This window comes from Chanodichthys erythropterus, chromosome 10 (assembly GCF_024489055.1).
Source record: "Chanodichthys erythropterus isolate Z2021 chromosome 10, ASM2448905v1, whole genome shotgun sequence".
NCBI classification, from domain to species: Eukaryota; Metazoa; Chordata; class Actinopteri; order Cypriniformes; family Xenocyprididae; genus Chanodichthys; species Chanodichthys erythropterus.
The window spans coordinates 53525821-53597909 of NC_090230.1; the positions used below are offsets into that span (position 1 = coordinate 53525821).

Genomic DNA, 72089 nt, shown 5'->3' on the forward strand with positions numbered 1-72089 from the left:
TGTCTGTCGATGTGTGGTCAGTATCCTCTTTGTTCCGCGATGTATTTTTCACTGCGTGTGGAGTGACAGCGCCACGGCTTGTCGGACAAAGCAACAGTAACTAAGGGGGGCGGGGCTCGGCGAAAGGCTAATTCTCATTGTTTTTTTCTGAGGGTGTTTGGGGCTCCAGTATGACCTCTAGTGTCAGTATCGACACAACGTCTCATTCCCTCCTTCAGGCAATGGAGGATACGATAGTAACCAAGACAATATCACTCTATACAACGATGTTCTGCTATATTTTAAAAATATTGAGACTTCAACTGACATGATTCACACAGTAACTGAAAAATATAGATTTGTTTTAGGATATAAAACTAATTTGTATAAATCTGAAGTTTTATATATGCATGATCCTCTGAAGCCACTTTTAAACCCCTTTTTCATTTAGCAACGTCCGGATTTCAATATCTGGGAAGTAATGTTACACCTAATTTGGAAGATCTGTTTAAAGCCACTTTTCCCAGGTTTTGCTTTTTTATTTACAGGTTAAACACTAGTTCACCTCCACAAAAATATTCCCAAATCATTTACAATTATGTTTCAAATGTAAAAATAAAATAAAATAAATAATGCTTTACTTCTTATTCAATAAATAAAAAAATTATAATGAATAAATAATAATAATATAAATAATTAATACAATGTATTATTATATTTCTTTTGGGCCATTTTTCTCCCCAAGAATTTCAGGCATTTTTGGTTTCAGTTCTGAGTTATATCATCATAGAAAAGGTGTACTGAAGTCACGGTCTGCATTTAATTTTTAATAATAACTCAATAGATCTATACAAACATTACTGCATTTACTAATTAGTAATTGAATGTATTTTCTTTACAAATCATTAGATATGTTTTGATCTGAAATGCCCCATACAAAACATTGTTTTATTATTATTTGACCTTTTGGCAAAATATTTGTCAGTCAAAACTACCTCATTTCCTTCAGTCTGGGGGATTTGTTTGGGATATACATATCTATAAACTGCTCATGGAATATGTCTTACATGCATAGGATATGTAAGGTTGCCTTCCAGACGGGTGTGGTGTAGGAAATTGATTAAAAGACAGACCAAAAAAAAAAAAAAAAACACTAATCAGTGTTTTCCTGAAACGTGATTCTGGGAGGATCTAGTGAACAGAGGAAGCTGGAATAATGTAAACTGCCATTTTCTCTAGAGATTCTTGAGATTCAATTTTTGATTAGATTTTGTGTCAGAAACACACAGGGCACAAAGGAACTATGCACTTTGAACTTTTCATTGTGTATGTGACCGATTGCCATCTGAAAATGTCATTATTGCAGGAAGAATTCTTCAGAATCCCTTTGGTGCTACTTCAGTCTTTAATGAAGAGCAGGTAGTGTATATGAAGCAGAATTATGGCCACACTAGTGTCAGAATAACTAATGACTATAGTGAGTTTTGCTTTGATGGTATCTAGCACTGATGACATTGTAGCAAGATAAAAACAGCATTTCTGAGAACAGAAGTGACTTAGCAAGATAGTGAGGATAAGGAACAGACACAACAACAGCAGAGTTTACTCATGTCATTTTGTAAAGAAACACTACACGCCTATAGACTCAACACATGTGCATGACATCACCACTTTCACATATTCACGTTTTTTCAGAGATGATAATGGTATCGTTATCAAAAAGTGATACTTTGAAATCAAAAATTCTAAAGTTTGACCAGCTTAAATCAACAACTAGTTTAGACCATTTAATGTCCACCTTAGAGCAGTTAATGACAGGTTTAGACCAGTCAAATAATTGTAACTATAATAATAATAATAATAAATATAATAAGTATAAATCATATTTATTATTAGTGATATTTTAATATACAAGGTTTTTTTTTTCAACAAAGACAAAACATAGGAATCATAGTCTACCAGAAAAATTTACAGTAGCAAATTGCATTTGTGAATAAAAAATTTGCCAAATAGACTATAATAAAAAAGATTAACATATAGACGACTGAATACTAGATTTTGAGTTGTGATAAAGAAAAATACAAAAAGTATTAATTCATTTTCAGACAATGATAGGTACATAACTGATTCCAAAAAGCTTTAACACAAACACATTCGCTAATTTCAACTACGTGAATTTGAATAAGGAAGAATCCTCCCCTTGCCCAGCGAAGCCCTCCCTCACCGTCACCCCTCATGCTTTCAAATACGCGTTGTAAACTCAGTCAAGGATTAAGTTTAGACATAAGGTGTGAGATCTGCAGACTTGCACATGGACATTGACTTTGCAGAGGAAATGCCCTCTAGCTAACTCTGAGAGTAATTGAATCGAGTCTTTGCCTCCAGAGAGTCTGTCTGCTGCTCATTTGAGGGTCCGCGCTTCCAAGGGAAGGAGCCTCGTATCCAGGCTCTGACAGGGAACGGGAGAGATGCTTTCTGGAGGTTATCATTTCACACTAGCGGCGCTTCTGGGTACGTTTTTTTTTATTTGGTCTGGTTTCGGTTACATGTGTGTTATTATGTCAAAAACCTAAGAGCGAAACTGTGCGTATTATTTATAAATGTCACTGCATATTCCGAAGACCATACATATAGCCCACATTATAATGTATGTAATGTATTATTGATGATCTGATGTTAGGCTATCCACTTTGCCCTAATGCGGTCTGTTAAGCAAGCTATTCAGAACACAAGTCACTGTTATTTATTTTGTTGACGTACAGAACATCACTTAAGCGCTTATTTACGCGGGGTTTCTTCGCACACTATGTCCATGCATGTAGCCTTTATAAAATGTTTCCCTGTAACAACGCACTTTTAGCAAATGGATATTATATAGGCTATCTCTTGATTACTGACATTTTGAGACTGCTTGATTATTACCATTACATTGACATTCTGCATTCTCCATTATAGCGAATTTTAAAGGTGCACTTTAAAAGGTATAATTTTTTCCTAAAAAAATGTATACACTAAGAAATGAATATCATTTTTAAACAAAATAACTGAAATAATATACACTTAGATAAAGACGGCAGTTTTTATCTACAAGAAAGTCTAGAAAAACAACTGTTTTATTCTACATAGAGTGGGTCGGCCCATTATCAGCTGCCTTGTTGGGATCACATTACCAAAAGTTATTAGTTATTATAATAACAACAACAACAATATTATTATGTTTAATTTATATGGCAACTTTCATTCAGAGTGCAAATAAACTTCTTACATCCAAGCCAATAGGAGTCAGTATAAAGTCCAAAACCATCTCTATTGGGATGAATTATGCTGCCTACACATGCTCTTGGAATTATTGTAAATCCTAGGTAAAAACTGCACATGAACGCCCTCCCATTTCGACAAGCTTGTAATCACTACTTCAGAATCAATGTTCCCTCCCTGTTTAACCTAATGAAGAGAGCTCAGATGTCTCCTTGGGTTCAGAGTCTTAGGAATGCATGTGATACAGGCTCGTGACCTGCGTTAAGGAATTAAGTTGGATGCAGCTGCAGATAGAAGTTCACATTGACTTGCATTAGGTGCAGGCTCATCACACCGTTGCTTCATTCATGCACTTGATTTTGGTCCAGTATCAATTGGCTAGCACACTTGGTGGTCATTACCTGTATAAATATCATTAAATTTACCAAGATACTGGATGATTAACATATTCATGCTAATGTGGTACTGTGAAGCATTCCTCAATCAGCCATGATACCTTTTGGTGGTTTTATGTTAGTGTAGGTCTTATCATTCATCTGCTTTTAGATCCTGATTTACAGATCAGCACCCTTGTGGACAACAGAGAAAATCCATGTTTGGCTATGAGAGTGTCTCCTTCACAGCCCCAAAGACTCAGATGTGGTTATTGTAGTGGTAACATTTAAGCTGTATGAATTCCTAATGGAGATGAGCGTGCAAGAGTTTTTGCAGAAATGCATCTGTTTTCAGTCAGCTTGTGTCTATGGATGTGTGGGACATCACAGACATACATATTCACGTAAGGGTGTGGAACATGGTATAAAAAGCTCTGTTATATATATAGATTGGGTCATTTGGAGTCTTTGGAGATGTGGAATTATGATTATAATTGTTATAATCAGCTTGCTAACAGTACTGTTTTCTTAATTGGACAAGTACATATTGAAACCAGGTTTCTGTTTGTATTTTTTGATGATGACATTTCTGAATCTGTATTGTTGTGTTAATAAATGGTGCACACTCGCAAATTACTTAAAACTCCCATACTGTAAAACCGATCAGCTGAGAATACCTCTAATTTTTGTAGACACCAATTACCTCCAAAAATTTAAAGGGTTAGTTCACCCAAAAATGAAAATTGTGTAATTTATTACCCTCATGTCGTTCTACACCCCTAAGACCTTTGTTCATCTTCAGAACACAAATTAAGATATTTTTGATTAAATCCGATGGCTCAGCGAGGCCTGCATAGACAGCAATGGTACTTCCTCTCTCAATATCCATAAAGGTACTAAACACATATTTAAATCAGTTCATGTGAGTTCAGTGGTTCTACCTTAATATTATAAAGTGACGAGAATATTTTATGTGCACCAAAAACAAAATAATGACTTTTTAACAATATCTAATGATGGCCAATTTCAAAACACTGCTTCATGAAGCTTCGGAGCTTTACGAATCAAATCAGTGGTTTGGAGCACCAGTCAAGTGATTTCAGCAGTTTGGTGGTTTGACAGGTGATCCGAATCACTGATTCGACTCAAAAGATTCATAACCCTCCGAAGCAGTGTTTTGAAATCGCCTGTCACTAGATATTGTTAAAAAGTTATTTTGATTTTTTGGCGCACAAAAAATATTGTTGCTTTATAATATTAAGGTAAAACCACTGAACTCACATGAACTGATTTAAATATGTTTTTAGTACTTTTATGGATCTTGAGAGAGGAACCATTGCTGTCTATGCAGGCCTGGCTGAGCCATCGGATTTAATCAAAAATATCTTAATTTGTGTTCTGAAGATGAAAGAAGGTCTTATTGGTGTAGAACGAGGGTGAGTAATAAATGACATTTTCATTTTTGGGTGAACTAACCCTTTAAGTAAAGCAACTCAATTTTTTAAAGTAAACAATAAATATAAATAACAATTAAGTCAAACTGAATTTGTAATTACTGAACTTGCATTTAATGTTTAAGTCCATTGTACTTAAAACTATTGTTTACCATACATAATGTTTCTAATTTTTCACTTATTTTGATGCAGTGTTTGTAAAACCCGATAAGTTCACAATACTCAAAAATGAATCTTTATACGTAGGTGTTAGTTAGCAACAGCAACATGCAATATATATAGTTTTGAGGTTTCGCAGTCCATTCTTGACCTAACCACAGATACTACTCTTCACCATGATGGTAACCCTACAAAACTTCAACATTAAAGAAACACACTTAGATACCAAAATAAAAGAACATTAAACAATAACACATATTCCCCTGTATTAATCTTGTGCGAAAATACACAAAATAACACTCAAATTCAACATTTTTTCTACTTACACAGTGTGACGCAAAGCATGCTGGAAACTTGAAATCTGCTGCAACTCAGTTTAATTTTGAATGGATTCTTCAGAAAACGAAAGAGAAAGGATGTCACATTGATGATGTCACTTCATGTCACTCAATAAACTTGAAAATAATAAATGAGGGTTTGCTCAAAAATGTTGAGCTACACAAAATAAAACTAAACTCCTCATTCAGAAAATGTCATTGTTTTAAGTTGCATCAATGATTTAACAGAGTTTAATTGCAGCATACTCAATCTTTATAAGTTAGTAGTACTGTTCGGGTTTACAGTGCATACAATTATTTTTTCCAATAAAATACTTTTTTTTCTAATATTCATTACGATACTGGGCAATACTTTTATTTTACAATTATACTAATGTTTTCATATTTAACTAATATTACTAATATTTTACTATATTGCACACTAATGCATACATTAAAGTTAATTCTGTGAATGTTGAGAGTTTTTTTCCATGGATAAACGGCGTGTCCGGTTTATCTCCAGGCTTTGATAGGAATGCATTCCTTCTGTGTGTGCTTTATGTACAAAACGCCTGCACTGTCTCTGATAAATAATGAATTCATCGAATGCTTAAGAGATTCATAACAGCGGAACAGTTTGTGTACTTTGAATTCAAAGGCATAGTTCAACCCAAAATGAAAATGTCAACATTTACTCACCCTCTTTCCTTTCTTATGTGGAACACAAAAAAAAGTTTTTTTGAGGGTGAGGGTGAGTAAATCATTGCAGAATTTTATTTTTTGGGTCATCTATCCCGGAAAGGCATCTTCAGAGTAGACTCATTAACCTTGTTTTACTTCATCGAGTGATTTGTTTTTATCCTGCGCATCTAATATGGCTTACTGTAGATTAATTTCAACCCTCTCCGTCTAATTTAATAATGTGCACCAAAAATAGAGACATTAGGAGATGAATGGTCAAGTGCAGAGTGAGACAGGCTGAAGTTAGCCATCTGCCACTCCCCTCTCGCTGGCATGAAGATCTCCACAGTTATAAATCTAGAGCAATTACTGGCAAGGGCTTCAAATCTCCCAATAGACCTTGCTTTGAACCGTCTTCTTCCATACTTGGAAACTTCAAAATGGCATTCCATTACATGCAGACAAGCCCCAGTCCTCTCAAAGGAAACACTCTGACTCATAATTATAGCAGAAGATGGTTGTAGACAGTAGACATGGTTCATGTACTGTACTGCTCTTGAGAGAAACAATCTCCAGACCTGGCAAATTTGGAGTTGATGGTACTCAAAAGAGGTGTTCAAGAGCAGGTTGATCATGGAAAATGTCATAGTGGCATCAATTCAGTTTGGCAAACCACTTATTTGGCACAGAATGTGCAGTTCAGTTTAAATTATCATAATAGATATAATTACTGCATTGGTGAGCCTCCAACTTAAACAACTCTTCAACAAGCTACTGTGAAAACATTCACATTGAATATGATACATGACTACCATGTGATCTGGAATGTTTCTCATTAATTGTTGTGATAAGGCTAGTTTTTCTTGCTATTATGCCATGATCACAGGAAGTATTCTGGGTTCCAGGCTATTTTAAACATTCTTGCTTGCTGGAAAACTGTTCCTGCAATCCGCTTTGTGCCAGGCTGTCAAGTTCTGGAAAAGTACTGTTTGGGCGAGTGAACTGGAGGCTGGCACATCTCTTGCTGCTGCTCCGTTCCTATGATCCATCAGATACACCATTGACTTAAGTTTCCATCCCATCTGCACATACTTAGCTTCCTGGTGTTCAGAAACATCTCCAACTTTGATCTGCAAGTGACTTTGTAAGGAAAATCATGTCTTTCGTTTCCAGTCGCTCCAAAAAACGAATGCACTTATAGAATGACATTAGGTTTGTTATCCAGAATTAGGGGCAGTTCACATAAAAATACAAAGTCATGAAACTCTAGATGGCACAGGCTGATAGGTCCTTAACTCAATCTGCTTGCAATCACATCATTCTCTATAGGGCACAGCTGATTGGTTCCTGTTGTATCAGTAGCCAGCCTTCAAATACTTGGTCAGCATTGGCTGTAGCAGTGCAGTGTGCTTGCAGAAACCCTCCACCTTACCCAGCTCCACCTGTATAGTTGCGCTATGGGTAATTCATATATGCTGTTTTGTACAGCAGCAGCATATCTTGCTCACAGCAGTGTGTTGTGTACGTTTTGGCAGTAGCAAGTCCTGTACTTGGTATTGCAGCAGTAGCAGCAATAACAGCAGCAGCATAGCAGATCTATTCATGCAAGACCAAACATATACGATATTGTCATATCCATTTCCATGCTAAACACTCTGAGAGTTGTCATGACAGAAATAAAAATTCTGTCATAATTTACTCACACTTATGTCATTTCAAAATTATATGACTTTCTTTTTTTCTGTGGACAAAAAATATTTGTCTTTCTTTTTTTCACTTAAGAAAGTAAGTCATAATAATTTGAAACGACATGAGACCCTCGGTAAAGTGATGACAATGGTGCACAAACCTGAACTTTTCTAGCTTATCTTTGATTTTTTTTAAGATGGTCTCAGTTTCTTATCTAACAGTTTCTCGCACATTTGAAACAACCGTTAACTTACTTTGACTTCAAAAAAGATGCACAGGAAGTAACACCTCTGAAATTGGAAGCCTGTCATTGTTAGTTTTAGCATTCAGATCTGTTGTGTTCTTTGCACTTCTTTGTAAGAACTATACAGGGAAGCTCTGCAGTAAATCTAATTTTCCTGTCCTGCTTTGTGCTAGTGCAAAATTAGTGTATTTTACAGTTTTTCCTCAATTGCTTAGACATTGAAATCTATATAGTTCCTCAAAACTCTAACAACAAAATCATAAAAGTACAAACCTCAAATGTTTATGAGAAAAAAACAGACAGTTCAAAACTTTATTATCTTTAATATAAGTCAGACTTTGCCTTCAAAAACATAAAGCTATCATAGATGCAGGGAACACATTGCACACTGTCAGATTTAATAAAATAATATGACTATGGCCTCTTATTACAGTAAAAGAGATTTTACAGAGCAGCCTCTAAATATGTTAAACCTTGCAACATAATACTACAGTAATCTACATAAATTATAGTGATTGTGCTGTGAGATTAGATTTTAAGCAATTCCTTAAAACACAGTTGTTGTTTTTTGAGCTTACAGTACTGGGTAAATTAAGCATCATTTAAGGACGTTTGTATAAGTTTGTATGATCATGAACATCACAACTTCCTGAAAGTTACATTTACGTGATGAAAACTGTAAAAAAGCACATTTTAGAAACAAAATACTGTAAATTATATTTCTTCAATATTCAACCATAATATGAGACACAGTTGATATGGCAAATGTGCAATCACGTTTATTCTGAATCAGCATATTGTCTCCTGCCAGGAGACAAGTTACTGTACTGTATCTCTCTTATTTCTGTCATATACCTTCTAGCTTTCCATAGAAAAGGTCAACTACAGTAGCACAGATCACATCAGAGACAAATGTTTTGGTGTTACATACCAGGAAGGAGCCAGGCAGTTAGAGGGTAGGGGGTGAAAAGTGAGAGAGATTTGTGATGTCAGATGAAAAGCAAAAGCCGTTTGAGAAGTGCTTGTTCTTTTTAGCAGCATCCCTCAAAATGAGCACCGTAGTACTGATACTTTACAGGCTAAATCCGTTCTCCCATAAAATGTTCAACATAACCAGCTAGACATTTTGAAGCATCTAAAAAACATGACCCCAGGGACATGACCTGGTGACCTCACTCTCAAAGGCCATAAACCTCACAGCACAAAAATAATGAGAGCGAACAGATTCTTTACAGGTGCTGTTTCACCCATGTGTCACTGTTAATGAGCTTGCTGGGACACTGGGAACAGTTGACAGAACTGTCAAATACCAAATCGTGTTTTTAAGCAAATGTAAACTTTTGGTTTTCTGTTATGTTTTGAACATTATTTTTGCTGTAATGTAAAAAAGAACTGATGTAAATGTAACAAGGGAATCATTATTTAGCTGATATATGATTTTTCAGGGTCTCTTTCTGCAGGTTACATTGTTACACCAGTAGGTGGTGACAAGTCACTATGAGTGAGTCATTGAATCATTCATTCAACCGATTTGTTAAAAACTGCTGAGTCATTCAGGAATGAAACAAGTGGCAGTTATTCATAGAATTCATAAAACAGTGGGTAAAAAGTAAATAACCTATTACTTTGTGAAATTGTGAAGTGCGCATAATGGACACTTAACTATCCTATGAGGCCACGGGAGAGGACTTGCATGAAGGCATTGAAGCAATGCAACTAACTTTGGAAGGTCAGATGACAATGACAACATTCATACTACATTCATACTACATACATTTATACTATATAGAATGTACTTTTTTAATGGTCGAGAAGAAATCACTTTTACTGATTATTTAAAAGAAGTACCTACTGAAAAGATACAGGATTTCGAACTGAGCCTCTGTTTTTAAGAATGAGCCATTGAATCATTAATTCAACCAGTTTGTTCAAAACCACTGATTCATTCTGGATTTATTCGTTTGGAATTGTTTTCGTTGGCAGACAAAGACCACCTTTCCACCGCAGGATCTTTTCCCAGGAACTAGCGAGTTTGGGGTGGTACTCCGTGTGTTTCGACCACAGGGACCAGGGTCTTAATGGAGTTCTGGGTAAAAATTTCCCCCTCAGAAAGTCCCTGCTCACTAGGTAGTACTTTTTCAAAGTTCAGGAACTTTCGGAGGTAGGACTTGGGCGTTGAACATGCTGACTGAGTTCATGCAGCATTAGATTGGTTGACACCAAGCATTTTATTTCAACCACCTTTTTTAAAAGTCTGTTGCGATGCTTGCAGTGCAGTAGAGTTGTTTGCTATACGAATCAACAATGGAGTTTAAAAATTACAATCAATGGAATGATGATGAGGTTCAGGCTTTGTTGCAGAGGACGAAATCCAGTACTGGAAAGTTGCACACAGTCCTATGTCGCGGACTAATCTTCACGGTACTTTAGATCGCGATGGAAACACAGACAGCAATAGGTCTGGGGGGGAAAAAAGTTCCTGGGACAAATTGCTCCGGGTAATTTCAGTGGAAACAAGGCTCAAGTAACTCTCAATATTGTGTCTAAAATGTAACTCAATATAAACTTCTTGTTTATTGAACTGTTGAATAAAAGACTGAATCCACCTACTTATTCCCTAATTACTTATTGTACTTCCCCTTTAAAAAATATGACAACGTGTTCGATTTAAATGTTCTTATTTTTCTTTTTATTTAAAGATATATTACTAAAATAAAATACAGAGGACTGTATTTAGGAGGACAGTGCAAGAGAAAGCTAAACAATGTTCGTCTTCATGAGCCTTTTTTTTTATCTGTCATGTGATTGAACTTCACAGGGTATTTGTGAAGAAAAGGCAAGAAAGCCCCTAATATGATCGCATTATCTTCACTTAGGCGCAACAACAAATAACATTTCTTCCAGACACAGAAAAGTAAATCTTTCAGCCTATTAATAATGTTGATGTGCTGTACAACACAGAGCTCTTGTTTTATCAAGCCTCTGAGGCACATTACATAGAAACATCATCATTTCTCTTGCCATATCAATGGTTTTTGCTACTGTATCTGTAGAATGATATCTGAAATGTGTGCGTATACCATATATTTGCATTTGCTGCCAGTCTATAAAATACTGCAGCTTTTTTCCAATCTCACCATAATATTTAGCTTGAACTTTGCCCTTTACAAAGACTTCATCCCCAAACTCACATGAATCAAGTACCATCCGGGACAACTAGACAAGCTTTGACTTAAACGGCCACTCCAGCTGAGAGACATAAGTCAGTCCATGTACATGATGTAGGAGTGTTAATTCCAGCAGCATGTAAAACAGCAGTCTCAGAGAATGTTGGCATTCAGCACAGCTCCAGGAAGTGAGCTGGATAATGTCTGCTGCAGAGAATCGAACTCCCCTCCAGCGGGACAGGCAGAACAGGCTAACTGTTTCCAGAGCCGCACTATACATGTGACATTCTGTGATTAGCTACAGGGGGTGTTTCATTTTATTCTCATGATGCAGATAGACAGCATAACCTTTTCCGTTTGGATGGAGGGCAGCAGTATTTATTTTAGCTAATTTGCAATAATTGCTAAAACATCTAATTTATAGCTAATTTTTCTTTCTGACTGCGGAGATCACAGGATTTGAATATGTCAGTGTTCTGGATGATTGGCCTCTGCAGATCCTGAATATCATATATATATATATATATATATCCTATTATTTATATAATAATATTTTTTTGTCATATGGGATGTCATAACATCAATAGTTTACCCTCAATTCTCTGGCCATTATTTTTCGGTTTAGATGTCGGAAGTGACCCGCTTTGCCCCGTGCTGTGTATTTTTAGTCTCAAAACATTTCTGTGTGATGTTTGAGCAAGCCTGGATTCCTGGCGCATCTGTGCACCGTGTGGCTGGACACTTAAATATCTGCGTGGGAACCGGCGTTTTTGGGGAGTGTCTGGGTGTGTTTTTGTGTGAGTGTTTGTACAAGGTGGGCGTTTGACAGAACATGATCAGGGGTCTCTCTTCCTGCTAGTGCGGAGAAAACTGGAATAAAAGCTTCTGTAACCAGCAGGGAGCATTATGTCATTCTGTGGGCGTACTTTTCCAAGGCCAATAAAATGCTGGTCCTCCAGAGGACACATCTGAAGGCAGCGTATTCGGGAACAGGATATTGTGGATGTGTGGTAATTTCACTATAGAGTTTTGCCACTTTCACATGTGGCATTTCATGTTCAATTACTAATCACCCACAATACAACTTATTAAGGTGCTACATGTGTTCAAATAAAATAAACTTTAATGTCATTATTGCAAATTGCATTCAGCACTACATTTGTGGGAATGGTTGCATTTTAATAAAACTTTTGTGAATTGGGTGTAGGGCCTCAAGTAATGTTAATTTAATAACAAATTCATCTGTTGATTTGTTTATTAGTTAATTGGGTAAAAAAAAGCATTTTATAGCATTTATAGCTACAACCTAACAACCACCCTGAGTAACCTAGCAACCCCATAGCAACACCCTAGCAACTAGCCTGAGTACCCCAGCAACCACATAGCAACACCATAGCAACCACCCCAAATATGCTAACAGCTGCATATCAAACAATTTGTCTGAGAGACTTAAAAGCTTCAAACTTTGAGTTTTTAAAACAGATTCAAACTCAAAACCTTCAAGCTTTTTAAACTCTCTCTCACTCTAAACCAGTGGTTCTCAAACTTTTTTCCCAGTGGTCCGCACAATGGTCCAAGTGCAGGTCTCACGGTCCGTATATAATTTGCATATGACGTCACCAATGCAAACCAATCAGATTTGATGTTATGGTATTAGCAGATACTACTATTATTATACTAAGATGTTGCACACAATAAATAACAAATAAAAACTAACTTACTGACATTAGCTTTACAATAATAATCAGTAATGCTCAATGAACACACAAACTGTATCACTTTAAGTTGCTATTTAATTCGGTATGACTTTATGACTTTCTTCAACAGCATCGCAATAGTCACCAAACAATCACATAAACGCCTTAATAAGCAAATGTTACTCAGCTCTTTTTACAAACAACATTGAGCGCACTGTAGGCTAATTACAATCTCTGACGATATCAAGCATTCTGTCACGTCGCAATCCCTCGCGCAGCATCGAATCCGCGAGCGCGCGCAGAGTTGGGCTCATCCAGCCGCGGGTGCGCTGATGCGGTTATTTTACTGATTTAAAATACATCAAACACCATCGAATTCACAGTTCAGTCTTCTGAAATTGTAGGTTTTGCTTGTCAAGTACTTTGCTACAGAGCAAATAGGAAGGCTGCCCATCTCGCTCATTAGGCCTAACAGCAAACTGATTCTTCCATTCTTCTTACCTTTGCTGCTGATGCTGCGACTCTTCTTGTGTCGTGTCATTTTATCTTCCACATTTAGCTTTTCTCCTTTAATAACAAATTTGACCATTTTGAGGCTTAAATTTACAAAATTAGCCTAACTACTGTTTGAATTCTTCCAAAGCGCGCACTTGTGTTTGTTTCGTTAACTGAGTGATTGAGTCATTAGCCTACGTTGCCTGAGGTCTGAAAATAATAAATGCTCACCAAAATTATTTTATATGACAAATAAAGCATTATAGCTCATTTATATTTATTTAATTCACTTTAATTAAAATTTTAAAACAAAAATAAATTGTATGCTATTTTTGTTTATTATTATTATTGTGGTCAGCATATCGCGGGCAGCATTTACATTTGTGACGGGCCGCAGGCTGAGAACCACTGCTCCACACCCATTCAAACGCTCGCTGCGTCGCGCGACTCATATCCAATTACATCAAAAGTATATGCTCACTGGATGTCATGGCAACCGAATCACGGAGGAAAACTTTAAATATCTCGCCTTCGCTTTAATTTCGGACCATCTCCAAAAAGACAAACACTAAACAAATGATTTTGACATGCGTTTTTCAAAGTAAGAAATCCAGATTTTTAATCCCTTACACACAGTTACTGCTGTTGAAATACGAAATGGAGGCGGGTCCGGATTGAATTCCCTCCGGGTCCGGATCCGGACCGGAGTCCGGACTTTGAGAAGTGCTGCTCTAAACTATTTCACACTTCAAGTTTTTACACTCACTTCACACATTCAGACTAGGCATTTTCAGGCCAGCATCAAAGTTTGTTCAGAAACTTTACTCCTGTAGTTACTATTATTATCATATTATTGATTAACTATAATATAATATATCTAATATATTATTGTTGTAAATTATCTGTTGTAAATTGTCCTGTAAAATAAAAAAAATATTCAATAATTATAGGTCTAATCATTATTTTATTTTATGTTACAATACTAATATTCATGTCGTAAATTCTTCACAGGTGTTCACAAACACACATTTTGGAAACCCTGATTTAAACAAAATACTATACAATTGTAATATTAGCACATTTGTATTGGAAAGATATATTGGGTACATACAACAATACAATTGGCTTATAATGTATTATTATATCTTCTTATTCTATCTTGTTATTTTAGTGCACCTATTAACCCAAAGAAGTGTATCCGACATTGTGTGCATGTCAGTACTCAAATTCATTCAGATATATCAGCCCCTTTGGCCAGGAAAGAAAGCGACAAGGAGAGTGTGTGCATGAGGACGCATTTACTTGATTATCTTGAGATCTGCTTTGTCATGAAAGAGCATGTGTGAGCCAGACAAGGCCTCGACCCAGGCTTCGTTTCTCATAATCACGCATCTCTACCGCTGCCAAATGGGCTGATTTAAAAGTCTTAGCACAGATAAATCCAACACATTGCCAGCATTGGATGACTATATCTACAGCTTCATACAATTAATCACATTTTGGCACTAATATATGACACATGATCAAACCTTAACACGCTTTGACCTTGACTGCAATATAAGCTTGGAGCTTTACCACTTTAAAGAGCTTGTAGAGATCCAAAACGTGTTCCCAGTTTTCTTTTCACATCTCCACGGATACCAAGGTTTGTACCATAAACATTTGGGCGTGATGATAATATTTGATGATGTCACTATGATGTCATTGTGAGGTGTCATCCAGCTATGTTAGTTATAATAGTTTGGCAAAGATGTCAGAAATGAAAGCATTAAAGGTCATGCATGCTTTCTGAAAACTTTGGAACAAATAGAAAGATCAAAACATGCCTACAATTCTTTAGTATATTGTCTGCATATTGTTTTTGTCCATTTTTGGATGGGAAATAGAAAATCTGCTGTGTGTAGGCTAATGTTTTTTTTTTTACACTTTAGTCCTGCATGTATTTGGAAACGATGTCCTGTTACACAGAAATGAACATGTAAACCGCATGTTTTACATTTGAGACATTTAGCAGACTTGCAGGAAGTGCTTTTGATAGTGCAAGACTAGAAAAGGAAGTGTGTTTCTATTGAGTTGTTCTCACAAGCGGCATGCAAAAAATATATACAATACATTTACAAACAAATTACTTTTCTTAGAAAGTTATTTTTTATGGCATCAAGTGGCAATTTGTTTTTTGGGCAAATTGGTGGTTTTGTACAATATAAAGGTTTTAGTGGACCTTTTTACCTTTTTTCTAAAAAAATTTACATTTTTGCACGAATCAAAATGCAAAATAGTTACATTTTCTCATGAGATTGCAAATAGTTAATCAGTCTGAAAAACCACCCTGTATCTCTTACAGAAAATTTGGTTGAGTGGAAACTTCTTTTATATAAGCAAAATATATATATACCCAAATTAATTGGAATTGATATTGTGATATTGTGGAATTGATATTTATTCTGAGATATTTAATTCAGTTCAATTCAGTGGTTAGGAGGGATTCTGCCATTCTTTTCAATCAGTCCATATTATGCACTTTTACAAAGTCTTGATTTTGTGTTTTTGGCTCTACTATTACTACCAGTTTATATGTTATATGTTGAATAAAGACCAGAGTCAAAGTTTAAAAAAATAATAAATTGAAGAAAAATTTAATGAAGAATAGTCTACAGTTTAATCAGCAGAAGTCAGCTTCAAGTCTCACAAGGAGTTTGTAGGCCGCTCTGCGTACATTCACATTTCCACAAGAATTATACTCTAACAGAGTCGACTAACTACGTCATTAGGTTGGATGATTCTGATTGGCTAAGAAAAATAGACAAGATTAGACATTTTCCACACGCGGACAGATAGAAGCATATCTCCCTTCGTCACGGTGATGACGAGGGGGACCCTAGATTTAGGTACCGGATGTCCTTTTTGGTAGGGATGTCCAGATCCGATCACGTGATCGGAAATCGGCCCGATCATGTGGTTTCAGACTCGATCGGAATCGGACATTACCTCCCGATCAGGACCCGGATATATATGTATTAGGGTTCTCTGCAACGGTTCTCTGTAAAAAATCAAACCATACAGACCGCACTTGCACTGCGGTCCATCTCGAATGACGACGCATCTATTGTGGTTTGTTTAAAATAGCAACATGGAAAACAGACAGAGTTCAGATAATGTATGTTTCAGTCGATGGATGCACAAAACGTTACAACAACGATAATCAGAAAGCGTGGACAAAACAGTCACTCTTTGTAAACTGTTAACTGCGAGTGCCGTCTGCTCTCATGTCCAGTCATTTAGGCCGTCATCACCCGGGTGTTGATAGAGCGCAGGTGAGACCTGAACAGCAGCACACGTTGCTGTCTGTGTTTAAACTAACTCGTTTAAGCCTTGCTGATTTAAACCTTCAAGAACAAGATGCGAAAGAGAACTCGCACGCGCTGTGAGAAGATTTGTGTGCGCTCATCCGAAGCGCGCACACGCTTATTCCAGTCAGCGCGCAAATACTGAGTTCTCTTTCAAGTCTTGCGCTTCGGCGGCCACATTCATACAAAAGTTATGTCAACATGCCCGTCCTAGCGAGTATCCTAACAAACATAGTTGGTTATGTCTTAAGTGAACGTATATTAGTCGAGAAAGACAGCGCATATGGAACAGTATATGTACTGGATCGTGCATGTCTTAAAGGGAAAACAACTATTCCTGCTGCCTGTATTTAATGTTAAATCAAACAACAAATAAAAAAGAAATCACTCACTGCTCTTGACTGAATAGTTTTTGTAACTTCAATAATGATTAATCTTTATTTATTTTATACAGTAAAGATAATATGCAGTGATATTTTATATTTGATTACTATTTGAAAACTGTTAGATACCTGAAAAACCTGAAAAGCACTGTTCCTGGATCTGTTTTTTAGCTCTTCTTTATTCTTTTTTATGTAGGCTATTAAGTATCGGATCGGGACTCTGTATCGGCAGATACTCAAAATCAAATGACTCGGACTCGAGGGCAAAAAAACGTGATCGGGACATCCCTACTTTTTGGGTCATGATGTGGCGTCTGCTGGTCTCGAGCAGAATGCCAGTTGTCCAGTACAAAGGGACCTGCACAAAACACTTAGCGCACATACACAGATACACATGATTCACAGCTTCTTCAAGGCTGAAGTTGATCTGAGCTCTGCTCTGAGTAGGACACTTTCCCCAAAACATACTGATAACATGTTCTTTTCTCTCAGTGAGAGGTACAGAGGAAAATAAATGCTTTAACATACACTGAAGAAGTCATTCAAATAATTTAACAGACATATAAATGCTGATTAATAGCTTAAAAGATATATATTGAACGGCAGTGGATTCCAGAATCCACCCCTTCAATGTTCAAAAACACCCAGTCTGTCAGTAACACTCTGTTTAGTTTCTATCTCCATGAAGTCCCTCCTTCTGAAAAGCTCACTGTGCTCTGATTGGTCAGCTGGACCAGTGTGTTGTGATTGGTCAACCACTGTGAGCTTGTTTGAGAAATGTCACGCACCTTACCATACCGGAAGTTTCAACACACTACTAATTCAACCATGCCATGTCCCTTTTTTGCCTATACCTTGGGTGGGAATAATTTAAATGAGGGATACTACGACATGTTCATTCCCGGAAGAAAACTCAAGACTACAAACAAGACAGTTCAGAGAGCTTATTAATAGAGAATAACTCCCTTTGAATTGAATTTGTGCTTTGTAACTTGGCAGATCTTTTCCATGGTCAAACAGCAACATTACTTACTAAAGAAAGCTGAACATGTAAAAAAGCATATAACAGGCCCTCTTTGAGAGTTAGAAACCCCCCTCTACACCTGAATCTTGACTGTAAATAATTCTCTTGTAGAGCTACGATCCACAGTCTAAGCATCTCTTTCCTATTTGTGATCAATGCAAAGGGCCTCTTTGGCTGGTGGCCATCTTGAATCACCTAATTGACTCTATACTGTTGAAATCAGTTAAGTCTATTAAGAGAATGGATGATTTTTTTCCATTCCTCATTATCGTGAATCCAGCAAAAAGGATTGAAATCTAATGCAAGGGTGTTTTCCTGAGGTTTCAGAGTTATGTGTGTGTCATTGTGATTGCATAAGCGCTGTGTGTGTATGATTAGTAGCGTGTTTGCAAAGCACTAGCTCACTGTATGCTGCGAGCACGTCCTGCATTAAACCTTAGCAGGAAGTCTTGCCTTTTCCTCTCGCTACACATTACAAACACCCACTTAATTAAGAGAGGAGGCCGTTTAGAGGATGGTGTGTGTTTTTGTCTGTGAGGAGATAGACATGGTCGAGGAGGAAACCAGCTGTCCAGTTGCCTTTGGCTCTCTATGTCTTTGTTTACAGAGTCAGTAGATTTCAGAGGAAATTCATTTTGTTTATCTAACTTGCATATCCGATCCAAAACAAAACAGCTGCCCCTCAGGAAGAGAAAGGCCCATGTGTTGGCACATCTCTTCTTCTTCTTTCACTTCTGCTTCTTCTTCTTCTTCAGTGTCGTCTTTGTCTGTCTTCTTCTTCAGCCTCTTTGTCTTATTTTTATTGCTTTTCCAAAACATTAAAACATGTTTTTTTTATTTTTTATTATTGTGCGTGTGAATTAAATGGCAGAGGACATTTGTTTTTTATCCAAGTTGCAAATGTTCTACTTCATTTTCTTCATTGTGGTTTTTTATCATCTTGTCCAATGAGGATTCATCATCATCTTCCAACTTCTTTTTTTTCTTCATTCAACTTCTTCCTCTGATTATTCTTTGTCTTCATATTCATTGATTTTCTTTAGCATCTCCTTTGATAATTTTACAGCTTATCCTTTAAAATCATCATCTTCTTCTTCTCCTTCTTCTTTATTCAACTTCTTCCTCTTATTATTCTTTGTTGTCATCATCTTTTTCATTTTTCATTGTCTTCATCTACTTCAGTTTCTCTCTTCTTCTTTCTGTTCTTGTTTTTCCAAATGACTATTGTGCAAATGAAATTTGTTCTGTTGCACATGTTCTTAAACATCTTCTTCAGATTCGTCATCTTCATCTTCATCAGTGTCTTTTGAATGTTCTTCTTCATTATCCATTTTGTCATTATCTTCATTTTCTCCAGATTCTTCTTGGCCTTCTTGAGCTTCAACAACTTTTTTTTAAGACTTCAATTTCAGATTATTTTTTATCAGCTTTTATCAGCTCTGTCTTCTTCATATTCAGATTGTTTTTAGTCTTCAGTTTCATCATGTTCATGCTTCAGTCTTCTTCACCTTCATATTCTTTAGCATCTTCATGTTTATGTTCAGCTTTTACAAAACACATTGGTTAAATCTAGATTACAGAGGAATTTCGTTCTGCTTATCTAACTTGCAAATCTCACTAAAAACAAAGCAGCAGTTCTTCAGGCCAAGAAAGGCCTACAGGTCAGCATGTCTCAACTGAACATGTTTCTTCTTCTACAGCTTCTTCTACAGCTCTATTCATCTTATTTTATTCTTTGCTTTTCCAAAACACTTTGGTTGTGTGTCTTGCTCATCATAGTGGTGTGTGTATAAACGGTCTGGTTTTTCAGATGGTCGCCCGTCATGCACATCCTCCTCAGAAATAAGACTCAGTGGAAACCGGGTTTGGAGGCATAGCTGGAAATATGAATTACTGTTGAGTGGACATTTACATGAGGCCTGCCCAAGGACATACACTGCCTTTCTGTTTCCTCTCGGAGCCATGACATTAGCAGTGAGCCCAAAGTGCCAAAGCCCTACATATTATTCTACATTCATTAGCTCAGAACATGACTGTTATCAACAACAGACATTAGGGAGTACAACTGGCTTTCTGTCTCTCTGTCTCTTCATGTTCTCACCCAGATTCAGGAACCTACTCAACACCACAGGGATTTGTTAATCTTCACAATTCCCTTCCAAATCCTGGAATTGAATAAATCATGATTGGAATGCCGTTGCACACAACATGTGAAAAGGCTCTCTGTGGCCTCTGCACAATGAAGCATTTAAACACTATATTTAGTTCTCCTTTTATATACAGTACTAAAAGACAGATTTTGGTGGTCTTCGTGAAGCGGACATTGTCCAAGAGGTCAGGGCGGCTGCTCCACATTGCTCTGTGAAATTCCTCTGCCTACTATGCGTGTATTGCTCCCTGTAGAATTTGCATGTTTCATTCCCACACAATTGGGCATGCACAACTGGGACTAGTTTCTCTCTCTCAAAACAAAACAGGGAAATGGAAAGTTTTTGTGTTTATTTACTGACATAAATTATTATTCATTATAAATATTTAACAATTAATAAACAGCTAAATAATTGCATTAACTTATTCTGTTACATTCATCTTGTTTTGGCAATGGAACAAATTATGAATTGGAGTCAGACTTCCAAACAGAGATTGTGTTAGTTATCAAATATTAATCATTATTATGACTTTTATCTTCTCTTTGGAAACACTTCTTTAAATGGACAAATTGACCTTTGGACTTTGGTGAGATACATTACTGTATGTTATATGTTGTCTGTTTATTGTATCGTTTCTTGATAGTTCTGCTGCCATGGTTGTCATGTTTCAATGTGGATGAGAAGGACAAGATGTCATTCAGTGGACCAGTGGAGGACATGTTCGGATACACCGTCCAACAGTTCGAGAACAGTGAAGGAAAGTGGTAAGCTACATATTATTTCTATAAATGCTTACACCATGTCTACACAGGACGCGACAGTTGGCACAGCTAGAAGCTGTCTACGCTGGACCATTGCAAATCCATTTGTCCTTCCTATGAGAAGTATCGCGAGTGCTTGGAGTACGTCATAAATAAAATGAGGCATCAGTTTACTGTCAGGGATTCGTTGTGTCGCATCGTGCCGCATCCAGTGTAGACAGCATCACTGATTATAATGGGTTCTACTGTCTTTTGTTGCGCGCTCGCGTCCGGTGTAGACATCTCCCCTTAGAATGTTCCAAATCGAATGAATTATGATTGAATTATGAATTATGATGGGTCTTTGCCTCTGTTTACCATTGTGCACACTCAACAAAAAAACAAAAACACATGCTTGAGTGTCATGACACGGGCAAATGGTTTTGATGCTAAATTTCATTTGCATCATATTAAAAATATACTCAGAACAATTCCATAATAATGCTAGAATTGCATGGTAAACCTATGAGCACCACAGATGTAGTCTGCTTTTGTAATGGCTCTTGTTTTTTCTAATAAAGACATCAAGCCTAAGTACTCAGGTCTGCTAACTGCATTAAGCATATAAATAAATGGAAAGGATTCCCTACTGTAGGAAACAGTTTCCCTCAGTGAAACCTTAGTGAATTCAGACATCTGTAGCCTCTTAAAAACTGGTCCAGCAGCACGTTTCAGGACTGCTTGTAAAGGTTAACCTTCTATCTCTAGAGAAACACCTCAGCTGGTGTGAAAACCCCAGGACCGCTTTATGTAAACCTCTCACAGGTGGCCTTGACTGACATGTAAACCTTGCCAATGATCTGTTCAGGGTCGCTAGGTGGATAGATTTTACAGAATACAATATATATATATATATATATTTTTTGATGTTCAAAATAACAGCAAAGTTAAAATGACAAAATTTGTTTAATGGAATGCTTGAAAAAATCCATCCATCCATCCATCCATCCATTGTTATTTTGCAGAGCATTCTTGCTGCTCTTTTCCATACATTGAACTTGAATGGGGAAGTTGAACTCCAAAAAAAAAAAAAACCCACTGAATTATCCTAGAAGTGGTCTACAACATCAGTGACATCAAGTAAAATCACTGGTTCTTGAATGTCTTGTGGCCACATGGATTCATGCACCATATTTTAATTCCACAAAAGATATTTTAAAGTTACAGTGGAGAATTTTTTCTGTGAATGTGACTTAAATTATGTGTTGTTTCTCACACAAAGCTGTTGTATGACTTCAGAAGACATGTGGATAAACTCTATGGTGCTTTTTGGTGCCATTTTTTACTTTTTTTTTTTTTTTTTTACTTGACAGCCTCTGTCCCCATTCACTTTCATTTTATGGAAATAGAGCAGCTAGAACATTTTGCAAAATTTCTCCTTTTGTGTTCTATGTATGCAAGTGTACCACCACAGAACTTTTTTTTTTTTGATCTCGCAATTGTGAGCTTATATCTCACAATTTGGACTTTATAACTTGAAATAACAGGTTTATCTGTGTTGCAAATACCTTTTTCATTTTTTCCATTCCAGATTTGGAATAACATTAATTTTTATCAATTTTTTTAATTTTTTATGAAAAAAATCCCCTAAAATATATTGTTTGTAGACTAGAAGGTGACTGGTGCCTAACTAGGGAAGATTGTGTTGTATCCACTGCTGTGTCAAGGCCCATTTGTGCACAGGAATGTTAATGACTTGAGTTGTTTACATGCTTACACAAGGATGTCTACTTTTAGCACTGTTGTCAAAAAACACCATTAGAAATCTGAGGAACACGGTGAATGTTCTTTATTAAGCTAAGTGCACTCAGATGTACCACAGAACATAACGAAACTTAAACAACCTTACGTTATCTCATTGTAAAGCACATAAATCACAGAGGGGTTCAAGGGTAAAACATCACATATCCGTCAATATCATAGTCAAGCTTTCTAACTGTTATTATGACGAAAAAAGAAACTCTTTGCTCCCCATCCTACTGACATTTCACATATGTTCCATTTTACTGTAATATTTAAAAATAAGCCTTTGCATATTTATGTTATGCTTTTCTTTCCCACTGGAAAACTGGTGAATCAATCAGCTGCACTTTGGCTCAGCGGGCTTCCACTTTCTCACAAATCCCAATGGTTTTTTTGTGGTCAAGGATTAATGACCCCACTCTCTACTTCCTGCTTTTTTTCTGAAAGGGTTCTGATTGGTTCTCCTCTTACTGGACAGCCGGCTCACCGGACCGGAGATGTCTACAGGTGCCCTGTGGGACAAAAAAAAAACACTGGATGTGAAAAATTAAATTTGTCAGGTGAGAGGTGTCCTTCCTGTTAGTGTTTGTGTGCTCGGTTAGTGCCGCCGTGTTTTCCACTGACTATTTTTTTTCACTGCTTTGTACCCTCTGTCTGTATTCACTGTGTTTACTGTGGTTATCCAAGAAAACCTGTTACAGGAAGGGATGACAGACATTACCTCAGTTGCCCTGAAATAGTCATAGTTTCTAAATTGGTACTTAGACTGTTTAAAACATTGCTGCATTACTCAAGGGTACTAGTGGATTTCAGATGAGAAGTATGCCATGCACCAACATGGCACTTTGGTACATGAATGTGTGGGGTGTGCAAAATCCTCTAAATTAGAAAAAGAGGTTGTGAAATCATCTTCAATTTCTAAAATAACACCCCCAGAGAAGGAAAATGGTACACACTTCCTCAATGCATTTTCTAAAGTCAACATGAAACACATGCATATTCTTGGTCTTATTGCATCATTCATCATTACATCTTTTTGATCAACCCTCTAAATTTGATCATGTCATTGATTCATTTTAGTCAGTTTTACTTTTTATCAACAGTATGAACGTCAACTTTTTAGCATCCAATCAACTCCTTTTTTTTCCCTCTTTGAATATTCTGTTTCACTTGGAAATACACTACTGTGTGAACATTTTTCTGTGAAAATTTCATATTGTAGCAAGAGATGCCTTAAATTGATCAAAAATCACAGTAAATATACAATTTATGACTTATTTTTCAAAAATAAATGCTGTGATTTTTTTATTAAAGGGTTAGTTCACCCAAAAATGAAAATTCTGTCATTTATTACTCACCCTCAGGCTGTTCCACATCTGTAAAACCTTCGTTAATCTTCAGAACACAAATTAAGATATTTTTGTTGAAATCTGATGGCTCCATGAGGCCTTCATAGGGAGCAATGACACTTTCTCTCTCAAGATCCATAAAGGTACTAAAAACATATTGAAATCGGTTCATGTGAGTTCAGTGGTTCAATATTAATATTATAAAGCGACGAGAATATTTTTGGTGCGCCAAAAAAAAAACGACTTATTTAGTGATGGCAGATTTCAAAACACTGCTTCAGGAAAATTCGGAGCATAAAAGAATCAGTGTATCAAATCATGATTCAGATCGCGTGTCAAACTGAAATCACATGACTTTGGTGCTCCGAACAGCAGATTCGATACACTGATTCATTTATGCTCCAATGCTTGAGAGAGGAAGTGTCATTGATCCCTATGAAGGCCTCACTGAGCCATCGGATTTCAATTAAAATATCTTAATTTGTGTTCCGAAGATTAATGAAGGTCTTACGGTTGTAGAACAGCATGATGGTGGGTGAGTAATAAATGACAGAATTTTCATTTTTGGGTGAACTAACCCTTTAAGCAATGATCCTGAAAAGAAATTACTTGTTATGTGCCCCTCTTTTCAGTCTATGGTTGAGAAAAGGAGTGTAACAAAAATAGTGTGGAGAGAATGAGAGAACTGCTGTCTCCAGGGCTGTTGTTTTTCTATGTTGTGTATATTACCTTGCCTGTAGTGTTCAGGTAAAGACTTGTGAAGTGTCTCAGCTAACTCGTGTATATCTAATACTTTACAACAATTTGAGCTGTTAAGTGTGCTTCAGCTAACTTTGGCGTACCTGAGCTGTGTAGTGTTTCAGCTAACGTCTGTATTCCTGAGACTTTAGTTCAATCTGAGCAGTACAGAGTTTTCCACTTTAAATATTTTCTTTTTTGTTTTTGTTGGGAAGTGGGTGCCTTTGTTTTTTTTAAGAACCATATTTTTTCTTGTGTGTTTATGCAGAAAGGGAGTTAGGGAATTGTTTTTGTATTTTATTATGTTTTCTTTTGGTAGGCAAGTTATCCCTTAAAAACTTTATTAAGAATGCTCTTTTGTTTGTTGTTTTGGCCTCTCCCCTCCTAAAACTTTTTAATCAACATAGTTTGTTTAATAAATTTTTTGTTATTTTGAAACTAGCTTTGTTGAGCATTTTGTATCTGCCCTGGGACCTGGAGACGGCAGTTCTCTCATTCTCTCCACACTATTTTTGTTACACTCCTCTTCTCACCCCTAGACTTAAAAGAGGGGCACGTAACAAGTGGGGGCTCGTCCGGGATGTATTGCGGTTTCCACAAAAATATTAAGCAGCACTAAACATTGATAATAATCAGAAATGTTTCTTGAGCAGCAAATCAGCATGTATGATAATTTAATTTAGGAAGCCATTACATGTAGCTGAGTGATAATGACTTGACACTTAACACCACCTGACTGTAGCCTTTAACAGATGCACAGAGAAAACTCCATACCTGAAACATCTGTGTACAGTTTCCCCTTTTCAGGAGGTTTTATTCTGAGAATAGAAGAAGAGGAAAAGAAGAGTTCATACTGATACTGGCCAGAGAGACATTTGACCTTCACTCATCGGTCATTTACATTTACATTTATTACATTTATTTAGCAGATGCTTTTATCTAAAGCTTCTTACAAATGAGCAATGATACAATTCAAATGATTCAATGCAAGTGAAAAGAACTAGTACAGAGGACCTGAACAAAATTCTACGGAAGAGGATTAGGGCCAAGCAGTAATAAAAAAATAAAACCATCTCGAGATTAAAGTTGTTAAATTACGAGAAAAAGGTTGAGATAAAATGTTGAGAATAAACTCATTAAATTACGAGAAAAAAATTGTTAAATTTCAAGAAAAAAGTCGAGATAAAATGTTGAGAATAAAGTCGTTAAATTACAAGAAAAAAATTTGTTAAATTACGAGAACAAATTCGTTAAATTATGAGAAAAATGACGTTAAATTTCGAGAAAAAAAGTCCTGATAAAATGTTGAGAATAAACTCATTAAATTATGAATTTGTTCTCATAATTTAATGACTTTTTTCTCATAATTTAATGACTTTATTCTCAACATTTTATCTCGACTTTTTTCTCGAAATTTAACAACTTTAATCTCGAGATGGTTTGATTTTTTTATTATTGCCTGGCCCTAATCCTCTTCCGTAAAATTGCATTATTGAGTTGGTAAATAATAAAAATTAGTAGAGACTCAGTGTGCTCAACCCATTTTACTTCAGTAATGTGACATTTCATAAAATACAATATTCAGTGATGACAAAATGTCAGAATGGAATTAATTTTAGCTGAAAGATTTGAAAACAATGCACAAATGTATTCAAAGAAAAATGTGGCTATCACACTGTCAGTTTTTTGGATTGACAACCGTATTTACTTACAGGTGTAAGTAGTCTCAATATCCTGTTCAAACAATCTCTTACAGTAGCGTCTCAAATGCTGTCTGTATGAATGTGAAACAAGAGTCGAGCATGTATTCTCTTTTTAGTAAGCATAACGTCAGTTACCAAAGTAATATCAAAGATTGCAACATCAATCGAACTGCAAGTTCCGTTGCAGCTCTTTTCACACACAGTGCATGTTTTCAGAGAACGCTGTTGTGAGTCCTAAAAATGTACGGGCGTGAGTTTGTTTATAGAATACGGCTTTCACTCCCGTAAATAACTGAACTGTGTGTGAACGTAACTGTATTAAGGACTCAAACAGAACTGACAGCCATATTCTGTTGCTGTGTGAACGTGGCCAAAAGACCAAGACTATACATTAAATATGATCTATTTTGATTAAATGCTTATTTTAAGAGAGTATTTTGGTCAATGATAAAATGTTTGTATTGTTTGTAAGACTCATTAGTCTGTAGTGCTAGTTCTGTTTGTGTGCTTGAATGTTAACCTCTGCCTGAATGTCTGAGTCTCAGAGGAGGCCTAGACAGGAAGTGATCCAAAAAACATTTTAATGTCCAAACACATAATTACATAATCCTTCACCAGATAACTCAATGTTGCATGTCGACTTTCTTCAGGGATCTACCTTAATATGAGACACTTCCAAGAGGAACTTTGATGTCAGAACAGATAGCACATGAATCTATGTCCTTAGTCATTTTACTAATTTATCTTAAATATGGAAAATGTTGATTTTATGGCTTGACAGTAAGGTTAATTTTCTTTTTAAGACTCTGTGGCTTACTGTACATTGTTTTCACATGATGTGTTTGTTAAGCATGAAAGGACAAAAACACTGCAAAAATGTGCTTTTTCCCCATATAATGGACCCCAGCAATATCTTTTGTTTTTTAAAAGGCAAATAAAAGGACAAAAGCATCCGATCTGCCTATGGGAAAATGCATTGGAATTTTTGTGTAGATATTCTTTTCATAGGACTTACACTGAGAGTGCACATTTGTCTATTTTTCTTACAGAAAACACAACAATTCCAAACATAAATGAAGTCAAGGAAAACATGACTATGGGGACGACGCTGGTGGTTAACCCAGACGGCAGTGGGTTTCTGGTAGGGAACATCTGCAGATGTGTGTTACTTTAGCCACTGCTAATTAATAGTGTCTGATCACAGACTTTTTAAATCATTACATTAAAAAAGCTTTATGGAAACACTCTTTTTTTCCAGTTAATGTTTATAATTATAGAACAGCCATGACATGTTGGCAATATGTCTGCATTTGGTTTTATGACTGAACAAATTGTCAGCAATCTGTGATTGCAGTTCACAAAAACACTGCTTTTCCAGTAGTCAAACAATCCTCAAGAAATGTATAATTTTGACTCAAATGTAATGGGATCAAACAGGAATCCTCTACAAATCAAATGTAATCCAATTGGCTAAACTGACATGCTGGAAAAAAACAATAGAAAAGTAGGAATTTCAATTTATCCAGTAGGATCTTTTTTTTTATTCTATTAGGATTGGGTCCAAATTATGATAAACATTCCGGGAGCATTCCTTTAGGATGTTTGGACAAAATATATACTAGAACTCTATGAATCTCTTTATGAAGTATTTGAGAAATAGACTTGGACTTCATGAACTTTATGTTTATAAAGAAGAGTCATTTGAAATTGTTAAAAACTTTATTTGAATACATTATATTTATATATTAAAAAACTTTGCTGTACAGCTAAGTGATGAAAATATATATATAAAAAAAAAAAAAAAAGATAGGCTTTTCAGGCTTACATGTCATATCAGCTACTCATGTTGATCAGTGGTCCAATCTCTCTCTCTCTCTCTCTCTCTCTCTCTCTCTCTCTCTCACTCTCATTCCCTCTGGACAGGCCTGTGGTCCTCAGTATGGTTACATGTGTGGAAAACAGCAGTACATCACTGGGATCTGCTCTAACGTCAGTTCCTCCTTCAAAGTCCTCAAACCCATTGCTCCATCTGTAAAAGGTACGACACACGTGTTGTGAGTGTACATTAGCGCATTCCAGCCGTGTAAACCACAGCCGGTCCCCCTTGCCCCGCATGTCCATGTTAGGACAGTGTTTAGGAGAGCTGACATCTACCAACGCAACATGGAGCCAGTGACTCATCATAAACACACACATACATACTGTATGAAGTGTCATAGCAACAAGGAACTGCTCACTCTTCTCCAAGCACACGAAAGACTGTTGCATCATTTCATCATTCAAATTTGAATTCTCAATCTGATTATGAATGGCAAACAGCTCTGGTTATCCTTAGCCTTTATTTGCATGGTATAAAGAGATGTACAAACTATACTGAGTTTCTGATGAAAGGTCACATAAAAAAAGCTGTAGTTAATCACCACTTTCCTATGTCACGATGAGGTCAATGTCACATCCAATTTCATTGCTCAATATGTTTCATAACATTTTTTATGTAAGTATGCACAGTTTCAGTGAGCTATGTAATGTATTTCCTATGTAAACCTACTAGTGGCTGTTGGCATTCGGTTGGCTTTCTGTAATTTAAATGAAAGCAATGTGAAGTTTATTTCTCTTTCTTGCTAGTATAATTGTAATGAAGGTGCTCATTAAGTTTATTTGCTTGTTTCAGAGTGCAAGCAAGATATGGACATTGTCATAGTGTTGGACGGTTCCAACAGCATCTACCCCTGGGATCCCATCACTGACTTTCTGAAAAAATTGCTCCAGAAAATTGAAATAGGACCAGCCCGGGTGAGATTTTTTTGGATTATATTACTTTGTTGAACAGCCTTGCTGAAACACCTTAGAAATTATACCATTTTAAAGGGATAGTTCACCCAAAAATGAAAATTTGATGTTTATCTGCTTACCCCCAGGGCATCCAAGATGTAGGTGACTTTGTTTTTTCAGTAGAACACAAATGATGACACAAATGCCGTCTGTCAGTCTTATAATGCGAGTGAATGGTAACACAATTTATAAGAGTAAAAAAATATGCTTAGACAAATCCAAATTAAACCCTGCGGCTCGTGACGACACATTGATGTCCTAAGACATGAAACGAACGGTTTGTGCGAGAAACCGAACAGTATTTATATCATTTTTTAACTTCAATACACCACTATGTCCAACTGTGTTGTAATTTTTTTTTGTATATTTCTATTTAGCTTTTAGTAATTAATTTTGTTATCTTCCAATTAAACTTATTTTATTCCAGTTAGTTGCCAAAGCAACATTTCTCATTTTCATTTAGTTTTTCATCCAATATTTATATTCTATTTCAGCTTTATTTCAATGATCAAAAACAATTTTTAATAGTTTAGTTTTAGTTAACAATAACAACATGGTTTGTAACGAAATCAGGGTGAGTACATAATGGCGGATTTTCATTCTTGGGTGAACCCTGCCATAGGATTTTAAATGTTTGGATTTGTTTTCTAAAGTGTGTACGTGTTGAAAACTAAAGCAGTTTATTTAATCAAAGTTGTGTTCATCTAGTCGCACATAGGTGGAGCATCATCAGCTTGAGCTTATATTAACATCATTACAACAAGGAGTATTACATAAAGACTTTCCATGGAGAAGCTACTGGGTGGTTTAATTCTAGGGAAATAAAGGCTTTCTTGAGCACGGCGCTGGAAAATACGGCCCCAGAACATTGAGCTGGGGGAAGACCACATATTCCATGGCTAAATAAATGTTTGTAGGGTTTTTTTGAGAGACTGACATCACATTTGAGTCAGCACAGACACAGACATTTAGCAGAGAGAGACGACCGTGTGTCTAGGGGCCACCCAAACTGTCCATGTTTGGTAGCACCACCTGAACTTAAAGTGTGTGTTTTTTGTTTGGGCTTTTCATTTTCCAGGTGGGCATTGTGTCGTATGGTGATGATGTCGGCCATGTCTTCAATCTCAGCCAGTTCAGTAACACAGAAGAACTTGTTCGGGAAGCCGGCAAGATACCTCAAAGGACCGGCCACAAAACCATGACAGCTCTCGGCATTGATACAGCAAGGTGCTGCGCTTACCGTTCAGTCCCAAAGTCTGAGGCTACAATGAAAATATGATTTAAAATATTAAAATACATTCAAAGTTGGAAGTAAACTAAAAATGTAAGACAGAAGTGTTATGATAAAATGTGTCCTGAATAACACGACCTTCAAACTAGAGAACTAATAAATAGAAATTCTGAAATTAATGTTAATTTTTAATGTAGGTAATTACACTAATAATGTAATTTGTAATGAAAACAGTTGTATTAAATCATACTAATTAAACACATTTTCACTAGTTAGTTTCAGACTTTTGGACCCTGTTGTATTTCAGAAATATCATCTAATAATAATAATCATTTTAAAAGTGTCTATTCAAACAAAGGAAGTCATAAACGTGCAGAATCTTGACCTGATGTTGTTTGTTTTCTAAAGGAAAGAGGCCTTTACAGTGGAGCGAGGAGCAAGACCAGGAGTCAAAAAAGTCATGGTGATTGTCACAGATGGGGAGTCACATGACCACTACGATTTGAAACGTGTCATTGATCAGTGTGAGAAAGATGGTATTGAGAAGTTTGCCATTGCTGTAAGTAATAAAAAAAACAAATTTCAGTAGAGAAATTAGAACCAGATTGTTTCTTTTTAATGTGACACATGTAATTTGTCTTTCATAGGTCCTTGGCGACTATAATCGGCAGAATAAAACCAGTGAAGAGGTGAAGAAGTTTGTTGATGAAATTGAATCCATTGCCAGCGACCTCAAAAGCGATCATTTCTTCAATGTGTCGGATGAACTTGCTTTAGTGACCATCGTTGATGCCTTAGGAAGCAAGATCTTTGCCTTAGAGGGTAATGTACCTAATGCATCACAATAAAAATGTTTAGATCCCTAACCTTAAGTACTGGAACATATGACTGGACATACGATTTTCACATGGCAGACAATGAATCAGGCAAAAAAAAAATCCCCTAGACCGACATTAAAGGAAAGACCCGAGTTATATTTAACTGTGGCTTATTGCATAAACTGCTGAGACTAGTCTTAAAAGTTAGTTATGTCATGTTTTCTTCAAGACTGGTCAATCTTTTTAAAGTCAGTTACATAAAAAGGTAGACTGGTCTATTTTGAATCTGAAAAGTAAAAATGATTAGCCCAAACTAACTGCTAACTAACCAGCTAACTAGTTGTTCAGACAAGTTCTTAAGACACCGTCTTAAGGGATAGTTCACCCAAAAATAAAAATTATCCAATAATTTACTCACCCTCAAGCTATCCAAGGTGTATTATGACTTTCTTCTTTCAGCTAAACACAATCGGAGTTAATATAAATTATCCTGGCTCTTCCAAGCTTTATAATGGGAGTGAATGGTACCATTTTTTTGAAGCCCAAAAAATCCATCATTACAAAGTAATCCATACAGCTCCAAGGGGTTAATATCTATAAATATTACTTTATAAACTGTTATCACTAGCTTCCGGTAATGGCCACTAGCATGTTCACGAGAGAGTCAAGTTCCCAGTGAGGATGTAGGCATAACGTAAGCTTAGGTGAGAGTAGACGCCTCTCGCGGTTCAAACAAATAGGGCTGGGAAACAAACTCAAGCTCCTCTGATAGTTCTCTTTAAAAATTCTCATTTTAGACTTCTAAATTGTGACCAGTGTTTTGTTTTGCTCTATCCTCTGTGCATTCACATTCGTGAATACATCATGCGTCTAGTCATAGGTCATGGGTCAGAATTCGACTTGTGTACAGCTGTTACCGGAAGCCAGTGATTAAAGTTTATACAGCACCCAGGAGGCTGACGTGGGGCTGGAGAAGGGGGTGGCCAAGGTGGATTAGGCAGGACAGGAAGCCTCCTGAGTGTTACCAGCAATACAGTGTAAGGAACACATCCTAGGAAGTAAAATTAGCTCAAATTAAATAATTTATAGGGAATTATAAAGAGTAGTTTAGTTTACGACTGAGAAACTGAGTCATCCAGCGTTCATTTGCTCGAGCTGTAGTGGATATGAGGCAGATATGAATATCCAGCAATCGGATATGAATATCCAACAATCGTGAAAACATTTATTAGAGCACGGCAACTTTAAGATCGACAGTGAGAAGCACATACTACAAGACACTTTCTTTTAAAAATCCAGTTCACTCTCTTGCGATATGACTATTTAAACTTAGTTGTTTGTCACACCTCAGAGGAGTTTTGGCCAGACATCGTCAGATATCGTCCTGTTTCAAAAGGGCTTTTCTCTGCCCCCAATCATGAATAGGTGTTACTTCCCATCTCTGCTTTAGCAGAGAGTACCATCTCAACCACAATTTCTATTAAATGGAATATGATACATTTTAAACAGATTTCATTCAAGCCAGGATTTAGGAAAGAGGAAAATAATTAAATCAAGTCCAAATAAGGCATACTTTCAGTCAGTCATTCAAGAGTTATCACATTTACATGAATTGTGAGTGCTCTAAAGCAAAACTGGCTACAGGTAGTATTTGTGGACACAATGTAAAATGTATGTAGTTAAAAGATGTTTAATAAGTCTATTTAAAATTGTTTGGAACAATTTTCATGCAGTTTTAGTTGCAGAACAGTCTTCACTGGGTTTTCCGTAAAGTTTTAGGTCCCTTAGAGAAACCAAAAGATTCTGATTCTGAATTATGTCTTGAAAGAATCATCTGAAAGATTAATTTGTCTGGTTCATCCACGGTTCCTACAACAGGAAGCCAGGGAGGTGCCAGTTGCTCAGGGAGCCACAGAGGTGCTGGTAGTTCCGGGAGCCTGGGAGATGGTGGTAGCTCAGGGAGCCTGGGAGGTGCTGGTAGTTCAGGGAGCCTGGGAGATGGTGGTAGCTCAGGGAGCCTGGGAGGTGCTGGTAGTTCAGGGAGCCTGGGAGATGGTGGTAGCTCAGGGAGCCTGGGAGGTGCTGGTAGCTCAGGGAGCCTGGGAGATGGTGGTAGCTCAGAGAGCCAGGAAGGTACAGGTAGGTGCTGGTAGTTCAAGGAGCCAGGGAGGTTGCAGCAGTGCAGGAAGAGTGGGCGGCTATGGGACGGCCTCCATGGCCGGATAGCCCTCCCTGGAGAAGACTTGGGCTGGAACCGACACTGGAGTGGACTCAGGGGCTGGAGATGCAGAGGACCGTCTCTTCTTCCTCAGCCTCCTCCTTTAGGCTGGGGTTAAAGCAAATCTGGGGCTGAGTGCTGAGGCTAGGGCAGACTCTGGACTGGACTTATAAATTGGTGCGGACTCTGGATGTGTGGACCAGAGAGGGGAACATTTCTTTAGAGCCACCCTGATGTTAAGGGATGTGGAGGGTTTGGTCGAAGGCTCTGGGTGAGCTGGAGTGCACATATGCTTTCGGAATGGGACTGGACGAAGGTTTATATTGTCCTCTTTGACTTCATCAGCCACAAACTTGGAACCATTTAGCCAGAGGACATAATTAATTAAATCACCTCAGGCCGGGTAAATAAATACAACCAGGATACAGGAACTGAAATAACTCATCATCCAGTCCCATCCAAAAGCAGGCATTGAGCATAGTATCGTTCCAACTTACCAGATGGGAATACTCCAAAAACTCCTCCACATAACGCTCCAGAGGACGACCATTTTGACAGATGGTATTCATGAGGTGATCCTCAGCCCTCTTTATTGTTGAGTCTTTGTTTGGGTCCTGCTTTCTGTCATGGGTAGTTGGCTGTAATGAAGCGCACGACGAAGGAGATACTCAAGCAGACTTTTAATTTAATACTCAACACACCAAACAGGAGAAAATCTACAACAATGCAGAGCAAGGAACTGACTGAAACAAAGGGCTTAAATACACAAAGCAAACAAAGGGAGAAACTAACTAGACACGTCTGAACAGAATACTTAATCAATTAGTAACCAAGGAAACCAAGGAGAACTGAATTAACAAACTATAAAACTAACCAAGAAACTCAGGCATTAACAGAACAGAAAAACAGATAAAAAAACTAACTCAAAACGTGACACCACAGGATATTTTTGAATATAACTCTGATTATGTTTAGCTGAAAGAAGAAAGTCATACATACCTAGGATGGCTTGAGGGTGAGTACATTATGGGATAATTTAATTTTTTCCCCAAAACATATTAAAATCTAGTTCTATTTTCGTATGAATATGAATATGATTTTTTTTTAAATGTTGTAGTTGTATGTTGTAGTTACCACAGCATTCTTCATAAAATCTGTGTCAAAAATGTAAAATGGCCTTTATATCTAACAGCCACATCTGGGAACCACACCTCCTCCTTTGAGATGGAAATGTCTCAGACGGGATTCAGCGCTCACACGTCTAAAGTAAGTGTTGAGTCGGTCTGCTCTCTTGAATATAGTGATATACAGTACAGTCCAAAAGTTTGGAACCACTAAGATTTTTAATGTTTTTAAAAGAAGTTTCGTCTGCTCACCAATGCTACATTTATTTAATTAAAAATACAGTAAAAACAGTAATATTGTGAAATTTTATTACAATTTAAAATAACTGTTTTCTATTTGAATATATTTGACAAAGTAATTTATTCCTGTGATGGCAAAGCTGAATTTTCAGCATCGTTAATCCAGTCTTCAGTGTCACATGATCGTTCAGAAATCATTCTAATATGCTGATCTGCTGCTCAAGAAACATTTAATGTGTACAATTGTACAAAATATTTGTGTACAATATTTTTTTCAGGATTATTTGATGAATAGAAAGTTCAAAAGAACAGTGTTTATCTGAAATCTAATCTTTTGTAACATTATAAATGTCTTTACTGCCACTTTTGATTGATTTAATGCATCCTTGCTGAATAAAAGTATTCATTTCTTTAATTTCTTTTCAAAAAAATAAAAATTCTTACTGACCCCAAATTTTTGAATAGTAGTGTATAATGCTACAGAAGCTTTGTATTTCAGATAAATGCTGTTCTTTTGAACTTTCTATTCATCAAGGAATCCTGAAAAAAAAGTAGACAACTGTTTTCAACATTGAAAATAATCATAAATGTTTCTTGAGCAGCAAATCAGCATATTAGAATTATTTCTGAAGGATCATGTGACACTGAAGACTGGAGTAACGATGCTGAAAATTCAGCTTTGCATCACAGGGATAAATTACTTTGTCAAATATATTTAAATAGTACACAGTTATTTTAAATTGTAATAATATTTCACAATATTACTGTTTTTTACTGTATTTTTAATTAAATAAATGTAGCCTTGGTGAGCAGACGAATCTTCTTTTAAAAACATTAAAAATCTTAGTGGTTCCAAACTTTTGGACTGTACTGTAGATCAGATCACATCAGATTCTGTTCTCTGATTTACCTCATTCTGACATCCTGCTGCTGGTGTCTTGTGCGTAATGACAGAGGAAACACGCACACGACTCAGTGTTTAGCTATGAATCAGAGAAGGAAGAGCTCTCTGAGTCTATCACATCCTTTCTCAATTTTACAGAGACAACAGTGTTATTTTAGTAACAAATTTTCAAACGTATCCCTTGGGAATCTCTAAACACATTGCACCTCAGTCATAAAATGCGAACAGAACAAATTTTGTGTAAATTGTTTGTATGAACATTTTATGTAAATTATCACAAACAGTAAAAATGGGAATTTGAACAGTGTTGCATACTAAGGCCTACTGAATGGTAAAGATTATTCCCAATGCATATCCCTCATATCGTTCCAAACCCATAAGACTTTCAACATCGTCAAATCACAAATAAAGATATTTTTAATAAAAGCTGAGAGATTTCTGTCCCTCCATTGAAAGTCTATTCTAACAAAACTTTGATGTGGCAAACAGTTCATTGAGACATTGTAAAAAATAACCCATGTAAATGGAGTGGTTTAATCCAAGTCTTTTAAAGAGACATGATCATTTGAACACTTAAATGATGAACTGATTTAGCTTAGGTTTTTATTTGTATATAAACATTGATCAACACACGTCTGTAGAGCTGATCAAATATGGTAAGCTGAAGCTCAAATGTGGTTGCTTGTCTCACATAGTGAACTTGTCATATTCCTTTAATATTATATCTTTCTGACAGGCAGGTATCATGCTGGGAGCCGTGGGTGCTTTCGACTGGAATGGGACTGTATTGATGCAAGCTGGGAATGAGTTTGTCGTTCCAAAAAACAGCTTCCACAACCTTGAGGTGCAGAGATACGAAGGCACGGCAGGATACATAGGTAAGAAATCAACATTTAACCTATTCTTTTCGCTCTTTTGCCACTTTTATTGATAGTAAGAGAGTAGAGAGTGGACAGAAAATGATGCAGGGAGAGAGAACGGTAGCAGCAAATGTCACAATTGTCCATGGGCGTAAATTTAATCTGTCAAGAAAAATATTTGAAGGGGACACAAATAACACAGCCAAAATTGTACTTGTAAGGATGTGTACAAAGAGGAAAGCCTTACTACTATTATTAGTGCTGCATGTAGACCGGGACTTTTAATATACTTATGTTTTATTTTCGAATTAGCGGCTGTTAGGGCCGGCAATTGCTTGAATGGTGGGTTCATTATTATTCTCAATGAAAAACACAACAACAAAACAGTACAATGACAAACTCTCTTATATTAAACATTCAACTTTTATTAACAAAACAAATAAGACAGCTTGGAGGCACGGCAAACACTATGCTGATCTGTGCTGTGACTCGTTCGGCTCATGCTGAATTAAGCAATGCGTTGAGTTTTTAATTGTAGTGTCTGTTCTATAACCACTAAATTAATTTTATTTCTAAAACGGCGATGAGGGGGCGGTGCTGCGGTAATTCATGTGCAGCTGAACACTATGTATAACATTGGTAACATTGACTATCGCAGCAAGTTAGAGGGGAACTCAAAATGTTTCTAAACTTAAAACGCTTTTTTTGCCCCGCTTGCTTTTGTATTGCTTTACTACTTACAGAGTTATTTAAGTGTTCACAATGTGTTTTTTAATGATATTTTTAGGGGGGGACAACCCTCAGATGGGCAATCATCAAATTTTGAACTAATGTCACCTACATGAGCACCACAGATCAGTGTGTTGGAGCTTGTGCCCCGTCCCTGGAAACAACAGCTTAGACTTGGCTTTGTCACCAACAGCATTGTTAGATAAGGCCTAGAAGACTAGAAATGTGTTAAGCCAAGGCCACGAATGATTATACTTCTTCGGTACCAAACAATAAAAATGCTGTATATACAAATCAGGAATTTTATATCCTTCATGATATTCGCGTTAGAGAGACAGGGAAGCTTATTATAGAGGACAGTATTGTGGTAGTAGTCTAAACATATTGTCACAATCTTCTGCCATCCCATAAACATTCACACAGTAAGTGCAAATGCTCACACTCTCTGCTCATCCCCTTTTAAGGATGTTGCTTCAGAATGAAACAATGGGAGTGACTTGAAATGACTCTGCCTGATAAACGTGTTTGGAGAACGAGCTGCGCGGAAGCACCATTTCGCAAATGCTGGTTTGAGGAAAAAAAGATTTACAATCAGTCAAGTTGGTTTATTCTAGCATTACTCCCAACAATGTCTGTGTCCTCGGTAATGAAACAGTTTATGATTTCAGCCCCAGCTGTTTCATATTAAACGTGCAGACTGTTAATGCTTTTTTGAGGTTGGGTTAGTTGTGTGGTAGTAAAGGTTGCAGTGTGGTTTTGCTTGCAGGTTATGATGTACAGTCAGCATACACACCCAATGGAGTGCTGTACATCACAGGAGCACCACGGTTTAACCACAGCGGACGTGTCATGGTGTACCGCTTCGATGGAGAAAATGTCACCATAACACAGACGTTGAAAGGAGAGCAGGTATATTCATAATCACAACATCAAGCAATTTTGGGTGGATCGCACTAAAAACAGATGACATTTCACACCAAAATCAAAAGAAAATAATGAAATTATATGAAGAAATTAAATGGTATAAATAAATATATGTAAAATGAATTTTAAAACATGTTCAGATCACATGTCACCCTATTACACTGGCTCTGGAAGATCCTCAAGTCATCTGGAGGTAAAACAGCAAAGCAGTTGCGGTTTGCTGAAGGAGTATAGGTTCCTAAAGAGGAGGAATCAAAAAACATCAGCCCGTTTTTAATCATCGCATTGCTAAGTGTTGAAGGGAAGATTTTCTTCAGCATTTTAGCTAAGCGACTGGCTGACTTCTTCCTCAGGAATGGATATATTGACATTGCAGAAAGGTGGCATTTGGGGGGTAGCAGGCAGCTTAGAGCATACAAGCTTGGTCACACAGCTATTCAAAGAAGCTAAGTGGAACGGGATCTAGTGGCATCGTGGTTAGACCTGGCTATGACTTATAGCTCGATTCCCCACAAGCTGGTGTGGGAAACACTGGAGAGGCACCATGTTCCAGCCTTAGTAAGAGACCTCATCCTGAATTACTACAGTGACTTCAGCCTGAATCTCTTCCGGATTCACAACATCAGAGTGGCACTGACTGGAGGTGGGAATCATCACAGGCTGTACCATCTCAGTGATACTGTTTGCTCTGGTGAAGGACATGCTAGTGAAATCTACAGAACCAAAGTACAAAGGCCCCAAGTCTAAGTCTGGGATCTGCCAACCACCAATTCGCACTTACGTGGACGACTTAACAGTGACCACTGAGTCAGTGCCTGGATCCAGAATGTCATTCAAGCCATAAAAATCACAAACCATGGTGTTGAAGAAAGTTAGTGAATACATCTCATATCTCAGCATTATCAATCTCTAAACTCCCAGAGAAGCCTGTGAGGAGTCTGAGAAGATCTTTGACAGTAGCCATAAGGATACAGCATCCATTAAGAACACCTGTGAGGAGCTGGAGGGGTGGCTGGAAGTAGGTGATAAGTCAGGCCTTCCTGGAAAATTCAAAGTGTGGATTTACCAGCATCTACCAAGGATCTTGTTGCCATTGCCTCTCTATGAGTTCCTGATCTCCACCATTTCAGATCTGGAGAGGAGAATTAGTCGCTACATTAGGAGATGGCTAGGTCTGCCAAGGAGCTTGAGTAGCATTGCTCTCTACAGAAATACCTGCAAGCAAAGGCTCCCCATTAAATCCTTTGAGGAGGAATTCTAGGTCTTGCTTGAAAGGGAGGTGTTGCAGCTCCAGGAGTCAAGTGACCTAAAAGTCTCTAGAGAAGAGGTAGCAGTTAATACCGACAGAAAGTAGAGAGCAGAGGTGGCAATGGAGTAATCAAAGTCAAAACTACGTCATGGAGCCATGGGAGCAGGGGCCAAAGGAAGGGCTGGGTTAATAACCGTTGCAACCCCCCTTATTGCATGGCTCAGGGAAAAAACGGAGGCAACTAGTCCGGAATAATTTGAGAACAGTTGCTGAGGAGTAGAGGTCCAGCAGAACAATGAGAATGAGACAGCAAGGTGCCTGGACTAGATGGGAGCAAACTGTGGAAAAAAAGATATCATGGACATACCTGTGGCGGTTGGAGCCACACCGCATCAGGTTCCTGGTTCATGCGGTCTATGATGTTCCCAGTCCATCCAACCTGCACTGCTGGGGCCTGGCCGACACACCAGCCAAGGGGATACTGGAGCATATCAGCATGTTGTCAAGACCGCCTTTAAACCTGACATCATTCTGATGTTAGTGGCAATGAAGACTTTTGTCATGCTGGAACTTACAGTGCTACATCGAGGAGGCCAGTGAGCAGAGAAATATGAGAGCCTGGTCAGCAACTGTCACACACAAGGATGGCAGGCAAGGTGCTTACTTGTGGAGGTAGGGTGCAGAGGCTTTGCAGGACAGTCCCTCTTTAAGGCTGATTTATACTTCAGCGTCGGACCTACGCCGGAGCCTCTGCGTCGTAGGCTATGCATCTGTTTTCATTTATACTTCTGCATCTTTGTCCGCATCTTTGTTTTCATTTATACTTCTACATTTTTGAAGAGGTGCACATCAGGCTACCTTGTAAGCTATGCGTGCTACACACAGCCTACGCCGTAGCTAAGGCGTACACTCGACGCAGAAGTATAAATCAGCCTTTAGGGCTTATACTGCACACGGCAACACAGGTGAAAGGAAAAGGAGGGCCATCAATAACAGCACAGAGGCCGCAAAGAAATCCTCCAGTTGCCTCTGGATTAAGAGAGCAGATCCATGAGAGAGGCTGCTAGAGCACAATTTTCCCCAAAATCAAAAGAAAAATAAATTATTAAAATGATATTTAATAAATTAACATATATAAAATACATTTCAAAATAAGTTGACATAATCACATTTCACCCCCAAATAGTTTCAATTTCAATGGTATTTTTTTCTTTCATGTTTTTCTTAGATTGGCTCCTATTTCGGCAGTGTCCTCCAGACGCATGACATCGACCGTGACAGTTACACTGACATCCTTCTGGTTGGCGCTCCCATGTATATGGGTCCAGAGAGAGACGAACAAGGTCAAGTCTACGTCTACAAACTCAATAAGGTGTGTATGTGTCTTTAATCTGTGTGTGATGTGCCTCATTCCACATACTGAAAACATGTGTAGGGGAGTGTAGTACCTTCATTCCAACCCGAGAGCATGTGTAAGCAGTAAATCTGGATCTGTCTTCAGGGAGTGTGTGTTGTGTTGGTGTTCAGCCTGAGATAAGTGGTCCCAGAGCAGGGGAAGGGTTGGAATGAGAGCTTGGCATCATGGGAATGGAAATCTAATGAAACTGTAATATCTCCAGCAAAATACCAGCCTCTGTGGAGCATCTGCTGTCAAGAGCTTCCAAATAATGGCTTAAATTGAGCATTTTCTATCGGTTTTGAGGTTTTGCCTATTGGTCAGTGTTTCTTTGTGAAGCATTTTAGTGTTTACAAGGCAGCACTGTATTGAGCCCAAATTTGTTTTGTTTGTTTTTTTCTCCAAAATTTTCAAATCAAATAACTTAACTTTTCAACTTTAGACATAAATGCAACCCTTGAAACCTTTTAAAAATCTTTTACGTACATTCTTACATTTGCCATTCAAGAAAACATGCCAACACTAAAAAAAGGTGTAACCAACAACCAAAAAGGTATTTTTTCTTGTTTATTTGCATTTTGAATTGTTGTTTACACCAAAAATATTTAAATAAATATTGCATTTTGTCTAATATATGGTGCAATATTTGTTCATGTAAACTTTATTAATATAATAAATGGTATAAATATATAAATACAATGACTATATTTCTAAAAAGATTTGTATTTTTGTTAAATTCATATAATGCAGTGTATATATATTTATATTTATATATATTATATTTATATTTATGATTTTTTTCCTGTTTAGCCATCTTTAAAACCGTTTCATCTTTTCTCCAAAAAGTTTCAGGGTTTTTATTCATTTTAAGAGCTTCATACGTTATCACCCAATTCCAAGGAGCAACCTGGGGTAAAATTTCTCGTTCAAATGTCAAAAACACCTGACTGGCAGGATTCAAACCTACAATTTTTACCCATATCTTCAACCATGAGGTTGTAGGCCACACTGAGAGCTGCAGTATCTCAGGCATTTATCTGTGTGTCTGAATGTTTCCCTCAGGATGGGCTGTTTGAACATGAGATGACGCTGAAGCCGGTCAATCAGACCTGTTGTACGGCTAACTCGCAGAGCAACTGTAAAAGCATCAGTAAGAACGAGCCATGCGGCGCACGCTTTGGCACTGCAATCGCTGCTGTTCCTGACCTCAACCTGGATGGCTTCAATGACATAGTGATCGGATCACCTTTGGAGAACGACCACAGAGGGGCGGTGTATATTTACCACGGTTCTCAGAAATCAATAAAGGAGAAGTATGTACAGGTAAAGAATCTTGTAAGCAGAGCACCAAGTGGTCTTTAACATTTTTAAGGCCTTGGGGGTTAGAAAGATATGTAACATATTATTAATGTATTTAATGCTTACATTGTATTTGTGATACACTGCAAAGCTATTCATATATTCATTACTGATGTACAGAGTCACTTGTACATCCATTTATCCATTCTTCAAACTACTTGTTTCATATGTAGGGTCGAATGAATGCTGGAGCCTATATACTTGTACATGTTTTAATTTTACATATAAAATGATTAGTTCCTGTCCTTGATTCTGATTCTGGTTTTATTCACAATAAAATGTGGCTATGACCGCTTCACCCAACGGTTCTGTGTATCACTACACAACATCCTTATCAACCACTCTTAGCAACTATATGTTCTCAGTAGATATTGTTCATTGAAGCTTACAATACTCTTCTAGTTCTATATAATACAGTGAGAAAGAGATCAATTGAGCGAGTTTATTACCTGCATTCAGATTTAGCATTTTCCTTCAGGTCAGTCCTATGTTCATAATAAAGAAATCTGTTTAAATGTCTGATGTATCATCTTGTCCTTTTAACAGTTATGGTGTTTTCCCATGAATGACAGCGCTAGTCAAAGCATTTGTCAGTTGTGTCTTGTTCTGAGTTCACACACTCAAGACAGTCTTTGCCACATCTAATGGCGTAATAATGTAACTTCTGTTGCCATTCACGGTCAGGGACTATTTTTTCCGGCGGAAGGAAGGCTATTAGTGAAAGTTTACTTCATGAAAGTTGCATTGATACATATTTTATTCATATAATGGAGTATTATATTTACATAAACTTTAATAATATAATCAATATTGTGTTATTGTTTAATGCATATAATACCATATTTATATTAATATTTCACTTAACTTTACTTTCACTTATTTTTAATAAAATAAATATTAATATAATAACTATAATAATAAAGATATTTTTGTTTAATTCATAAAATGCCATATTTATTTTATTTATAATTCTTTATTAAACTTTAATAACATTATAAATATTGTGTTCTTGTTTAATACATGTTATTTAATATGTATTATAATAATACAAACTTGATTAATAAAATAAATGTTGAATTTCTTTTTAGTTCATATAATGTAATAATAATTATATTATTCTATATTTTATTAATTAATAACTTATATTAATAAATTAATATAGTGACTGTAATAATAATGTGTTTTTGTTTAGCGTATTGCTGCTGGAGGAGATGGAGTGAGCATGAAGTTCTTTGGCCAATCAATTCACGGCATCATGGATTTGAATGATGATGGCATCATTGACGTCACTATCGGAGGAATAGGAGGGGCCGCACTGTATTGGTGAGCGTGTTTGTATTAAAGCATCATTTTTATGTGAGTGGGTCAACAAAACTTTAATTTATTCTTTGTAATCTATTCTGTAGTGCAACATTTTAAATTTCCACTAATGTCTAGGGCTAAAAAAGCCATGGGTATGAAACTTGAACTCAGTACCCTCTGGATGTCTATTTTCTTGGTTCCCACCCACAGCAGCTGTCTCAAATTTGGACCTAAGCCTAAACATCCCACATTGCAGAGGCTTGTCCGTCAGGGGTTATGTCCCTTCACTACGACCCATTTCTATTGGGCTCTGAAACTGTGTGAGAGTGCCTCCAACCACGAAATAAACTCTTGGCAGCATTTCCTTTCTTAGATCTCCCTGTAGAGATCACAGATTCCAGAACGGCCACAAAATGACCCCTAATTCTGAGACTCTGCGACCGTAGAGCAAAGTCATGGAGTCTAGTGACCTCTGCCATCTCCACTCCCCAAGCTACACCACCCAGCCTTTTAGGAGCTCTCCATTCGCCTGTAATTGACCACATATTAGGTTTTTGGAAACCATCTGAAGTGTTTAGTTGGACTAAAATCAGTCTATGATCTACGAACCAGCTGTTGTTGTATGGAATGAAATGAGATACCTATTAATCCTCCAACTGCTGCTCCGTTCCAATAAACATCTTGTTGAATTTGTTTAATCCAGGTCTCGGGATGTTGCAGAGCTTCTTGCCGAGATGACCTTCGACCCGAGCAAGATCAATCTGCAGCAGACCTGTCAGGTCCATGGGAGGACCACAGTATGTGTGAAGACCAAAGTGTGTTTCAAATATCGAATCAAGTCTGACAAAGACACAAACGCAGGAACTGGTGAGTCACTGAAGCTCTTTCTTTATGTTTTGTCAATCAAGTCTTTCATTTTGGGTGTTTTTAAATGTCATTTCCCTCCAGTCATCAAGTACAGTTTAACTCTGGACTCACTGAGAGCGATCGCCAGAGGACGGTTTAACGAAACAGAGGACAGGAGATTGCAAAAGAACGAGTCAATCGTTGACAAGCTTTGCAGAGAGCACATCTTCTACACGTCGGCAAGTAAATCAGTCTTCTCATACGCAAGTATAGACTTCAATCTGGTTGGATGCCATATTGAATTTAACGCGGATGAAAATGAGGCTGTGAGGGATAAACTTACAGTCTTACAGTCAGAAACGTACAGATTCTGGATCACATAATTTTCACAACTCACAATTTTAAAACTCATGGAGTTTTTGAGTTTGTTTCAGCTGAACAATGTACTGTAAGTTGTTAAACAACAGTACAATCCATTGAACGCACTGTATTCTGTCCCTCACAGCCTCGTTTTCATTCCTGTCATAGGGCTGCACAGACTTCTGGCGCTACTAACTTAAATACAGTTTTCAGTAGCATGACAGTAACTTAATAGTGTAGCTTTTCCAGTAGCAAGCTACTTTTTCGAACAATGTAGCGCATAAACAAGGCAATAATCAAAATACTCTCCTAGAATTAAAGGATTAGTCAACTTTCAAATAAACTTTTCCTGATAATTTACTCACCCCCATGTCATCCAAGATGTTCATGTCTTTCTTTCTTCAGTCGAAAAAAAAATTAAGGTTTTTGATGAAAACATTCCAGGATTATTCTCCTTATAGTGGACTTCAATGGGCACCAAATGGTTGAAGGTCAAAATTACAGTTTCAAAGCAGCTTCAAAGGGCTTTAAACGATACCAGACGAGGAATAAGGGTCTTATCTACAGAAACAATCTGTCATTTAAAAAAAAAAATGTCAATGTATATGCTTTATATAAACAAATGATCACCTTTGTATGTGCTTCCACTTTCCGTATTCTTCAAAAAGTTTATGCTGTATGTCCTACACCTTATGTAAAAAATGTAACTGGCACTGCGTTCGTTCCATAAGTAGAATAGGGAAGGCGTAGGACATACAGCGTAAACTTTTTGAAGACTACGGAAATGCGGTTTTGGTGGAAGCATTTATTATTACAATTTTGACCGTCAACCGTTTGGAGGCCATTAAAGTCCACTCTAAGGAGAATAATCCTGGAATGTTTTCCTCAGAAACCTTCATTTCTTTTTGACTGAAGAAAGAAAGACATCAACATCTTGGATGACATGGGGTTGAGTAAAATATCAGGAAAATTTTATTTAAGTGGACTAATCCTTTAAGATGTTTATAGTTATATTAGTTGTTAATTTACTTGATATTAATACTTAAATGATATTAATACATATAATTATTTGAATACACATATTCTGTGATGAAATTTGGAATTTTGGAATTAAAATGAATTTTGATATTTTTCAGGGGTGTGAAGTGAAAAATGTCAGGTTGGTACAACCGTCCTGATGTCATAATGAAGAAAAAGGGATAGTTCACCCCAAAATGAAAATTCTGTCAATTATTACTCACCCTCATGTCGTTCCAAACCCATAAGAATTTAGTTCATGTTCAGAACATAAATTTAGATTTTTTTTATGAAATCTGACAGCATTCTGTCCCTCCATAGACTGCCTTTGCAATTTGATCTTTGATGCTTCAGAAAGTTCATAAAGAAAGCTTAGTCCAAATTTTCTGAAGAGACTTGATCGCTTTTTATGATGAACAGGTTTAATTTAGGCTTTTACTCACATATAAACCTTGATCAGTGAAGATAAACAGATGCTCAAACAAACATGAATGAAGCACAAGAACAAACCTCTTACGGAAGCTCAAACGTACTGCATAACTAATGAGGTTCATTCTCGTTTGTTACTCAGCATGTTTGAGCCTCCGGAAGAGGTTTGTTTTTGTGTGTCACTCATGTTTGGATTAGTTTTCCGATCACTTTATGAACTTTCTAAAGTGTCAAAGATCAAGTTGCAAAGGAGGGACGGAATGCGGTCAGATTTCATCAAAAAGATCTTCATTTGTGTTTCGAAGATGGACTTAAGTCGACATGAGGGTGAGTAATTAATGACAGAATTTTCATTTTGGGGTGAACAAATCCTTTAAGGGATGAAAATATTCAAAAGAAAATCTTATTAAATTTGGCATAATCTTGAATTATTATTATTATTTCTTTGGAGAAAAAAGCAGTGAACCAGCATTGTTAAAATATTATACACGTTTGAAAAACTTTGTCCGCCATGTGGTGCCCCCAACAGGGAAAAAAAACACAAAACAGTATTAGATAATTTGTCATTTTCATGAGCACGTGCATAGACAATTCATATGCATGTCATAGTTCAGAGTGTAAGATGTAATATGTTCAAATGACTTCTTGTCTTGTCAATGTAATGTATGTTGCTTTGAAAAAAGTGTCTGCCAAATCTGTAAAGCAGTAGCTTCCAATGTAGACTGTAGACTCCCTCCTTGTGTGTGCAGACGGCCTTCTTATAAAACCAGCCCCCGCTCTTCTCTGAAACCATTAACTGTGTATCTTTTTGACTCTGATCTAGATTATGTTACGTTTAACGTCTCTCAGTAGATAAAGGTTCTAAAGCATCAAACTAAGCGTTTGAAAGTAGAGGACTTGAGTTTAATAAAAGCCAGAAGTTCTCTGATCAAAGGCCTGAGGCCAGTAAAGTCAGCCCCAGCCTTCATTGAGAGACTGCTGCATGTCCCGCTTCAGTGCATACTTGTCCTCTGAGCTCTTAGAGGAAGTATGCTGTCTGTGAACAAACAGAAAGTGCTGTAAAAGGCGACTCCCCCTTGTGGTAATGATAGATGCCTGCAATACTGCATGATCGATATAAGAATATGACATACAAATCGATAATACGTAGTTGCTTATAGCGACAGAATGAATTTGATACCATTTCTTAGGCTGTTTATAAGTTGTTTGACAGACATTAAGCTGGAAAAATTTGCAACATCCTTTATTATCCCCCACAGGATAAACTGGATTTCAGAGACCCCATTATGGTCATGCTGGAATTCGGTTTAGCAGATGAAGACACAGGTCCAGTCCTAGACGGGGAATTACCGACGTCACTCAATAAGACCGTAAGATCTCATTCTCTCTCCTTCTGCCGAATCGGATCTGAGGTTTATATGTGTAGGTCATAGAGTGTAACATTCACTGCTCCAGTCGCCGCTACTCTGGCTGCTGCAGTTATAACGCTCATTAAAAGAAGGAGTAAATGTGGGTGGCAGCAGTAAGTTAGTCCAATGAAGTCTCCCTAATTTTACAAGCGCTGAAAGACTTTCTCTCACACCCGGTTATAATGAGATTTTAATTAGCAGAAACAGGAATAGACTGACATACGGAATGCCAAGAAATTTCCCAATGGGCTAGTTGATTAATTTAATTACAAAAACAAAAATAGATTTTTTTTCTCTTTTGAATAGTGAAGTACAGTCATTTGGATTTGAATGTATCTGCACACTTTCAAAGCCAGATTTGTACTTTTCAACTACTTATACATTAGATGCTGTTGAAGTTTTTTTTATTTATTTTGTAATTTAGTTCTGCTGACTTATTTTGTGAGAAAAATGTCCAGTGTGATATTATAAAGACAACATTTTTTTTTCTTACAAATTATATATATATATATATATATATATATATATATATATATATATATATATATATATATATATATGGTAACACTTTAGAATAACTCACGCTATGAAGCATTAGTTAAGCATTAGTAAATAGTTAATTCATCATTTATAAAACATTAATAGACATTAGTAAGCCATTTATGAATACAGCTATAAATGCTTTGTTCTTGATTTATAAGCATATCTATAATGTGTTTAATAATTGTATTTTCATACTTTATTAATGATCAATTTATCATTTTTAAATTATGTATTACATGATTCACAAACCAGTAATTTAGGAGTTGTCAGTGGTTCATAAGATCATTTAGGAAGTGTAAGTAAATGATTAATAAAATATTTAAATGTACATTTATGCATCTTATTATTTAGACATATAGTATTAGTTACTCAGTGTGTTAATAAATGCTTTATTAACATATTCCTAGTGTCAAAACTACCTCAGTACTAACTTTAAAACATTAGAGAACAGCAGTGCAGAAGGTCACTGAACCTTTAAATCTCATTTATAAAAGCTTTACAAAGCATAAATAGTCCTCACTTTAGATGAGCTCACAAAAATAGTTAACTGACTACTTCTAAATGTTTTATAACTACCTGAATTAATCATGAATTGCAGTAGGAATATGTGTTAATAAAACATTTACTAACACACTAAGTAACTCTTACTATGTGTCTAAATAAAAAGATGTATAAATGAATGTTAAAATAGTTTATTAATCATTTACTTAAACTTACTAAATGAACTACTGACAACTCCTAAATAACTGGTTTGTAAATAATGTAATACTTAATTTAGAAATAATAAATTGATTATTAGTAAAGTATGAAAATACAATTATTAAACACATTATAGATATGCTTATAAATCAAGAATAAAGCAATTATAGCTGTATTTATAAACTACTTACTAATGTATATTAATGCTTTATAAGTGATTAATTAACTATTAACTAATGCTTAACTAATGCTTCATAGTGTGCAGTTATTATAAAGTGTTACCCATATATATATATATATATATATATATATATATATATATATACACACAGTGGCATGAAAAAGTATGTGAACCCCTTGCAGAATCTGTGAAGATGAGAATTATTTTAATAAAATAAGAGGGATAATAAAAACTGCATATTATTTTTTGTTTAGTACTGTCCTGAGTAAGATATTTTACATAAAAGATGTTTACATATAGTTCACAAGAGAAAACAATAGCTGAATTTATTAAAATAACCCCATTCATAAGTATGTGAACCATTGATTCTCAATACTGTGTGTGGTTACCTGATGATCCACTACTGTTTTTATGTTTTGTGATGGTTGTTCATGAGTCTCTTGTTTGTCCTGATCAGTTAAACAGAGCTCTGTTCTTCAGAAAAATCCTCCAGCTCCTGCAGATTCATCAGTTTTCAAGCATTTTTGCATATTTGAACCCTTTCCAGCAGTGACTGTAGGATTTTGAGATCTGTGTTTTCATACTTAGGACAATTGAGGGACTCAAACTCAACTATTAAAAAAGGTTCAAACATTCACTGATGCTCCAGAAGGAAACACGATGCATTAAGAGTCGGGGTGTGAAAACTTTTGAACAGGATGAAGATGTCACAATTTCTTTCTTATTATATTTAAATATCATTATTTTTCATTTAGTACTGCCCTACAGAACCAACAGAAGATACTTGCATGTTTCCCGGCAGAAAAATTAAGTACAATTTACCTTGATATTTGAATTCAAAAGTTTTCACCCCTCGGCTCTTAATGCATCGTGTTTCCTTCTGGAGCATCAGTGAATGTTTGAAACTTTTTTAATAGTTGAGTTTGAGTCCCTCAATTGTCCTCAGTATGAAAAGATGAATCTCAAAAACATTCAGTCACTGCTGGAAAGGGTTCAAATATGCAAAAATGTTTGAAAACTGATGAATCTGCAGGAGCTGGAGGATTTTTCTGAAGAACAGAGCTCAGTTTAACTGATCAGGACAAACAAGAGACTCATGAACAACCATCACAAAACATAAAAACAGTCGTGGATCATCAGGTAACCACACACAGTATTGAGAATCAATGGTTCACATACTTATGAATGGGGTTATTTTATTAAATTCAGCTATTGTTTTCTCTTGTGAACTAAATGCAAACATCTTTTATGTAAAATATCTTACTCAGGACAGTACTAAACAAAAAATAACATGCATTTATTATTATCCCTCTTATTTTATTAAAATAATTCTCATTTTCACAGATTCTGCAAGTGGTTCACATACTTTTTCATGCCACTTTATATATATATGTATATATATATATATATATATATATATATATATATATATATATATATATATAATAATGTATTTGAGATTCATTTAGAAATCAAAGAAATGAAAAACCAGCACATTGTTTTTTCTGCTCCCATGACGCTTTAATAAATTGCAATGTTTTGACCAAATAAAGACCATTTTTGGATTGAAAAGTTTATTAAAGTGTCATGGGAGCAAATAAAGCATTGGTTTTTTTTTCTTTTCTTTTCTCTCAAATTTTTTTTCTCTTTTCTTTATTTTAACTTTTTACAACTGAGCACCTGTCCGATTTTGGTTGTGCATATACTTGTGATGGAAGAAACAAAGTTTTTTGAAGCTTCGAATCAGTTGAACCAGCTACTTTGCAAAATGCTACACGCTGGTTACCCCTGCTGGTCAGAACTGTGTAAATGCAGAGAAAGCTCATCTCTTTATATTAAGTGCTAATTATTGAATTAATTTTTAAATTCACATAATAACTAACAGCTTTAAATATATATTAAATACATTTTGTGAATTTTTGTGATCTTAGAGTCTTCTTGTGGTCCACTAGTTTAAAAACCCATTTTAGACAATATGGCAAGCAACATTGTATTATATGCCTAAGTGAAACAGTACACACAGTATAGTGGGGGATTAAGCAAGTTGGCATGTGATAGGCTGGAATAAGTTCTCTTTCTACTCCCAGTCCTCAAAAACTAGTGGTTTATTATTATTTAACTATGTTTTTCTTAATTTCTGTATCTCTCTGCATGCACTTGCACACACACGCACATTAATACCCAAGGAATCAGCTTTGCCAGCTCATGAGATAAGGTTATCAGGAGGAAGAGCACCATTTCCTGGAGACATCACTGAGTAGTGAGCCAGTGCTACTCCCTGAAGTTCTGTTGTCCTATCTTCAGTAAAAGCACTCAATTCCTGGAAAACAATTCCTGACACAAATATTTGCGAATAACAGTTGACTTAATGCTTGTTGTAAATAAATGACATTGTTGGAAAAGTGTGAAACAAAAGCTGGCAGGGAAATGATTTACACCAACATTTTTGCTAAACATTGTTTAGCAAACTCAAAGGGATGAAGATGTTTTGAAGTTTGTTTTTACGACCATTCAAGTGTGTCAGAATAAATCTTCCTTTATTACTTTTCTTTGCATTTTCTTTCACTTTAGATTGCATTAGTGGACTGCGGGAGTGACGACAAGTGTGTTGCTAATCTAGACCTTAAAGCCAGTGCAAACATCCAAAGGTATTAACAGGAACTTTTAAAATATGATCAGTCTTCATGTTATTTTCCTAAAATATCTTTCTGATTCTTCTTTCTTTGATATAATAATTGTTGTTGATTAACAATGCAGATAATTATGACAGGACTGTGTCATGATGGCTGTATTATTCATATGGAAAATGTTTTCAGGTGTATTCCAAAGTATTTAGTCAATTCCTGTTGTCTGCTGCCCCCTTCTGTTGACATTTGGAAAGAATAAATAGTTTTGTCTACAAGGCATGAAACAGGATAACAGAATCAAACTAGAACACTGGATGCAAACTGACTTTGTCCATCTCTTATTTCTGTATAATTATAGTCTTATAATAAAAAACAACCAGGAGAAGTTCTTTGTCAAAATAGACATCCACAACAGTGGAGACAATGCTTACAATACCAAGGTTACACTGAGCCACACAGACAATATCAACTATGTGAAAGTTGAGGTAAGTCATCTTTAATGGCATGTATACTAAAATACACTTTATTTTTAGATAGATCTGTACATTTAAATGTATGTACAAATACATTTTAAAAAATTCTTTTTGCAGCCTAAAGAGAAGGACTGTGAAACTAATAATACCAGAATAGTATGTGCAGTTGGATATCCTTTCCTCAAAAATAATAAAATGGTGAGATTTGCCTCTGCTTTCAAATTTGCTTTATAATATTTCATGTCATTCTGTTTACACTCATATCGTGTCAATCCAACAGGAAAGCTTCAAAATCCAATTTGAGCCCAATCCCTCCCATATTCGTAAGGACATTGTGATTAATGTTACTGCAACAACGTAAGAATTGCATCAATGACTACTCTTCTTTTTACTGTTTGACTCACTTGATCGAATAGTGATATTGTGATGTATATAATTAACATTTTCACTACAGTGATAGTGAGGAGGTTGATTCAGCACTGAACTTTGTGAGCATCATCATCCCTGTGAAGCATGAAGCCAACCTGCGATTCTTTTTGTGAGTGCCTTATTTAAACCAACCAATCAGCTTTGCCGAAACTAGAAGAATTGAACTTAAGAATTGATTTAAGATTTAACAAAAGTAATTTGCACTATTTATATGGTGTTTTTTTTATTAAATAGCATATTTTATACAAACTTTATACACCAGAACTACTGGTCAGATTGTCATTTCATGTTTTTATTGTAGAAACAAGTATATGAAGGAGGACCACATCATATTGAAAGAGAAGGCGACAATTCCCAGTGTTTTCAACCACACTAGTGTGATCGGCGACGAGGTGAAAATCAGCTACACGGTAAGACTTAAAATTTCAACCTGTAGTTTGAATCACTTCCTTTAGGCATCTCCAGACTATCATGTGGTCAACAGAGGGGAAAAACGAGGACCTGTGAAGGAGAACTACGTCTTTGTCATAGTAGCTAATAGAAAACATTGGAGTAAACTATGTCAGAACTAAAATACTGTGTGACCAATGAGTCATCTTGGAGTCAAATGGAGTCAATGTGAAATTGACTTGTATTGGGTGTGCACATGATCCCGATTCATTTAAACTGGTTTGAGTGTGAATGCTCGGTTGATCCCAAAATTTAGTTCTGACTGATTTCTGATTGTGTTCAACAGATTGAGAGAGATCCTGAAATGCCGAGTCCTCCACTGCAGCTCGCGATAAAGTTCCCATATCAAACGTCTGCAAAAAACTTCCTGCTGTACCTTACAGATATCACCCATACACAAGTAGGTGCTCTGATTCCTCAAAGCTGTTGTGTGGCCTTATCTACATGACTGGCAGAGAAATATCTCCACTGCCTCATTTTGTTCTTATAGAACATCAGCTGTGATGCCAGACAATGGATTAACCCTTTACGCATCAAGCCTGACAACCCTCATACAGTGAATCCTAAAAAAGAGACCTTGAGCATCTATCTTTTGGTGAGTAAGCATAGCTTTCTTATGAATATGTGAAGGAACACATTTGAAATGGGTATGTGATCACATCTTTTTACTCTGTCTCCCAGAGTTGTAAAGAAGATCGAAATCCCTGTGTGTCATTTAGCTGCTCCATCCCTCCCGGAGACTTCAACCAGATCAACACCACTTTCAGAGTGTGGCGACCCACCTTCATAAAAGTACGCTCTTCTGCTTGATTGTTTTCTTTCATGGTTCTGCTGTGTGTGACTGTCAGAATGCTGTAGTAATATACATTGCTATCTGAAAAAATTAATCATCTATAGGGAGAATTTTCCAGCATTCACATGGGTGTCGAAGCCACACTGAAGAACAAGGACACGGACCTGTTCGTGTTGAATGAAAACGTCAAGACCAGAGAGGTATGAAAACAAACCAGCACTGGATTCTGCACTTATATCAATATGAGCAGCATTTTAAAAACCTTAAATTAAATTCATAACCACTAAGATTTAAAATTTCATCAGGTTCATCAGGTGTGCTATTTTTAAAAGTGCTGTAAGGGATTTATTTACCACACATAAACTGTTCCTGGTACCAGCCTATTACCTGACCTGTAAATGTCATGTGAATAATCCCTCTGGAATCAACCTAAAATGATGTCATGACAGACCCTTCACTAGTCACTATTCTAAAGCAGCAGGCAGGGAAAAAATAGGATTGCAGCTATATTTAAACCCTGTCAATAAGCTGATAGTTATTTTTATGTTATGGCTGATAACTTAAATCAAAACACTAAAAAAATCAATTGTTTTACATGCTACAAGTGAATTTATTACAAATAAAAATTTACAAGTGAATTTATTACAGATTTACTAAAAAATGTTGTGTAATTTATGTTTTTAAAGATTTACTTTAAGTGCACGTTAGATGAGAGCAAAAGTAATATAAATGGGTAAAAAATGAAATAAGCACGCACAATTAAATATACAATATCTGCTGATACAGATACATTTTTAAAAAATCTATAAAATATGGTACTAATGTATCTTGCATCCGTAAATAAGTTTATTTCCTTTTTTTACCTTGTAATTTCAAAATTTTTAATCAAAATGTAATAAGTCGATATTCAGGTAAAACAATAGACTTTTCTCAGGTGATGTATACTGGACTTCTCCAATCATTTAGTACGCTTTAAACCCAGTCCCTTTCATACAATAACTGAAAGCTCTTATTAAAGGTTCTCTAAGTGATCCTGGGTGGAGTAACTTCCTGTTGACGTTTGAAGTGTTGTCAAACAAAACAGAGGCTAGCTAGACCCTCCCTCCTCCTCCTCCTCCCCTCCCCTCCATGCTTCCTGAAACAGTCATGAACGCACATTTAAAATCATTCTTGTCGGTTATTGGCTGGAGCATGTTTATTATGATTCGTGGTCCAGACTGCACCAGTTTGTTTTTATTGCCGTTTTTGGAGCTTGTGGCGACTACAGAGACCGCGTTTTTTTACAGTGTGTTCAGGCGACGGGCAGCTAGCGGATAGTGAGGAGATGTTTGCTGTATGTGACAAAAAATGTTTTGGCCTAAAAACGCGTGACATCACTTAAAGGACCTTTAAGATATGCCTCATGGTTCTTTTGGACCGTTTGTTTCAATAAACCGGTTAAAAAAAATGATTCACCTATTCATTTACGCAATGTATGCGCAGTTCTTTTATTAAAGCACCCAGTAATCATGTGAAATGCAGAAATTTTACATGTCTGAAGCATATAAAGTCAGCAAACTAGTCTTTATTAACTCACCTTTTTACATTAGAAACCATTAAATCCTTTCATTTCGCCCCTTCATTCAAGTCAACTGCTTACACATGCCCATATCAGCAGCTCACCGGTTGTCCGTGGAGATGTCTCCTCAGTTCAATGTACTGGTGACTCAAGAACTGCTGTAACTATTAACCGACTCTTGACTCAAGAGAGAACTATTATCATTTTACTGCTGTTGACTTGAGAACTATCACCATTAGATCACTTTTATATTTCCAATATTTTTTATTTGTTATACTTTATGCTTTTCAGCAAAAGACATCAGAAACATACATTTTGCCGCCTTTTATGAAACCCCCTGCAGATAGTTCTCACGTCAGACATGTCTGTACGGTTCTCAGCTAACTGGATTGCTGAATGAGCAAACACCGCAATCATAGGATCATATACTCATGGATATTGGCTAAAAAGAACCGGTTTCATTCGCGCACTGGACATCACTACATCCATTCAACAACCAATGGATTGAACCAAGTCCAGCCCTACATTGTTTTGTTTTTTGATAATCAATTTCACTCAGATGTACTTAACAATAGGAGAGCAAATGGCTGAAATCACTTACAGCACCTTTAAGTTAGCACTTTATGCCATTTTAACTTTTAAAACGTTACTATTGTGTACTATCTTTACTGTAGGTGAAGATTCAAGTCACCAAAGACATACGAAGTGGAATCCCACTATGGATTATTATCCTCAGTATTCTCATAGGACTTTTAATACTGGCACTTGTCATCTTTGCTTTATGGAAGGTAAGCATCACTACTTGCTTATTTTAGCAATCCAACGTTGCACATCTTTCAGTACAATCATGGTATGACTCAAAGTCGTGCAGTGATGTTGAATGTTGACTGTGTTGAATGTTCTCCTCCAGGCTGGATTCTTCAAGAGAAAATCCGTTGAAGATATGAAGGAAGATATGAAGGACTCTGATTGAAGCCTGCGGTTCTGTAGCCTCCATCCCTCAGGTCAACTCATAATACACCTCTAGCCAAAGTCATCGAGATCACATAGCAGAACCATCACTAGGAACATTCAGAAACATGAAGATCAGAGTCTGGTTTCACAAACAGTGTATCGTAGAGCATACCAAAGAGAACCCAGTGCTTTGCTTGACACTTTGATTTATCTTCATGTGCTCACTGCAAAATTCGCCTGAATGTGAACTCAAATGAAACTCTGAGATGCCACAAGATTGGTAGACATTTTGCCAAACCATGAGAGTCAAGCTTCGAACAGCAAAGCATCAAAGGTTCATCTAGCCTGATTTCAACATCCCACCAGCCACGGACCCTCATCTGTAACCCCCCTACGCCATTCATCATCAGCATAGCAAGGCTCAGGAACCTGTCCTGGAAACATCTGTTATCTACAGTCCTGTAATCAGAACCATACACTCTTATTGGCAACAGGTTAATATATGGAAGTCTATTCTAATAACTCACTTTTAGAGCTTGTTTTGATGGAGCACTGTACAGTGATGCTTTTCAGTTCAAAGCATTTGTTTTGATTCGTGTTATGGGCTATGAATATTGGCACATTCCTTTTTGTTCACAAAGCAACTTTTTGGCACTGATGTTTTTCACACTTTTTGTCTTCAAGAATGAACAGGAAAAGGCTTGTACTGTAAATGTAAAGCTTAAAGTGTATATAAAGTTATGTTTGCAATATTGCTCTAATGATGAAATAATGGCTTTATCAAAATAATCGCATCATCTGTATTCAGTGTGATACTTGTCTTGTTTTCTGAGGTAGAAAGCGTGTTGATGCCCGCAGCATTTCTCAGGTATTCCAGATGGGTTGCAGACTCAGCCATAAAATTGGACTGCCATCAACTTTTCTTGTTAAGTTTTTTCCATATGTAAATATTAGAAAAACAATTACTTGACCAAAATAGAAATGTTAAAGATAAAGTGTGTAATTTTAGCACCACCCAACTAAATAAGGACTGTTTTAAAACAGGATTTCCAAACACACTCTTATTGGTCAACAGCCCTGCCTTAAACTCACACCATTGGTTGAGTCAATGTTGCTGTTGTTGGGCTGGTTGGGAAGATCCAAAAAAACAGCAAATCGCCTCTGAGACACATTTCATTGGAGAATTTGTAATAAATGTATCAATGATGCATTAAGCTAATTCTGTTAAAGCAGGAAAAAAAAAAAAAAAATGTTAGCTACATTATTTCTGGTTCTGCAGTTATTGTTTTTTTTTCAGGGGTCTTTATGTTTAAGACATTTTAAAATTTTTGTTTTTGCAATATTTTTCTTGCAACAATTAACTATAGTGTGCCACAACGTTCCTTCCCCTTTTCATTTTTCTTTGTAAAATCCATGTGCATGTTAATCTTACATTGCAAGCTTTTGTGCAGCACAAAACACCGCTATTTACATGTTCACAATTTACTGTTCGCATGTTCCTACTGAGTCCCATCAGTGTTTTGTTTTCAATATACTTGATTTTTAAGTTTCCTGTTTTTGCCAAAAACATGAAAGCTCAGAATGCTAGATGTGGCAGAGATGCTAGAAATTTTGCTTGACCCTCAAGTGTGAATATCACATTCAGAGAGAAGGAGCAGTTTTTCTCAACTCTGTTTTTTTCTGTTTTTAGAAAATGAATATAATTAAATTATTTTTTATTTAATTTTGATTTAAATCGGTTGTTTAATTGAACACTCATTCATTGGCAAAGATGTGAATTGTGTTCTGCAGGAAGTTTTAGAAAAATCTTTCGTATTCATGTGGTACTGCCTTATGATCTGTAGTACGTCTTATAATACAATTGTCATTTCAACACAAATTTTTTCTTTTAAGTTGGCATGAAAACATTTATTGCTGTGTAGGTTTAAAAAGTGTTCACAGGCTCAATTTCACATTTGGCACTGCCACTTTAACATCCACTGTCATATCTTTGTATCATCCAGTCACATCTTTTTTTTTTTTCTTGTACGTTAAATGAGATGCCAACCATGATTCTATTGTATATAATATCACAATCAACAGTATTCATGTTTTAAACATATAAAAAGTGTGTAAAAATAAGTTGTTTAAAACATGTAGGATAATCAAGCCTCACTCTCAGATGGAGACCATCGTCTTGGGCACATGTGAGACACTCTGCTGTGAAGTTTCTATGTAATGCACTGGTTTGTCATATTGTACATACTTTTTCAGCATGGATTTTAAAAGCCTTGCACTTATTGTTAAGAAAATGCGCAGCAAAAAATAAATAAATGCTTATTTTGTAATTTAGACACTTAAAGAGACATTTGCGTTTTTATTTATACTGTAATGGTGCAACCTATTTCTGAAAAAAAAAGCATATGCATGATTACTAGTTACAACTAAAACTGTTCATTTTCATTCCGCCAAGTGAAATAGTTCCAAACGAAGCAAAAGCAGAACCTTTCATCTCTGTGCAAACAAAGTTGTGTTTCGATCGTGAATGAATCTGTGTGTTTGAATGAATCGCCTGAGATGATTCAAAGACTCACTCATAAAGACAGTCACCTGTCGCCACCTACTGGCGCAAGGATGTAACGCTCAAACAAATTGAATGGAACCAATTGTTATATAACTAAATATAGCTATAGTTCATTACATCTGAAACATATCAAGTTTTGAAAACATTTTTTTAGCCATTATGTCAAGGTTGAATCTTGACTAGGCCTGCCTCCGTGGAACCGCAGACTTCAGCAGAAATGGAGCCAGTGAATATTGCCTACACATTTCCTGTTTGCTTTGAAACTATGCCAGTGAGGTAAATGTTCTGTTTTTAGAATATGAGTGCTGAATATAATTAAATTATTTTTTATTTAATTTGTGACCTGATCCAGTCACATTGACCCAAATTTCAAAACTGAGATTTTGGTATCAATGGAAAGATGAGACAATAAGCTTTATACCTTAAATGGTTTTGAAGATATACCCATTTTAATTATGGTCGTCTGTCCTCTTTTTCCAATTGAAAACCTGAGAAAATCGCTTTTAAATTTTTTTGCCCGTTTTTTTTTTTTTTTTTTTTTTTTTTTTTTTTTGGTATTTTTCAAAAATCCATTGCATTTAAAGGGATAAACTATTTATTTTACAGCTTAATTTGACAAAAGACATTTATATATATATATATATATATATATATATATATATATATATATATATATATATATATATATATATATATATATATATATATATAAATGCTATTAAACCAGGCTGAAGCTCAAATTATTTTAAAGTATTTATTTGAATTAACCCTTTCCACAAAACCTGAAGGCTTTTTTAGAGTTTTTTTTTTTATTTTTCTGAGCGACACAGACTCATAACTCCAAAGCTCTAGCAAAAAGTAGGTATCATTTGATAGAAAACATTTTAAATTTTAAGAAAATATAAATTACATTACATTTTGACATTTTCTTGCTGAGAAACGGCTGATAAAGGACAATATATATATATATATATATATATATATATATATATATATATATATATATATATATATATATATATATATATTTAAATAATTTGTCTTTTTTTTATTTGACATGGAATAACTCAGGAACATTGGATACACACTGCATCCCGGAGAGATGAGAGACATGTTTAGCCAAGTATGTTAAATCATTCCGTGAGTAATGTCTTGTGATCAACGCCATATATTATATTGATTTTGGATTCGTTTTAATCTTGAGAATCTGCTTTAAATATTGATGTGCCATTTTATGATCTGTGCATTTTTCATGAAGTTATGAGCACGTGAAATATACATACTTGTATTCAGTTAGCTGCTGTGCTATTTTTGTTGTAAACGCATATTACTCAGACTCATTAGAGGGTGAAAACAACGCAACAGAAGCATGTTGGAGGCTTGATATGAAAGCTTAAAGTCTCTGGTTTTGTATGCAAAAAGATTTTTTGTACTACCTATATGGATTCAATTTTTATCGGCTTTTAAAGAGAGACACGCAAATGGGAGTTTTATTTTATAAGGCGTGCTAGTCTGACAGGAGGATGGCTAGGCCGATCGCGTGCCTGTCAGTCGAAACGGGGCTTCCCATTGTTAAAAATCAGCGTTTAGGTCAGTGTGTTTACATTTCTAAGCTTTTGATTGGTTCTATACAGCGTGTAACACTGATAATGAGATAATGACGTTTCAGGGGATACCGGGAAATGCTCATAAGTGACATTTCCATAAAGTTCATTTTCAGCGATTGTAAAACCATGTCAAATTTAATAGCCATTTAAATACCTTTACTCAATTATCTGGACTACGAAACTTTGGGAGATTATTTTTTAAAGTCTGTTCTTTGAAATTAGCTAAAAAAAAATCGATTTTTTCATTGTTTTTCCACATTATCGGCCCATATATTATAGAACGTTGCGACTTCCGACTCATTTTGCCAGATCGGGTCACATTTAGTTAAATCGTACTTAGTTACTAACGTAACCTCGGTTCCCTGAGATACGAAACGAGTACTGCGTATGGGGAAAAGTCTGCCTTTTTCCCCTTCACTGAAGCCTTTTTCAATAACGCAGTTTAACTGCACCGTCATTGGTTCACTCATAGACAAGTTGTTGAACCAATGGCGGCGCGGCATAGCTGCGCGACCTATGGCGAGAAAGCTCGCGAACTTTAAGCACGTGGTTAAGTGCTATATAAGCAGGCGTTTCGCCATAGGATTTCAGTGCCAATCGACTGAAGCGACGACTCTGAGCCGCAGCCTCGTGGCACAGCAAGTAACGCAGTACTCGTTCCGTATCTCAGGGAACTGAGGTTACATTAGTAACAGAGTACGTTCCCTTTCGATACTTCACTCGTACTGTGTATGGGAAACGAATTCAGCCGTGCCACGGCAGGGAACGAATTCAACCACGCCGTGCCACGGCAGGGAACAACAAAACTTGTTTCGGACACCAGGAGGGGACCAGGAAAACAAGCAAGAAGGCAAAGCCGCCGTATGCCTCGTTACACTACAAGGAAATGAATCCTGTAACGGCGTGAGGCGGAACTCATAAGGGGCCACCAATCACACTGAAAGAACCCGAGCTTGTAAGGTCGGGACATCAAGATGGTAGAACCTGACAAAAGTGGATGGCGAAGACCAGCCGGCCGCCTCACAGATGTCTTTTATGGAAACTCTGTTGGACCAAGCCCATGAGGAAGCCATTCCCCTAGTGGAATGAGCTCTGACTGCTATGGGGCATTCAGCACCCAGGGAGGAGTAACACAGATTAATGGCGTCGACTATCCAACGTGAGAGGCGTTGTTTTGAGACCGGAGAACCCTTGGTGCGGCCACCAAAACAAACAAGGAGCTGATCCGACTGCCTGAAAGGCTGAGAACGCTCCACATAGGTCCTCAATGTCCTGAAAGGGCAGAGTAATTCCAGCTCTCGTTCATCCGCAGAGAAAGGAAGAGCGGAAAGTGAGATGACCTGAGCTCTAAACGGAGTTGAGAGCACTTTGGGAACGTAGCCATGCCTGGGTTTCAGAATGACCTCAGAATCATTAGGTCCGAATTCGAGGCATGCAGGGCTCACAGAGAGGGCCTGCAAATCGCCAACACGCTTGACCGATGCTAGCGCAAGTAGCAGAGCGGTTTTTAGCGTTAGGGACCTGAGGTCAGCTGAATGCAGCGGCTCAAAGGGTTTGCCCTTTAGGGCCCTGAGGACCAGAGAAAGGTCCCAAGTGGGCACAGTAAGGGGACGAGGTGGATTTAATCGCATAGAACCCCTTAGAAAACAGATTACAAGGCCGTTTCACCCCACTGATTGGCCGGCAATAGGAGCATGGAACGCTGCGATGGCTGCCACGTAAACTTTAAGCATTGAAGGGGCGCGCCCCATATCCAAACGCTCTTGGAGGAAAGACAGTATGAAGGATACGTCACTCTCCACAGGGTCTATGTTGCGTGAGGAACACCATTCAACAAAGACTGACCATTTTTGAGCGTAGAGGCGTCTCGTGGACGGGGCTCTCGCCTGAGAAATGGTATTTAGAACGTCCCCGGGGAGGTTAGTCGGCTCCAATCGAGGGACCAGAGGTGTAGAGCCCAGAGCTCTGGCTGTGGGTGCCAGATCGTTCTGTTTGCCTGAGAGAGGAGATCCCGTCTCAGGGGAATCGGCCAGGGGGCTCTCGTAGAGAGCTTGAACAGCTCCGAGGACCAGACTTGGCTCCTCCAGAGCGGGGCCACCAGAAGGGCTCTGTGTTGGTTTTCTCTGATGCGCCTGATGACCTGAGGGATCAGTGCGATCGGAGGAAAAGCATAAAGGAGCGTGCTGGGCCATGCGTGGGCCAGAGCATCGACCTTCTTCGAGAAAAATGTTGGGCAGTGAGAGTTGTCTTCTGAGGCGAAGAGATCTATGTCCGCTTTCCCGAAGAACTCCCAAATCGTGAGAACCGTCTGGGGGTGGAGCATCCACTCGTCTGAGGGGATGTTGCTCCGTGACAACATGTCCACGCCCAGATTGGTCTTGCCAGGAATATGAGTAGCTCTGAGTGACTGAAGTCTTGGCAGAGCCTATATCAGAAGACGTTTCGCCAGAGCGCACAAGCGGCTGGACGAGAGACCTCCCTGATGGTTTATGTACGACACCACTGTCATGCTGTCTGATTGGACTAAGACATGGCGTCCTGTCAAGTGAGCCTGAAAAGATTGAAGGGCTTTCATCACTGCTAGCATCTCTAGACAGTTGATATGTAGACGGCTTTCCTCGTGACTCCACGAGCCGAAGGCTGGTCTGCCCTCGCATACAGCGCCCCAACCCGAGTTGGAGGCGTCCGTTGAGAGCACCGTCCTTCGTGAGATCGCCTGCAGGGGTACTCCAAGACTGAACCAGGTTTCAGGGCTAGAAGACAGGCCCGATTGACCTTGAAACATAGGCGGCCGTGCCACCAGGCGTTTGGAGGAACCCGGAACTTCATCCAGTACTGCAGAGGCCGCATCCGAAGAAGGCCGAGCTGTGGCACCGGGGAGGCGGAAGCCATCAACCCTAAAAAAAAAACTCTGGAAAAGCTTCAGAGGGAGATAGGCTTTGTTCTTGACCGAGGCCACGAGCTGCTGAATCGCTAGAACGCGCTCTGACGAGACTACCGCCGTCATACGGACTGAGTCTAAGACTGCCCCCAGAAACGAAATTTGTTGGCTGGGGCACAGCGAGCTCTTGGCTAAGTTGACCCTGAGACCCAGGCATTGCAGATGGCTGAGGAGCACAGATCTGTGGTGTTCCAGCTCGGCTCGCGAACGGGCTAGGATGAGCCAGTCGTCGAGATAATTTAGAACCCGGATTCCCATTTGTATCAGAGGGGAAAGCGCCGCGTTCATGCACTTGGTGAAAGTGCGAGGAGCCAGAGACAGCCCGAAGGGCAGGACCGTATATTGGTACGCCACCCCCTCGAATGCGAATCTCAGGAATCGCCTGTGAAGGGGGACTATCTGGATGTGAAAATACGCATCCTTCAGGTCCAGTGAACAGAACCACTCCTCGGGACAAATGTGCGCGAGGATCTGCTTCAACGTCAGCATTTTGAACTTCCGTCTCATGAGGGAGCGATTCAAAAGTCTGAGATCTAGGATGGGTCTGAGACTGCCATCCTTCTTGGGGACCAGGAAGTAGCGGCTGTAAAAGCCTGACTCGCGCTCCGCAGAGGGAACTATTTCCACAGCTCCTTTTCTTAGAATTGTCGTAACCTCGGCATGGAGGACGTGAGCGTCGTTGTAACACAGTTCGTAAATGGGAAGAAGGAGGCGGGAACCGGCGAACATTCAACGTAACTTTAATTCAAAATAAACAAAGAACAAAACGAAAGTAATGCCGGCAGACCCTCGCGGACGTCTGCCGGCCACACAAACATAATAAACCATAAAATAAAGTCCAGGCCTGGTCCTCTCTCGTCCTTCACTGATGTCGCTCCTCCTTTTATGCCTACGGAGCTCCTCCGTGAGAGACTCGAGGCCGGCACGCCTCGCAGGTGACGCTCATTATCACTCGGGTCACCGGCCTCGCGCCGTTCCCTCATGGCTCTCGCCCGCCCTGCTCGTCACAGTCGTCCGGGTTCACCAAGGTTTGAAGCACCCCGCCGAAGCGAGGGGGCCGTCATGCAAATTGGAGCGAGTAGCCCTGAGTTACGATCCCCAGGATCCATTCTCACACATCGGGGATGGCTTGCCAAGCCTTGGCCCGAGTGACGAGGGGTTGAATGACATCGGATGGCAGGCCGCCGGAGAGGGGGCCGCGCACCGAGAGAGGAGGAAGAGGAAATTTGCTCTCTTTTTGATGAAGTAAAATAGTGTTTGCCGTGAAAACGCCGTTTTGAGTGGGCGCAACAGGTGTGGGCCCAGCTACAGCATGAAGCATGTTTCCCAGGCCCGGAATTAAACGAGGCGGAGGGGAAACTGCACGCAGGAGCTTTTGGGGTGGTCCGGTCGCAACGAGATAATCCCCCATCCTCTTCCTTTTTGAGAGATCAGGACGTCTTCGGAGTCACCGGGTCCAGCACAATCTTGGGCCGGGGTCCCTGGCGTCTCGGGAAGGGAGGGCGCTTCGCAGGGCGCGAGCGCTGGCGGTGCTCCTTAGGTGGCGCTGCCTGGACGGCGGGTGGTGTTGGCTTGTTCTGCTGAGCTGGCGCAGTCCTGGGGCGGCTGGAAGCAGAAGCGGAGCTGGAGCGCTTGGGCAGAAAGTGTCTCATAGCCTGAGACGACTTCTACGCCACGGTGAAGCGCTCAGTAAAGCCATCCACCAGAGCGTCCAGGAAGGCCGTCTTGTCCAGGTCCTTGATCTCCGTCAAATTGAGCCACAGGTGGCGCTCCAACACTACCAGGCTGGCCATTGAGCGGCCAATGGCCTGGGCCGTAGCCTTCGTGGCTCGCAGGGCTAGATCGGTGGCGCTGCGGAGGTCCTTGAAGGCCGCTGCATCTATTCCAGACTCATCCAGCGAGCGGAGGAGTTTGGCCTGGAAGACCTGGAATATGGCCATAGTATGGAGCGCAGAGGCAGCCTGGCCCGCCGAGGTGTAGGCCCGTCCAGCCAGAGTGGATGTGGTCCGACAGGGCTTGGAAGGAAGGGCCCTCTTAGTCTTCCATCCCACAGCCGCGGGAGGGCAGAGGTGAACAGCCACCGCTTCATCTAGGGGTGGCAGATGCTCGTATCCCTTCTCCTCGGTGCCGTCGACGGTGGTGAGGGCAGAGCGATGCGTCGTGTGGAGGCGGGCGGAGTACGGAGCGCGCCACGATTTAGTGAGCTCCTCGTGGACCTCGGGGAAGAAGGGAGCCGAGCGCTGGTGAGGCGCTTGGCGGCCTGGGAGGAACCATTCGTCCAGGCGGCTGCGAGAAGGCTCTTCTGGAGGGGCCCACTCGAGGTCCTGCTCTTCCACGGCTCTGGACAGGATACGGAATAATTCGGCATCCATGCCTTGGCCGTGCTCAATGGGCTCCAAAGGAGGTGGGGGAGCGGGGTCTTCCGGCTCACCAGCCCAACCTTCTGTTTCGGAGGCAGCGAGGGACATGGAGTCATCCTGCTCGTCGTCCGATCCTCCAAACGAGACGAGGCCGCTTGCATCGGCAGAGGGACGCTGCTCGGGTCGGGAGAACAAGACAGGAGAATGTTCCCTAGGAGGAGAAGGCGAGGCACGCGGGGGCTGGGCCGGCGTGAGCTCGCCAAACTCCGGGCGCTGGGTCGCTCTACCCCGCTGTCTCTTCCTTGCCGGCTCGCGGGAGGAAGAAGACGGGAGGCCGCGAGCGGCGAGATTGCCTTCAGTGAAGAAGGCGACCTGTGAGCGCAAGGAACCGAGACTCATGCTCTCGCAGTGCGGGCATGAGGCTCCAGCGAGCGCGCCGTAAGCGTGGGACTTGCCCAGGCAAGCGACGCACTCGCTGTGACCGTCGTCGTCGTGCAGAGGGGATCTGCACATGCCACATGAGTGGCGTGGCATTTGGATCAACGCTGCCGCCGTGATAACGGCGATTGGGGGGCTCTTTTAGAGTGGCGAGGGCCGCGAAAGCTCAAAGGAGCGGTGAAAATCGCTGTTTACGCTCTTTTAGAATGGCAATAAGCTGCGGTGAAGCCCTCAGGAAGGCGCGCCGGATGGCGGCAGGAGACACGCTAGGAAGCGGCCGGGAGCGGGAAGCGGGAGGCGGCGACTCGAGGACGGCGCTGCGGGCTGCAGTCAGCGAGGGCGCCGGCGCAGTCTCTGACCGGCGAGTCCAGCTGAGTCCACTGCGGGAGCCTCTTCAGACGGCGGCGAGAGCTTCTGGAAGGCGGCGAGCTTCTTCGGCTTCAGGCGGTGATCAGCGAGGAGAAGTAGAAGTCGTCACTGAAGGAAAAAACACTGAAATCGCTGAAAACTCTGAAAACACTGAAAACTGAAAACGCCTGCTTATATAGCACTTAACCCCGCCCATTTCGGCGGGAAAGTTCGCACGCTTTCTCGCCATAGGTCGCGCAGCTATGCCGCGCCGCCATTGGTTCAACAACTTGTCTATGAGTGAACCAATGACGGTGCAGTTACACTGCATTATTGAAAAAGGCTTCAGTGACGGGGAAAAGGGAGACTTTTCCCCATACGCAGTACGAGTGAAGTATCGAAAGGGAACGGTGGTTTAATTGAACACTCATTCATTGGTAAAGATGTGAATTGTGTTCTGCAGGAAGTTTTAGAAAAAGGGCTTTCTTTTGTATTCATGTGGTACTGCCTTATGATCCATAGTACGTCTTATAATACAATTGTCATTTCAAAAAAAATTTTCTTTTAAGTTGGCATGAAAAGATTTATTGCTGTGTAGGTTCAAAGGTGTTCACAGGCTCAAAAAAAAGAATTGCTTATTTTGTAATTTAGACACTTAAAGAGACATATTTGTGTTTTTATTTATACTGTAATAACGTAACCTATTTCAGAAAAAGAGTATATGCATATTTAGAAGTTACAGCTAAAACTGTAACTAGTTCCAAACAAAGCAAAAGCAGAACCTTTCATCTCTGTGCAAACAAAGTTGTGTTTCGATCATAAATGAATCTGTATGTTTGAATGAATCACCTGAGATGATTCAAAGACTCACTCACCTGTCGCCACCTACTGGGGCAAGGATGTAACACTCAGTCAAACAAATTGACTGAAACCAATTGTTATGTAACTAAATATACTGTAGCTATAGTTCATTACATCTGAAACATACTGAGTTTTGAAAACATATTTTATTAGCCAAGGTATGTCAAGGTTGTGGCTTACATGAATCTTGACTACCTCAGTGGAACTGCAGACTTCAACAGAAATGGAGCCAGTGGTCTAGAATATTGCTAAAACATTTCCTGTTTTCTTTGAAACTGTGGCAGTGAGGTAAACTCCTCAATTACATCCCAGTCTGAGAGATAAAATCCCGTCAGGACTTTTGCGTTAATCATTGTTTGTATGTGTGTGTGTGTGTGTGTGTGTGTGTGTGTGTGTGTGTGTGTGTGTGTGTGTGTCATGGTCTGCAGGAGGAACACTCATGAGAATGACTAAGAATGCTGCGCTTCGCCTTCCTCAACTGTATGACTCCGCCTCTCCTCCAACCTGAGCACACAGCCTAGTGGAGTTCAGCCAATAGAAATGCAAGAAAATAGCAGCGTAAAGGCACACCTTTGCCTAATGTCTCAACATGTTGTAAATAAGAATTTAAGAACAATAATTTGAGTTTTTGTCTTTATTGGCTTCCCCAGTTTATCCCTGTTATTTTTATCTTTCTTTTCTTCACTTTTCCATTTGGATTCTTATGAAGTGTGAAAAATACGAATATGAACTGACTGCTCTTAAGACAGACATGAGTTTCCTTATTTGGTCAATTGTTTGCATTTTGTCGGTTTATGATAACATCAAAAGAAGATACAAATCTGGCTATGACATCATATCCTGCCATAGTAATTTTTATCCTGAGTCTGAGTTCAGGTTGTTTCATTATGACATTACTCTTGTCTGGAGACATACTCTTTCTCCTTAACAACTTCTCCAGCAATGGACAGGATGGAAAAAGTTGTGATACTACTGATATTATTGCAGAGTGAGTACTTGTTTATTAGTGTTGTTTATTAAATTATGTTTAGTTATTATTATCCATAGTTTAACACTTTACAATGAGGTTCACTATAGTTAAACATTAGTTAATGTATTATCTAACATGAAGTAACCATGAGCAATACATTTGTTACTGTATACTAATCTTTATTAACGTTAGTTAATGAAAATACAGTTGTTCATTGTTTGTTCATGTTAGTTCACAGTGAATTAATGTTAACAAGATTTTAATAATGTATTAGTAAATGTTGAAATTAACATTAACAAAGATTAATAAATGCTGTATAAGTGCGGTTCATTATTAGTTCATGTTAACTAATGTAGTTAACTAATGAACCTTATTGTAAAGTGTTACCAAATAACTAATCTTTAAAACAAGATCAACTTAAATTGTACAAGATAAGACTTTTTAGACAATAAACTGTAACTTGAAATAAGTTTATTTTCCTACCCCATGACAAAAAGTTTTACTTAATTTAAGCATAAATTTAAATAAATTAAAAATATATATGTGCCAGTTGGGGGAAAAAAAAGATAAATTAAGATAATGTATAATATTCATTTAAGCAATTTTGCTTCTCAGTAAATTGATCTATTTTAAGTATATTCAAATATTTTTACTGGAAAAGAAAATAAACTGATTTAATTTATTTGCATCCCTACTCTTGGAAAAGAAATATACTTTTGTGCATGATAAATCAGAATAAGTCCCATAATTTGTTTTGTGAGTGTGGGTTTGGTGTAAAGTCTATAAAAGGGTTGGGTTCTCACTGACTTATCAGTACTGTTTGAATTACCGACTGGTCAATAGAAAGGTTTATCAATGTAAGATGTCCTATATCATTGAGGTTATTATAGAACTAGAGCCTTATTCAGTACTGTCTGACAATTTATTAACAAGCAAAACATGCACAAATGGCATTAGTCTAAATTCACAGCTGAGAATTTTTCCTACAGGTTTCTGTATTGCTCGCATTTTGAGTTTTAATGTAGGAACTGCGGGTGCCAAAATCTTCTCATCTGGTCCTGGGGTACAAGAGTTTGGCTACACTGTACAACAGTTAAGCAATAATCAAGGAAAATGGTAAGACATGTCACTCACCATGTTTTACTCCATAGCATGTTCAATAAAAAAAGTCTATTTGTGGAAGTGAATAATGCATTGAGACACAGTCACAGATTATAGTGGGGAAAATGAGACAACAGGTTTGTTAATGAGTAATTCCTGTCAGAAACAGCAGGAATTGTCATCTTTTTTTCTTCTTCTTTTTTTTTTTGGAATGGAAATTTTGTGTTATTTTTTTAGAAAATAACATAATTAATATCATAAGCACTGGCAAAGTTCTATATGGGAAGTTTGTTTGCATTATTTCATTGATTGCATAGAGAAACTGTGTTATTTCTCCTCAGGCTGCTGGTAGGTTCTCCCTGGAGTGGATACCCTCAGAATAGAAAAGGAGACTTCTATAAGTGTGACACTGGTCCCAAAAACATCTGCCAGAAACTAAACCTTCAAGGTAAATTTCTCTTTATTTTAAATAATGAACTTACAAAAGGTTTTGCGGTATTACCATGTGATTTGGACATGGTATGATTATAATACCATGGAGTACCATGTAAATGCATGGAATCTGAAATAGATGCACTGACGTGTCAGCCAGTAATCATTATTGGCCGACAAAAGCAATTATTTTCACTATCGATCATTGTCCGATTGTTTAATTGTGATGCTAGGTGATCAAGGGAGCGGAAAAAAATTGTTCAGACCACAAGTCATTCTGTGTGTGAAGAAAACGTCTCAGGTTACGCATGTAAACGTGATTCCCTAAGAATAGTGACGTTGACGCTGTGTCCCATAGGGGTAGCTATGGGGAATGCCTCCAGCATTACTTGTGTCTGAAGCATGAGTCTAAACACAACAATGAACTTGATATTGGCAGGCGGCAGCCAATGACGTCACCACTAGTTACCGTGAGTATAAAAGGGAACCTGTGAAATGCTGTGTCCCCTAGGGGTCACTATGTGGAAAGGAATACCCACACCCATATTGGCTGAGCTAAGTCAAAGGACTCAAAGGAGTCCTCATCCCTGATGTGTACCAGCAACAATCATAGACCGAAGCTTCTCAGGAAAGGAGACCTCAACAGGATGACTCTAATGAAAGAAGCCTAATTACATTCCTATTCAGGCGCAGACTCACAGGGAGCCTTAACACTCAGAACTTCTGTTCAAGCAGCCCTGAAGATTGAAGGCCTCAAAAAAGAGGTCTAAGCAACAATCTAACCCAGGAGTAGTACAGAGAAAGTCTCAAAACAAAGCTCCGGAAGGTGGAGGCCTTTTTACTATGACTCTCATAATGAGAGTAGGCCTAGCAACTCCCGCACTAAGGTCAGTAGCCAAGGAGGCTCCAAGAGAGCTTAACGACTTAGAATAATACCCTACCACCTAGCCAAGCGGAGGCCTCAGTATGACCACTCTCTAAATCGAGAGGAGACCTAACAATGGCCCACGCTCAGAACATAAATCAAGGAGCCTCACAGAGAGCCTACCACTCTCAATCACTATCCCAGCGGAGCTCAAGGGAGCGGAGGCCTCAATAATTATAACTCTCTTTAGTGAAAGGAGGCCTGACAATGCTCGCAATAGCCAAGGAGGCTCACAGAGGGCCTAACAACTTAGCAAGCCTTAGCCAAGCTCTAGGAATGATGGCCTCAGTATGACTACTCTCTAAATTGAGAGGAGACCTAAACAACTCCCTATGCTCAGGTTATCTTGCTAGGAGGCTCACAGACAGCCTACCACTTGCAATCGCTATCCCAGCGGAGCTCTGGGGAGCAGTGGCCCTAATAAAGACAACTCTCTAAAGTGAGAGGAGGCCTAGCAACGTCCTAAGCAAAAATGCCACTCATAGCAAGAGGGAATAACATGCTCCATAGAAAGCAGTAATTAAGGAGGCTCACTGAGAGCGTGCAATTTATATCTGGCATCAGACATCACATTCACAACTTCTTTCTGAAAGCAGTGGCCAAGAAGGCTCACAAAGATCCCAAACTCTCAGGGAACGGAGGCCTGAATATGGTTATTGGCGTGCTAAACTAAGAATAGCTTACCATGGAGGCTTCGCAAGGCCTAACTCGGACCTGCTATTCAGGCAGAGCTCTAAGGAGCGGAGGCCTGAAAGAGTGACTCTCTATAACGAGAGGAGGCCTAACAATGCTTTACTGCTGTAAAGACAGTAGTCAAGGAGGCTCACAGAGAGCCTAA

The 72089-nt window shown here is 38.1% G+C and overlaps 2 protein-coding genes across 2 annotated transcripts in view; both read left to right on the top strand.

Moving 5' to 3' along the window:
* The first annotated feature begins 2260 nt into the window (after positions 1-2260).
* Positions 2261-59068, top strand: itga1 (integrin, alpha 1). Its single transcript, XM_067398179.1, has 30 exons — positions 2261-2490; positions 21062-21182; positions 23409-23521; positions 27801-27892; positions 28675-28789; positions 29423-29544; positions 30662-30810; positions 31223-31373; positions 31462-31636; positions 35043-35116; positions 36855-36996; positions 38474-38616; positions 41109-41252; positions 42339-42599; positions 43828-43958; positions 44641-44804; positions 44886-45022; positions 47849-47959; positions 51993-52069; positions 52407-52533; positions 52639-52719; positions 52802-52878; positions 52976-53059; positions 53252-53360; positions 53687-53800; positions 53891-53995; positions 54082-54192; positions 54298-54393; positions 56426-56539; positions 56662-59068. Exons 1-30 carry the CDS (start codon positions 2448-2450, stop codon positions 56722-56724), a joined length of 3546 nt encoding a protein of 1181 aa, XP_067254280.1. The 5' UTR covers positions 2261-2447; the 3' UTR covers positions 56725-59068.
* A 9558-nt stretch (positions 59069-68626) lies between these two features.
* LOC137028867 (integrin alpha-2) overlaps positions 68627-72089 on the top strand; it is a 26698-nt gene continuing 23235 nt past the window's right edge. The window contains exons 1-3 of the mRNA XM_067398189.1: positions 68627-68811; positions 69783-69909; positions 70236-70342. Coding sequence (XP_067254290.1) covers positions 68766-68811; positions 69783-69909; positions 70236-70342 — 280 coding nt within the window. The 5' untranslated portion in view covers positions 68627-68765. The remainder of the gene's footprint in view (positions 68812-69782; positions 69910-70235; positions 70343-72089) is intronic.

Bases quoted from the DNA above. Each gene is read 5' to 3' on its own strand.
- itga1 (XM_067398179.1), top strand. From the start codon at position 2,448: ATGCTTTCTGGAGGTTATCATTTCACACTAGCGGCGCTTCTGG. The intron at 44,805-44,885 runs GTGAGTCACTGA...ATTTCCCTCCAG, and splicing joins AGACACAAACGCAGGAACTG to TCATCAAGTACAGTTTAACT. The intron at 52,534-52,638 runs GTAAGTCATCTT...TTCTTTTTGCAG, and splicing joins TCAACTATGTGAAAGTTGAG to CCTAAAGAGAAGGACTGTGA.